General features: G+C 50.7%; 2 pseudogenes; both read left to right on the forward strand.

Annotated features, from left to right (window-relative positions):
- Positions 1-6,273: 6,273 nt before the first annotated feature.
- On the forward strand, positions 6,274-49,339 carry LOC123142508 (probable LRR receptor-like serine/threonine-protein kinase At1g05700; annotated as a pseudogene).
- Positions 49,340-54,006: 4,667 nt separating this feature from the next.
- LOC123141251 (malonyl-coenzyme A:anthocyanin 3-O-glucoside-6''-O-malonyltransferase-like) lies at positions 54,007-55,754 on the forward strand (annotated as a pseudogene).
- Positions 55,755-72,089: the final 16,335 nt, after the last annotated feature.

The raw sequence follows: 72,089 nt of genomic DNA on the forward strand, positions 1-72,089 counted from the left end.
ACTTGTTCCCAGAGCAACTAAATCTCGAGGACGAGATTTCCTTAAGGGGGTAAGAGTTGTAACAGCCTGGATTTTGGCCCTTTTCTTTTTCTTTTGATTTATTTGGTTTTTGCTCTGTTTTTTTTTTGAAGTGGTTCTGTGGCCTTGCCACCTGGGAAATCATCCTCATTCCCCCTCCCAAGTGGCTCAGCATTCTCAAAACCTTGCCAAGATCATGTCACTTCACTCCTTGAACAAACCCTAAAATCTTTTCTAGGGAATATTCCTTTTTCTAATAAAGGAATAACCCTATCTACCCTAGGTTGTGAAGCAACCCACATTTCTGTCCGTCCAAAAATTCCCAATTAATTCTCAAAATTCCTTTGGGTCATATGTTCATCAAATATGCCCAAACTTTCCTGTCCTAGCCCAACAATAATTCCCCAATAATTATTCTTCATTTCTGTCCTGAATGGAACTTTGTGAAGTAAGTGTCATTTATATTTTCCTAGTGGCTCCCAAGATTTTTGGGCATTCTTGTATGTCCAAATAATTGCCTCATGCACAAGTTCAACTTTGTGAATTTTCAAAGTTTCTGTCAGACAGAAGGCTTTGTGAAGGAAGTACTATCTAGGAGTATCCAAATGAGTTAAACTTTTGCACACTCCTTAATGTGCTCATATTAACCCCCTCCATTCTTGTATGTCCACCCATTTTCAGCCTCATCCAATCATCTATGTGAGCACAGGAGCAAATATTTGATTCTGGCAATATTTTCAGGTTGTGAAGCAAGTGTATTTTATATTGCTTAAAAAATCCTGTTAAATTACCAGATCATTCTTCTACCCATAAAACATCTCTCCACCAAATTTGGCATCATTTCATGGATCCATTTGATCACCAAAATTATTTCAAGTTTCTGGACAGAAATGATGCTTGTGAAGCAAGTGCAATTTTGGCGTGTCCATTTGGCATGAGCTTTTTACAGCATCTTTATATGTCCATATCATGAGGATTTGCCAAGTTGCATCCCATTCCATAACACCATGTGAGTGCATCATCCAAATCTTGATTCTGGACCAATTTTGGGGTTACATAGCAACTATATTAGTTTGTGCTCCATTATGCTCCAAAACCTCCAGGATCATAATCCTTCCGTAGTTAATCATCCCAGACAACACCATTTGACCCAATCAGTTTCCTGTTGATCAGCAGTGTTCTGCCAAGTTTGATGCAGTAAACTTCAGAGCTTAGTTACCATTTAACCATAGCACCATAGATGAAGCCATGGCATCATAAATGATCCACCCTGGAAGGACTAGCTCCCAGACATAGTTTGCCATCCTCTACAGCCCTCCCCGTGCCACGTCGTGTGGTGACTGCGCAGATGGCATGCACATTTACGCGCTCTGTGCGCTGTGGCGTGTCCAGAGCACCGTTTGTGCTTTGTCACCGCTCCCTCTCGTCGTCTTAGAGCTCGTGAGCCTGTCCAGTGGCTGCATCTCGTCGTCGTTGTTCCCCTGGACCCCTCTCCCCCTCCGTCAGCTTCCTCACCGACGCACACCGCCACGTGCCCACGGACGTACAGTGGTGTTTTGGCTCGATTCGTCGCCGTCGTCTTCCTCCCTGTGCTCCCTTGGCCGCCTCTTCCCCGTGAGATCTTCCTCCTGTTCCCTCTCGTCGCCTAACACCGAGCTCATGCATGTGCACACGCGTCCGCGGTGCCGGAAACGTATCCACGGCGATGCCAGCTCGGCCTCCTCGCCTCGCACCTATTTAAGGCCTCCCCCGAGCCCTCCGAGCGCTCCAAGCTCTTCCTCACCCTCCCAGCAACCTCCCCGACCCATCCGTTCGACTCCAGAGCCCTCATCGCCTCGGTTGGCCTCCGCGGCCACGCTCCCCGATTGGCTCAAGCCGGAGCCCCTCTCCTCATTCCTCCTCCACCCGTAGCCCAACCAGACCCCGGCGAACCTCTCCCATCCCTCTTTTCCTCGCCGGAGCCGTTGTGGCCACGCGCCCAAGTTTCGGCCGTCGCCCTCGTTCTCAGTCGCCGCAAGCCGCCGTCGTTCCGCTCCGTCCTGGCGCTGCTGCGGGGTGCAGACGGGTGCGGGACGTCTCGCCACACTCGCTGGTGCCCTCACTCCGGCGGGAGGTGGCCGGAGATGGCTGGGCCGGCGCCGGCCTCGCTGCTGCCTCCTCTGCTCTGCGGGCGTGCGTCGGGCGAGAGGAAGGAGATGAGGCCGCTCCCTGCCAGCTGGCCATGGACCCCGCGGTCCCACCTGGCAGTGGCTCAAGCCGCGGCCCCGCCCCTGGTGACTGGATTAAGTGGAAGCGTAAACCCGTGAGTGCGTTTTCGCTATCAGAAAGCGTCTTTTCGTTCTCCTTCAGCCAGAGTACGCTTCCCTGATCTGAAAACGTATTCCGTGTCTGTGTCAGCAAGGTATGCATTTTCCCTGAAGCGAAGGCGTATTCTTTAAAGTACGCTTTCTGTTTTTCTGTCCAGGCCCAATTTGTTAAGATTTTTCTTACAGATAGGTCCCTGGCAGAAAAACAAGTGTATCTTTTCAACCGTAGCTCCAAATCAGGTGATTCCAAAGCCCACATATTCGTTTCATCGAGCCCGTTCTGATGGAACCATTTTCACCATGTGTTTGACATTCTGAAAACGACCATTTTGCCCCTGCCCTTATTCATCCCCCTTCGAGAGAGTACGTTTTCCGGCGATCCTTTCCGCGAGTTTCTCGCAGTTTCTGCCGGTGATTTCTTCCACCCCAGGCAAGCCACACCCTCCATTTGCATTACTATAATGCAGTGACATGGTTTAATCTATTTGAACTTGTTTAAAATATTGCTTTAGCTACATGACTTTGTGCATGGCATTTTCTCAGAGTATTATTTTGATCTTGTTGTTGCCATGCTATTGTTTGGATTACTAGGAGTTATGTTTGTAGTTGATGAGTATCATGTTGCCATTGGAGTATTAGTGGTTGATATTATGATTGTTTTCATGATGATATCTGTTATTATATTTTTGGAGTATTACTTTGGATGTCATGCTGCCTTTGGATTATTAGTGGTTAGTATGATTATTTTCATGATGCTAGTCGATGTTATGTTACTGTTGCTTGGAGTATTAATTTCGGAGATGATGTTTACGTGTGGATCTTAGCTGGATAGCTTTGTTCTTGTTATTGGAGTAGTAGACTTATTGTTTTCAGATTCATCATGATAGAAATGTTATGCTGTCCTTGGAGTATTTTGATATGATGATATTATGCTCAGATTATTTGTTGGATATTGCTATGACTTGGATTATAGTTTGATAGTTGATATCGGAGTATCAGTTATCACAGTTATATTTTTGGGGATAAATTCCATCATTAAGTTGGTCAGGTGCCACCGAACCGGGCTTTCTCAAGTGCAACCACATTTGCCTTTATGGGAAGGCCCTAATGTAATGCTATTGCCGTGTCTCTCGCCGGTGCCTCCAACGAGGGAAGGTTATGGGCGTGCGCTACCCTGATCAGGTAGGCGGACATAAGCCTTGTGTGCCCGTAGTTGGATTTTGCGCGCTTTTGTCCCCGATTGGGACCGTTTTTGTTTGCCACGACGGTGGCCGTTGGTGCCTTTGGTAGGCGCGGGGCCACCCAGGAATGAACCCAAAGGGGGTGTTGGTCAGAGTGGTCGGGAGAGTGTCATGGCAGTAGATCGGTTTTGTCGGAACGCCGTTGGTCCACCCGAATGGGAGTGCGAGGCCGTGGGGTTCCGTGGTGTGGGTACAGTGCGCTACCTCTGCAGAGTGTGTGTTTAAGCTATCGATAGCCGCGTCCGTACTAGGTCACACCGTTTGATCAACACTCTCGTGACGGAATGACTTATAGTTGATTTATATGATGTATGTGAACAGTAATAGTTTGGCAGGATGTTGATGATGATGTTGAGATGATCTTGAGGATGATCATTCAGTTTGTGATGTGGTCACGAGGTGACCGTGTGGATATGTTGATCACGAGGTGGTCGAGATGGTATATTGCTTGGCCGGTTAGCCAAGAATGAGATTGTTGTTGGGAATGAGATGTTGGTTTATCAGTATTGTAGTAGTTTCATATCATGCTTCGTAGTTGTTGTCTTATCATGGTAGATGTTAATTTAATTAACCTGCTTAATGCTATGTTGTTGTCTTGCCTTGATGCTTTTGGTTGTTGTGAGCTTGCAAGTACATTCAATGTACTGACCTGGCGTGTCATGTCAGATTGCATGTGATGCCGTGATTGCTTGATTGCTTGTCGTGGTTTCCGTTCGTGCGAGCTAGATCGTGTCCCAGCCAGAGTCCCTGCGGAGTGGAGTTCACCACCTTCGTCGTTGTTCCGCTGCTAGAAGATTTTCGCTGCTTCGAGTTGTTCTGCTGCTAGCATAGAGCAAGTATAGTATCGCAGGCGTAGTGTCGTCGTGCTGATGTGGACCTTTGTAACATCAGACCTTTATATTTATTCTTGTAATAAGAGATGATTTGTTCTATGTCAAGCAATGTCGTATTCCAGAGACTTCTCCTCGATCTCTTGGCTGGAATACGGGGCGTTCCGGTTTCTCTGAGCCGGGGTGCCACATCGGGATAGTGCGGTTCTTCTCCGAGTTGTACATGTCGGATCCAAGCTTTTGCAGGCTTGAGATGCGTTCCAAACAACGGTGCCCGGGCCACGGGCTCATTCCCGCTCGTTGTGTGGCCTGGGGAGGAGCAAGCACCGGGAGATGTTTCCTTGGTTGCCCACATGATGTAATTCACATAGATTTTCTCTGTTTTGCCTTACATTGTTGCCAAGATTGCATTTTTGATGAGATTATTGATGTTGCGGCTTCCTGATGAATGTGAATTGGTTGTTTGGGTTGACCCTCCTCCTCCAGATCGTGTTGGACGTGCTATCGAGGAACTACATGTTGGGCTAGAGCGAAGCTGATGGAAACATGCGCATTTTTATGATTGTTGGCATATGCATTGTGGCATATTTATTTCCTTCGAAGAATGCATATTAGGTGATGCTGTAGGCAGTGAGATTTTAATGTGTTTGGTTGCTGAAGTTGAGTAGAATTTGCTGTGAGTGGTTCTTGGTGGTGAACCTTTGATGTTGTCCACATTTTGCAAAGGAAATGAGAAGCATCAGCTTGGTCTTGTGATTTGTTTTACTGTATGTTTTCTTTATTTTGGTACTTTAAATGACAATGCATCAGTGTGGTCTTATAACAACAGATTAAATTGCAAGACTGTATCAGAACATGGCAGGTTTATATGAGTTTAGAAAATGACCAAAACTTGATCACAGAGCACTTCACAGAAACATCCCACATGATTTAAGACCAACAACAACACATCATCAATAGCTCCCCTAAAAAAAACATGATCAATAGCCCAGAATCAGCAGCAAGATATGGCCAACGACAACACATCAGTTAAGATAGTTGGACAGATATTCAACAGCAACAACATCATAAATCACGCATAGTTCACACAGCAAGATATGACCGAAGCACCTCGTGCTGACAGAAGATGGCCAGCTCAAGCCATCAAAAGCCAGGGGACTCCTCGTACAAGGTCAGTAAAGACCCGCCATGCCGCCGGAATCCAGATCCACTGCCGGTGCCGGGCAACCGAGTAACCAGTCCGCGTCACAAAACTGCCTCCGCCACACCACCACTATTGCCGCTGTTGATCTCCGCTACCGCGGCCGCAGTTGGTCACCGCCCTCCAGAGAGAAACAGACATAGATAATTATTTTTAGACTTGTGTGCTTCATGAGTTGCTTTGGTTGGGAGGAAATAGAGTATACCTGGTACGGTGTGATGAACGGCTAGTTGGCCCAGCAACGAGTCAACCTAAGCCAGGGTGGCTGGCTGCCCTGGTTGGCCGGTTTGTCTTGAGCATTACATTACGTGTTTCTCTACTCTATACCCCGCTAATCATGGACCAATCTGCTTACTGTTCTGTTCTTGCGCAACGTTGACCTTGACGCCAATAATCTGGAGGTGTACCTGCAAGCTAGCTATTGGATGAGCTCGTTGCCTTGCAGTTGACTTGAGGTGAATAGATATATAGCTGCGTGTCAAATGATAAGGTTTATCACATGTACGTGCAAGTATCTTGGTTGCATGACTCTTTGATCTTGAGATGGCTAACCGCTCATCCCAAGCGCCTTTGGCTGCATTGCATGACTCTGGGTGAAGGCTCTACTTATATGTCGCCGAACATGTACCTTTTGTCCAAGTTAGCTAGCCCCTCTAAGCGCTGGCTGCACAGGTTGTAGCATCTCTGGCTCTCTGCACCTGCACGTTGTCGCCGTGAACTGGAGCGATCATCGCCGAGAGCAATGGCGGCCCCGTGGTTGCTGCTCCTGCTCTGCGTGGCCGGAGGCGTCCCTCGTGTTCGTTGCCAGAGCGCGCCCGACAGCACTGGTATTGAGCTCCAACATCTCGTACGTTATGCTAATTCAACTCGCATGCAGGCAGGCAAAGGCTCAAGCATCATGTCCATGCTCTCAGATGTCATCAGCATCGACTGCGGCCTCTCGGAGCAGAGCAGCTACGTGGACGATGCCACCGAGCTGGCCTACACCTCGGACGCCGGCCTCATCGACGCCGGCTCCAACTACAACGTCTCGGCCGAGTACATCGACCAGTCCCACTGGAGAAGCCACCGGCAGGTGCTCAGCCTCCGCAGCTTCCCCGGGCCACCGGGGCGGCGCGGCTGCTACACGCTCCCGTCCTTCGTGGCGGGGACGTCCAAGTACCTGGTCCGGGCCACCTTCATGTACGGCGACTACGACGGTCTCAACAAGCCCCCCATCTTCGACCTCTACCTCGGCGTCAACTTCTGGAAGACGGTGAACATCTCGAGGCCCGACGCGGTGCACGTCGCGGAGGTCATCGCCGTCGTCCCGGACGACTCCGTGCAGGTCTGCCTGGTGAACACGCGGTCCGGGACGCCCTTCATCTCGTCGCTGGAGCTGAGGCCGCTCAAGGACACGCTGTACCCGCAGGCGAACGCGACGCAGGGGCTGGTGCTCCTCGGCCGGCACAACTTCGGCGCCGCCGATCTGATCAGGTACCCGAACGACACGTACGACCGTGCGTGGACCCCGTACACCAACCCGGAGGACCAGTGGACTACCATCTTGACGTCGTCCAGGGTGGCCATGGAGGTGGAGGATCGCAAGCCGCTCTACGACGTGCCCTCGGTGGTGATGCAGACTGCCGTCCGGCCGAGCAACACCACCAGGAACGTCATGTGGTTCCCCTGGGACGCCGAGCCCAACCACGTCTATCCCATGCCTGGGTACGTACAGTACTCGATTGATTATGCAAAACTTTACAGCCTTTTTGACGAAAAAATCATAAATTTTATGAAATTCTTTCATACTTTTTTAACAGCACATATGGTTTCACTTTCAATGGGTTTTTGATGAAATCCACTGAATTTCTGTACACATTAAAATATTTACCTTTCGGTCAAAATATTTCAACAATTTTTTCAATAGTACACAAGAATTCAAATATTTTTTAAAAATTCTAATATTTGGTTCAATTCAAGTGAATGTCTCAGCTTTTGGCCGAAATGAAAACCAAAATTACTGAAATTCACCGAATATCGGTGATTAAGGCTGTCGCTGAAATATTTCTGAAACTAAAAGTGGAAACCAATGTGACATCAATTTTTACTCAAAATCTTTGCATTGGAGACCGAAAAAATCATAAAAGAAAGTACTCCTAGCTAGTATAGTTTGTAACCAGATCAACAATACTTCCTTGTCTAACCAAAATACACGTACCCATTGCAGGCTCCTGCCTGTCTTCTATTTGGCGGAGCTGGAGACCGTGGACAGCAAGCAGGAGCGGCGTCTGTTCCTCATCAGCCTCAACCGGCCCAACTCCTCTCCTTCGTGGCTCATAGGCGACTTTGATTACCTTGTCACCACCGTCGTCTCCAGGACTACCGGACGACCCGTCCCGTTCGTCAGCCCCAAGGAGAACCTCGTCATACTAGGAACCACCAACGCCACGACACTGCGACCGATCATGGAGATCAACTCCACAATACTACCGCCATTCATCAACCCCGCAGAGCTTTTCACCCCTATTTCCACCGCCGGGGTTGGGACCGACGCTCAGGATGGTGAATACTGACTCTGGAATTTTCTTAATATACATAGATGCACATGGGCTGACTAACTTGCGCTGTTTTTCCCCCTTGTGTTACTGAAAATATAGTATCTGCCATCACTGCAATCAAGGCTAAGTACCAGTTGATCAAGAACTGGGTGGGTGACCCATGCGCCCCAAAGAACCTAGTGTGGGATGGGCTGAACTGCAGCTATCCCATCTCCAGACCTCAGAGAATCACAAGCGTGTAAGTCTGAATATGTTTTCTGGCAGGCGTAAGGGGTTAATCTGTCACACAATGAGAGTTGAGCATAAAATGTGCTGTCTGAACTACTGTGCATTTCTACAGAAACATGTCATTTGGCGGTTTGAGTGGTGATATATCATCATACTTTGCCAATCTCAAAGCTATCCAGTACCTGTAAGTACTTTTTTTTAATCCATTTTCAAAATGAATTTTGGCAGTACAGCTCACTATTACGTATGCTGCCATATGTGTTGGGGATTTGTCACATAATAACTTGACTGGATCAATTCCTGATGGTCTTTCACAACTACCCTCTCTCGTGCTACTGTAAGTACTTCTGAATCATGTTAACTTTGGTATCTATTATCTCCATATCCAAATGTAAGAATAATCCCTTAGGTTTTTTTTAACCAAAAAACGACTCTAAAAAGGTAAAATTATACGGGGAGTGCTTCAGTACAAACCCTCCCCCTAAAACGTATAATGGATAGTATGGTCATTTCATATTAGGTATAGGAATACCCACCCGACGCCGTACGTCCGCGCGCGACGTCGTACGCCCGTCCGCGTATGCCGCACCCGTCGCTGTACGTACGCCCGCCCGCGTACCCGCACCCGTCGCCGTACGTCGCCGCCGTACGCCCGCACGTCTCCACGTTGGCGTCGACAGTTATTGGAGAGAGAAAAAAAAGACACGGTAGCTGCCGACGCCCGCCGTCGAAACCCTGAACCCTAACGCATCCACGCCGTCTCCACGTCGGCCCCCGTCTGCACGAAGTCGCCGTCGCCCGGGTCGCCGCCCAAACAGGCCGCCGCGCGTGCCCCGGCGCCGTTGCCGCCGCGTTCCATTCCCGCCGCCCAGATGGCCGCCCACCCGTGATCTACGTCGCCGCCTCCCTCCGCGCACTACGCCTGCTACGACCATCCATCGTCCTCACGCCGTCGACACCTGCCTCCGCCGGCCAGCAACGTCACGCCGTCATCACGTTCGTCATCGGAGAAAATGGATCCGGCTTAAATCCTCGCCGCCGTGCAAGAGGTTGGTTTGAGACATCGTTGTGCTTGATGAAATAATTGTTTTAGGGATGATGTTACACGGTGTTTGATTGATCTTAGAATTTTTTTTAAACATGTATAGTTAGAGGAGGAGGGCGATTATGATGGCGATGATTACGGCGAGGACAACGAAACCTCGTCACTGAATATTGATGAACCTGCTGAGGAGAACTACATGAGTTTGGATGAATCTTATAGTGGCAATGTAAGTGTGATCAATGTTGATAAGAACAATAAATATGATAAACCGCACAGACAATTACATGTTTTTTTGCATCATGCAGCGACATGGCGATGATGATGATGATATGGATATAGATGATTCATTTGCTGAAAGTGCACTCGGGTATGTTTTTAAAAAAATCAGAGAAGAAATGACATAATAACCATATGAGCGCTTACATGTATTTTTTTGCAATGTGCGCAGATGGACGAGGACGGGTACTTTGTGAGGAATATTGTGGATGATGAAAGTGACAAATCGCACGTTGATGCATCTCATGATGACAGCTCCAGCAAAGTAAGTTTTGAAACTTACATACATTACATATTAAAATAATAACTGACAGACATAAATGGTTTAATGCATTAATTTACAGGGAGATGTAGATGCTACAAGCGGGAAGGATGAGCATGTTGGTGATGATCTGTTTAATTTCGACATCGGATTTGATGAATATCAGCAAGAATCATTGGACATGCATTGGAAGGTCATGAGGAAGACGTTCAAGTCACTAGGAGAGGCTTACAATTTCTATAACCAGTATGCTTTCGAGCGTGGTTTCAGCGTAAGAAAGGACTCACTGAAATATTCGAAAGGTCATGAGGGAACTAAGCGCTTGAGAAAGTATATGTGTGAGAGAGCTGGGAAACGACAGGCAAAACTTTGTACAATGGAAGGCAGGACCCGCAGGCTGAGAGGGGAGACTCGTTGCTTCTGCAATGCGCATATAACTTTGAAACTTGATAAAGAGCGTGACGTTTGATATGTCAGCAGTTTCAGTGATGATCACAGTCACGTTCTAGCTAGACCGGATGAAGTCACGTTTCTTCGGTCTCATAATCAGATAAAAGAATATCAGAAAGCTGAGATCTTAACTATGGCAGGTGCTGGAATCAGGAAACATATGATTTATGATCAACTCGTCAGTAGGTACGGGTCATATGCAAAGGCTAGTTTTGGGAGGAAGAAGCTTTATAACATGTGTTATAGAGAAAAAATGAAGTTGCTTGCACAAGGTGATGCAGACACTGCCATTGGGATCATGGTGACCAGAAGAGAGAGGGATCCAGATTTCTTCTTTGAGCACACCGTCAATGATGAAGGAAGGTTGAAAAACCTATTCTGGTGTGATTCTCAATCACGTCGAGACTATGTTGACTATGGTGATGTGACCGTCTTCGACAGAACATACAGAATGAATAGGTATGGCATGCCATTTATACCTTTTGTCGGTCTGAACAACCACCGTTGCACCACGGTATTCGGTTGTGCTCTTGTGTCTGACGAGACGGAAGATTCATATGTCTGGCTGCTTGAGACGTTTTTGAGGGCTCACTGTCAGAAGAGGCCCAGGTCAGTAATTACTGATGGAGATGCAGCTATGATTAAGGCCATCAGAAAGGTACTTTCAGAGGTTTGGCATCGTCTTTGCTCGTGGCATATTGAGAAGAACATGCAGAAACACCTTCATCATAAGTCTCTAAAGGAGTTCAGGTCTCTACTTTATTATGCCACTTCAAAAAAAGTATTTGAGGAGAGATGGGCAGCGTTTACCGCCAAATGGCAGTCGGAGAAAACAAAGACATGGGTACGTAGGATGTACAAGAAGAAAAGGCTTTGGGCTGCATCATATCTGTCTGGTGGGTTTTTTCTAGGTATGCGAAGTAACCAGCGAAGTGAGAGTCTGAATTCATGTCTTCACTTGCATCTAGACTCCGGTATGACTATTGTTGATATGATTGTGCACTATGAGAACTGCATAGTTCGTCTCCGTGAGAACGAGGCGCATGACGATTACACAAACTCACAGACAGTCCCAGTACCAGTATTGGACGAGTGTAAAGATATTGAGAAATCAGCTACCCATGAGTTCACTGCGGCAAACTTTTATATCTTACAGGAAGATATGAAGAAGGCACGGGAGCTTGAGGTCCTTGAGAGACTGAGAGGAGCAGACACTCACAGATTCATACTGACATGGACGGAAAATAGGGATATCAGATTCACTGTGGACTACACCCCAGGTAACTCCAAAGAAACCATGAAGTGCAGTTGCAGAAGCATGTATCGCAAAGGACTCCCTTGCAAACATATTCTTCACGTTCTGATTCAGCTACGCTTACGTGAGATACCTAAGTGTTTAGTACTGCGGAGGTTGAGCCAAGTTGCAAGGGGTGGACTTCCCGTGAAGCGCATTAGCGATCTGTTTGCGTGGGGATGGGCAGGTGCAGGGGACAGAGCTAGGTATAGCGAGTTGACTATCTTATCTGCCGAAGCAACTCATAAAGCATGCCATAAACCATTTTTATTCGACAAGTTGAAGGCGGCTCTGAGGGACATAATAGATAATGATTACACTGAGGAGGATGAGCCTGGTGCGGAGGTAAAGTTTGTGAACGGCGATGCATTTGAGCCTAATCAAGATCATGGTCTTGTTTGTGATCCCGCAAAAGTTAACACCAAAGGCGCACCAAAACAGAATGTTAAAGGCCGCGGTAAGGATGGTCCTGATGTCACTAAAAATGGGCGACATAAAGCTTTTGATGAGAAAAGCAAACATCAATGTGGACAGTGCGGTCTTACGGGTCATTATAAGTCCACGTGCCCTCAAAATCCTAAGTATGAATTTCGTATGTTATTGTAAATCTTATTGTTCAAACCAAATTTATTTGTTTATTGTGAATTAACACATATCTTACTGTTTTGGTATGTAGGAACTTTGCTTGAATTCTGGAGTATTAAAGATTGCTTCGCCCTTTGATTCAAGACAGTTTTTTTATGGATTGCTATGGAAGATTGCTTCACCCTTTGATTGAAGATGGTTTTTTATGGATTGCTTCTATCTATGTGATCTTTTATAATTGTTACATTATGTTATATGGGACTTATTGTACTTTGTTGATGTCAGACTATTTGCTACGATACCGACATAAGTATTTGTTTGATGACAGACTATGTAAAGCAAGAAGTATTTTTACTATGTTTATTTTGATGTGCTCATTATGCACTGTAGTGCCGTCGCTATTTACTGTTGATTTTCTGCACTGTACGGTCGCCGTCGCTTACAACCCCGTCGTTTTTATTTTTTATTTTTAAAAAAGCCCGACAAGTGCGCCGGCGGCACTGTCCCACAGGGCAGCGTCGAACGGCGGCAGCAGAGCGAGTTAATCAGAGGAGTTCGACTGCCTATGTGCCGCCGTGTATATAAGCCGGTCGTCGCGCGCTCCGTCGGGCGAGGTGGGACTAAACATTTCCCGTCGCCCCGCGTAGTACTTGGGCCGTCGTCGCGCCGCGTGGTACTTGGGCTGTCGTCGCTCCGCGGGCTGTGCAGTGTTATTGGGCCGGCCCGCGCGGTCGCGCGCGTCGCTGCAGGCACGGCGGCTGCGATAGGAAAGGTTTAGTCCCACCTCGCCCGACGGAGCGCGCGACGACCTGCTTATATACCCGGCGGTGCATATGCAGTCGAACGCCTCCGATTAAATCGCTACGCTACCCGTCGTTCGACGCTGCCCTGTTTGACAGTGGCGTCGGTCAAGTCTGACGTCAGACTGCCCGGCGCACTTGTCGGGCTATTTTTTTTAAAGAAAAACTAAGAACGTCGGTGTTACAAGCGACGGCGGCAGTGCAGAAAAACAACAGTAAACAACGACGGCACTACAGTGCGTAATGAATACATGGGCATTTTTTTTAACATTTACCAGTACAGGAAAACATGGACTGTTATATCCAAACAATTTGACAACGGCAGAACTATGAATATGAATAATTCGAATTTAAAGACAATGGCATGAAGACAAAATAATAATCCAAATGTCATTCTCGACTTATATATTCAAAATAGTAGTGTCTTCTTCGTCACAAGATATCAAAGTCGAAATAAATGTAAACATTATTTGAGCCTACAAAATTTTCTAGTACATAAATTTTGCCACATTTATTTCTTCTTTGCAAGCCGGGTAACTTTGTCCTTCACATCGTTGAGCGTATTTCTCTCCGAAAAAATAAGCTGCGCAATCATTAAGTCCCTCGATTTATCAATTGACCCCTGTTAGAACTTCATATTAGTACAATCCAAATAGTATTACATAATGAATTCAATTGAATATATGGCTTGTCCATTTTTCACCGTTCCAATATTGAAAGCATCGAAGAACAAATATTCCACATGAATTGCTGGTCCATACAAACAACGTTTCGTGAGTTCGCATTTCAGGTAAGATATTAAAATAATATGAAAGTATTTACTCACCCGTCTTCTTGTTATGGCATCGTATACGTGTTGATAGGCCAAGTAGACACATCCGAATAATTCACAGCACCGCTCGCATTCGCATCACGTATGTCATATCCAAGTTGTTTTCTCTGTTCATATATATAATAGCACGGAAAGAATTTAACATAGTTCAGTTACTAAATGATAGTTTCAATATGCTCATGAAAATTTATGTCGTACCAGCTCCTCAACTTTGTCTCTAATTTCACTGTCAAGTTTCGGGTCCCATCAAAGAATCACGAACCTGGAACTCTTCTTCGGGCGATGCATGACGACCAAAACCCAGTGGGTATTTCCCTTATTAAGAGGAATATAAATCTGCATCACAACGAAAATATGATGTAATCAACACATACTCTCTTATTATTTATATCCCATATATGCATACATTAAGGCAGTTGAACTTACCTTATCTTTTTTAAAATACTCATCGGTGCATCTATTCACGGGTCCATTCTTCTTCGCCACAACTTCGTTGTCATTTTTTCCTGGCTCGGTGTTCGGTCTAAATTCAAGTAACCAATTGACCAGCCAGGTCGGCATTATATGACGATCGTCATCAACAACTCCCAACAGATACGACGAATAAGCATTGATAACCTGAAAATAATTTAAATGATGTATAACAATTTCAATTTGCATTGAATGCTAATAGAAAACACAACAATAACTTACATCACCGGTTAGCCATTGATGGTCAAGAATCTTACAAGCCCTCTCTGCACTGAGACCTTCGCGCATGCCATCATTGAATATTTCCTTCTTTCTATGTTTTGCTGACCGCTCATAAGCACGAACAAACTTAACACTAGCTTTAATCACATCGTATTCATCTTGAAAGACTTCTTTCTCGAATAGTTCTGCAATACATGACGGTAATATGTTAATAAGTCAATGATAAGTAGTAAGTTCAGCTCGAAAACAATATGATAAAACTCACTTGCTTTTGTTGAACGTTTTGCACGCTTTGTCGGTATAATTGGCACATAAGGAGACTTTATAAGGTTTGATACCTTCCGCTTCCGTTTCCCTACAACCTCCTCCTGTACCTCATCTTCTCCAATAGAATCTACGGATACACGTGATGCGATTTCATCTGTTCCTAAAGATGTAACGGATTTCTCATCAGATACCTCAGGAACTTCGATAGGATCTTCTTTATCACCCTTGAAACTATCAAAATATTCAGGTGTGCAATAATAAGGTCTCTTCTCTTCAGAATCATTAATATCATCTTCATCATCCTCTTGCACAATCTTTTTTCATGGTGTTTTGAAATTGTCCATGTCAGGATTATATACAAATTCTTTACGAGGTTTTCCACCATAGTTTCTAGTTTCACTATTTTCACCATACTCATTCTCTTCTTCTTTTTCAATATCACCGGCTTTGTAGAATACAGCGCTTTTGTTCAATTTCTCTATGACCCTCTGTGATTAAAAATTAGTTATGTGACACATCAAAAAACAAAGTGAACGGCAAAATAAGAAAACTTGTACCTGTGCGCATAGCTCCGGCATATGAAGCATGTCCTTACGAATGTGCTTCAGCTCAGTCAAAATCCGATCCATAATAGGGTTCTGGGTAGCTGAAGCCTCAGATGTACTCACACCTGTTCTCCTTCCAGTAATGTTAGACTTTCTCGTACTGGATTTCTTGTTATTTTCAGCATGTTCCATTCTAATTTTGTTTAATCGGTACTCTTCAGTAATGGTGTCATCGATCTACAACATAAATAAGAATCATACAATCATATTTAATTAATAATTAATTGCAGACTTTAAATGAAAAATATATATTTAACGTATTACCATTCCAACACCACGACCATATTGAAAGTCGTACTTGTCTCTTTTCTCTGCTGCCGCTTCTGTCCAATTCCTCATCAAGGGGCTCAACAGCGCTAAAGGATCATACCGCGAACCGGTGCTTGGCTGCACCTTCTCCCAATAGATACTGCAAAACAAAAAAACTACCATTTAGCATCTGTTACACTATTATTACATAATACAAATATTCAATTTAAAAAATAAATCATACCTGCAGAAGTGCTAGGTTGCCACCTGGCCATTCCCTAACACGGCCGGGCTGCAAGACCACACCAATCTCCGACAAACAAAACCGCAAAGTGAATGCGTTCCAGTTGAACTTTTTTATCTGCCTGACATCTTGCACTAGTGCATAATAATTCTTCGGAATGTACTCATCAGACACTGGTGCAATTATAGTCCCTAACAGGACGAGAAATGCCATCCGAACAAATTCATCGTCCGTGTTTTTATTTCTCTCAATCTTCTCAATAAGATCATCAATCAATATTTTACCATTCTTCTTGTTAACAAAACTAGATGGATTTTTTTATTGCTTTGCCTTGGTCCATACTCAAAAAACTAGAAACATCCACTCCTTCATTCTTCAAACCAAATATAGCGAACACATCATCAGGCCTCAGTGAAATCAACCCTTTTTTTCCGGCTGCCTCTTGGACCATGAATTTTTTTACTACTAGGATTGTAACCATGAATCATAAGGGCAAGCAAATTATCACGCATCTTGACCGAAGGTATTCGTAACATGCCCTCCATCCCCGTTTTGTAAAATGTAAATCGCTGACTTGGTGTTAATTTATTAACAAGACTAACCCACTTTTCTACGGAACATGCAATCACACCATCGATGTCCATACTGCATATAATAATATCTATGTGACGTCGCATGCAGCTAATGTGTTATATTATGATGAAAATAATAAAAGAAATACCTACCCGACGGCGACTAGTGCGGGCGACGGCGACCACAGCGGCTGACGGCGGCGTCTGACGGTGACAGCTGCGGATGACGGCGGACGCTGACGGCGGGTGGTGACGTCGACTAGTGCGGGGTGACGACGGGCGTTGACGGCGGGGCGACGCTGGCGGGCGGGGACCGACAGTGTGGGCGGCGGCGGCCGACGCGGATCAGATCGGGCGCGTCGTCGGCACGTACGAGGCAAAAGTGCATGCGCGACGTGATTGGGCGACGTGCGTGATTGTCGGGAATATTCCCTCACCTAGCGACGGCTCGTTGTCGGGTGGTTGGTGCGACATATGCCAAGGGATGGCTTATCATTGTGGGAGCCAATAAAACGTCGCCGGTGCCTGGAAACGGGATGAGGCGAAGACATGCACGCCGGCGGATCTTACCCAGGTTCGGGGCTCTCCGGGGAGATAACACCCCTAGTCCTGCTCTGCGGGGTCTCCGCATGATCACTAGATCGATGAAAGGTAGCTACAATCGCTCCTAGAGCTGTTGAGATCAAGGGAGAAGAAGAACAAGGCTAGCTCTTGCTTCTCTCTATCTATGGTGTGTGTGCTATGCTAAGAAAGCAACTCTATGCTCAGAGGCCAACTATGCTTAGGTGCCAACCCTTTGCATGGGTGCTCCGGGGAGTTTATATAGGCCTACCCCCGGGGGTACAATGGTAATCCGGCTGGGCTCTGGTCCCAGCCGTCAGTGTCTACGCTCGCCGGCTTCTCCGCCGGCTGCTGGGTCCCGCCGACTGGCGGGTCCCGCCGGCTGCCGGCTCTTCGGTCGACAGGCCGGCCCCACCGCCTAGGGTCTTGTCGGCGGCTGCTTACTGTAGCCTCGCCTGTGATGACGAGGGCTTTGTCGAGGTAAGCGTGGCTACAGTGGGCCGCTTCGGGGGCTATCACTGTAGCCTTACCTCATCTTGTCTCCTTAATGGGGCTCCTGCTTCGAGGAAGGGAGTAGCCGGCTTCTGGAGGCCGGCTACGCTCTTGGCCGACTGGGAAAGGCCGGGCCGCCTTCACGCCTCTCTCTGGTTGGAGGGGCCCGCCGCCCGTGGGCCGTACAGGAGTCTGTCGTGGGTGACGTCGAGGCTAGCATGGCTACAGTGCCGAGCCGCACGGGAGACGGCCGTCCCGTACGGCCTCCTGTAGCCATGCCCGCCTCGGGCTTCGGGGGTAGTGGGCCGCATTGTGGCCACACCCCGTCGTGTCGCCGTTATGTGGGAACAGCTTTGGTGGTTGTGGTCTCGGCCGGCTCCTAGGAGCCGGCGTCCTTCTTGGCCGGCTTCTTGGAGTCGGCCACCCCGTAGTCGTCATGGGGAAGGGTTGCTTGAGGCTGGGTCGCCTTCCGGGAGTCGGCTTCAGAGGTAGCCGGTCGGGGAAGGTGGCCCAAATGCTCGGAGAGCTTGAGGGCCCAAAGGCCTGATAATTTTTCTGAAGAACCAGGGGCAGTCGGTTTGGCTACCCGTGGCCATTTACTCCGACAGTAGTCCCCGAAGCTGATTGGGCTTCGAGGTGGAGTGGGGGTTGAGAAGCTCGATCAGCTTCCTATTGTGACAAGCCGGCAGCTGGGAGCCGGCCTTGGTCAGGCGCGCCGCCTGAGCCGAAATCTTCTGGAGTCGGAGGGCGGGAACTCGCTGGCACGTGCGCCGGGCCGCGGGCCGGCGACGGGCCGTCGGCGAACCACGTGGCCGAAAAGCCTGCCAGCCCACGCGCGTGACGGGACGTCGCCGCAGGGAGGGGGCCCGCCACGTCCGCGCCCTGGCCTAGGCACGGATCCTTTATATCCCGAAACCGCCCGCACGTTCCGTGCGGCAGTTTCGGCTCGCACTTATGCGCAATAAACGCGAGACGTGGGGGGAGTGGGCGCAGTTAATCCCACGTCTCCCCCCCACGTCTGGCCTCTTCGGCCTCGTGAGGCTATAAGTAGGGGGAGGTGGAGGGCGGCAGGCCCTCGCACGCACCTCCTACTTCCACCGTCTTCTTCCCTCGCTCGTTCCCGCGACAGCGCCTTGCCGCCGCGCTCTTCCACCGCACGCTCCTCCGCCGCCGTGCTAGCTCTCGCCATGCCTCCCACCGTAGAGCAGCTTGGCGTGGATTGGGACGGCTCCAACGTCCATGACGACCACGTCGACTTCTTCCGCAACACGCGGCGGCTGCCCGGCGCGGACAAGGTGGAGGTCCGCCTCGCGCCGGCGAAGGAAATCAGGCCGGAGCCGCAGGAGGGCGAGCGGGTGGTCTTCCGCTCGCACTTCTTGCGCGGCTTCGGCCTGCCAGTGAGCGCCTTCTTCCGCTCCTGGCTCGAATTCTATCAGCTCCAGCCGCACCATCTCACCCCCAACGCGGTGGTGCTGCTGTCCGCCTTCGTCACCCTGTGCGAGGGCTATCTCGGTGTCCTCCCCACCCTTGAGCTCTGGGGGGGAGTTCTTCTAGTCGAAGCTGGGCACGCGCAGCAAGGGCGTGCCGGCTCATACTGGCGCCTTCATCGCGTCGCGGAGGTCGGGCGCCGACAACCCCTTCCCTGTCATCATGCTGATCCAATCGGTGAAGAAGTGGCAGAAGTCATACTTCTACGTGCGGAACATCGCTCCACGGGGCGACTACATCAACCTGCCGGCTTACGTAGCCAGCCCACCGGCGGGCAGGCTGCCCCAGTGGTCCTTCCGAGCGGTGACGCTGTCGCAGGCTGGAAACGCCGCCATCGCCCGACTGCGGGTGATGGTCCAGTCGGAGGGCCTAACGGGGCCCGATCTTCTGGCTGCGTTCGTCACGCGCCGGGTCCTTCCGCTCCAGAGCCGGCCTCATCTGATCTGTCAGATGAGCGGCCAGCTCGATCCGAGCCGAATGTGCACCAAGGAGATGCCACGCCATGAGGTCGCCTACATGGTGAATTACCTTGCCAACTGCAAACTCACCGAAGAGTGGCAGTTCGGCAAGGAGCCCTACAGCCGAGCTAATCCTCCTCCTACGGTAATGCTCTCCCTGTGTCTTTTTCTCTCTTCGTTGCCGAGTTCCTCTGGGCCGACTCTAACTTAGTCGGCTTGTTCTTTGACAGAGTCCTCTTCTTCGGCCGGCCGGCGGGTCAGACACGGAGCGCCGCTTCGTCCGCGATCGGACCGAACATGACCTGGAGGACCCCGATCTGGGGGCGGTCCATATGGACGACGACGTCGAGCCGGGCAGTGGCCAAGCCGGCGGCGAGGCAGGCGGCTCCGGGTTCACTGCTACCTTTGATGACTGGCCGGACGAGGATGAAGCCGAAGCCGTCCCGTGCCGCCAGCCGGCATCTGGACGCGGCGCGGGCTCCTCCGCCGCGCAGCCTGCTCGGGGTGGAGGTCAGAAGCGTCGCGCCGCCCAGGGCTTGTTCGGCAGCCGAACGAAGAAGCCCAGGGGCGGGGCGGCAGCCACCAGGCGGGAAGAGGCGGCCCAAGGCGGCCGGCCTGATCCGCCGCCTGCACAGTCGGCGGAGGGCGAGCCGGCCGCGAGGGCTGAGGTGGCGGTCCGGATTCCGCCAAGCCGGCGCGCAGGGAAGGCCGCGTCGGAGCCAAAGAAGGCCGCGTCGGAGCCACAGCCGGCCGTGGGCTCCAGCTCGTCGGCCCGAGACGCGGAGGCGGCCAGCGCTACCTCGGGGTGGACGCCAGGCGGAGGGACAGCCGTGGTGAACGTGGCTGCACAAGACGTCCGGACCCGGCTCCAAAGTCAAGCCGCGGCGCTGAGGCAGTTCACCGACGAATTCCTCGCAACGCGGGCAACCATCCGGGTTAGTATTCCCATCTTGCTTCTTCTTGATCTTGATTTCTCCTCTTGATCTTGATTTCTTCCATGGGGGCGCGTCAGCGCACCCACTGGGTGTAGTCCCCGAGTTCCGAGTCGGCTGCTGAGCAGGCGGCTTGGAACTTCTTGGAGGATTTGCCTTTGCTGTTTTTGTTCTTACTTTGGTCTTCTGTCCATCTTGCAGGACTACCACAACCTTCGAGCGGCCGCCTTCAACTCCCAGGCTCGGGAGCTGACTCAGAAGACCGCCGACCTTACTGAGATTCGAGGTACGTGACTTGATCTTTATCTCATGTGGGGGCGCGTCAGCGCACCCACTGGGTGTAGTCCCCGAGATTCGGGCCGACTGCTGAGCAGTTGGGTCGGATCTTCCTTGACGATTTCTTACTGTTCTTCTTCTTATGCCGTCTCTACAGCGGCCAACGCCAGTCTGAGGGCACAGCTGGGGGAGTCCCAGACTACTCTTCGTGCCAAGGATGCCGAGCTCGCCGCCTTGGTGCAGGAGCGCGACCGCCTGGTTAAGAAGCTGGCCGACCAGGAGGAAGGCCACAAGGCGGCGCTGAAGGCTGCGCAGGATCGCGAAGCCACTCTCCAGGCCGAGTTCGAGACGGAGGCGGCTGGCTGGGCTGAGGCCAGGCAGACTCTGGTCTCTGGCTACGGTCAGATCGAAGATCTGGTTGACGGTAAGCCGCCTACCTCTCCGTCCTTTCTTGCCGTCTGCCACTTTGGCTTGCTTTCTGATTTTGGTGTTCTTCTCTTCCTTTCTTCTTCTTCGCGCAGAGTATTTCCCTGGCTACTCAACTGCCGCCAACCAGGCCATCGAGGCCCGTCGCCAAGCGAAGAGGCAAGCCGGCTTTGAGATCTCGCCAACCGCCGGCCGCTCGCTGGAGGAACAGCTCCTGGCGATCCAGGCTCGCATCCAGCCGGCTCACCGGCTGCTCCGCCGGCTTCAGCGTGCCGGGTCACAGGTCTTGGCCGCCCTCTGGCCCGGCCAAGTGGTCCCTCGCACCCCCAGTCGGACTGCCGACTGGCTGGAGGTGGCAGTCGGCCGCTTCGAGGCTTGGAAGGCGTCGGCGGCTCGCTCCGGTGCTAGGCGGGCGCTGGAGTTCGTCAAGGCCTGGTATCCCGGCCTGAGCCTGGACCAGCTGGCTACCTGGCGGCAGCAAGCCGACACGGAGCTGGAGCCGGCGCGGCCGGCCATCATTCGGCGGGCTTCGGCGATCGCCGACTACACCGACACCAGCGTCTTCGCCCCCGAGGTGGACGACAATGGAGTCGCCCAGCCGGAGGAGTGGTTCGGGCTGGACCCGGCGTACGGCGAAGACTCGGCGGAGGAGATCGACTCCAGCGATGAGGGTGAAGAAGAGGAGGAGGAAAGTGAAGACGCCGAGCCGGCTGGTGGAACAGCCGGCCGGCCTCAGCCTGACCGCACCTCCAGCACCACGTCGCGTGCGAGTGCGTCGCCTGCCGTAGGTGGTGGCCAAGCCGAGACCCGCTAGGCGGCCACTCCTTCAGCCGGCGAGGCTGCCTTCACCGTCCAGCTCGGCCTCCATGTCGTGTCCTAGTCCGCCATTTTTTTTGCTTTTCCTGTCTTGTTACTCTTTAGAACAATGTTTGGTTAAATTCGCACAATTCCACCCACTGGGTGTATTCGAACTTATGTCTGTTGCCGGCCTGTTGGCGGCTTTTATGTATATAACTTATGCACTCGGCCTTTCCTTGTACTTTTGCTCTTTGTCCTTCTGCTTTTTCCTTTGCCGCCCTCCCTTGGTTGCCGCCTCCCCAGTCAAACAGTTGCTCTGCAATCTGTAGCCGAGGAGTGCCTGGCCGATTGGGGAGGGGGAAGTACTTTAGCTCTGCCGGACAAAAGCTAAGTTTTTTAGGAAGCCGGCCAGCCGGCTGCTTTGACAGCCGGCAGGCATATTTGGAGGTCGTCTCTTTGCTATATAGGTTAGTTGTTCCTTAGCCATTTTTCGTGTGGGCATCCTTTCCGTCTTCTCTCTTGCTAGTCGGACAGTCAGTTCTTTGAGCTGCGACTTTCAACAAGAGAGGACTTGGTGGCCGGCGCACTACTTTTCTGACACTAGGAAAAACTTTCGATATAGCTCAAGACGGCCAGTCCCCGGGCCGACTAGTCGAACCCGGTGTCGGACAAAAATTCAAAATGTAATAATACATTCATGGATATGACACTAGTCATTCATAGATAAATAAAAGGCAGTCCCCGAGTACTGTTCGGGGGGCCTGTTGGTTTGTACTTAATACAAAAGGGGAGCGTGATACATACTGCTTTTCAGCTGTAAAATCGTCTTAGGAGGTTTGCGTTCCATGGTCGCTCCGACTCCTTGCCGGAGTCGTCTCTCTTGCGTGCTCTTGGTTTTTGTGCATCGATCAAGTAGTAGGAGTCGTTGCCGAGTGCCTTGCTGACGACGAAGGGGCCTTCCCAAGGGGCCGAGAGCTTGTGCTGGCCGGCTGTTCGCTGGATCAGCCGGAGCACAAGGTCGCCCTCTTGGAAGGATCTTGGCTTGACCTTGCGGTTGTAGTAGCGGCGCAGCCCTTGCTGGTAGATGGCGGACCGGCTGAGGCCTAACAGCCGGCCTTTTTCCAGTAGGTCGACGCCGTCTTCTCTTGCTTCTTTGGCTTCCTCCTCCATGTACATGGTGATCCGAGGCGAGTCGAACTCGATGTCTGTTGGGATGACAGCCTCGGCACCGTACACGAGGAAGAATGGAGTGAAGCCGGTTGACTTGTTGGGTGTAGTGCGCAGACTCCAGAGGACAGCCGGCAGCTCTTCGAGCCAGCAGCCGGCCGATCGCTCCAGTGGTACAACCAGTCGGGGCTTGATGCCGGAGAGGATGAGTCCATTTGCTCGCTCGACTTGGCCGTTTGACTGCGGGTGGGCAACGAACGCTAAGTCCAGTCGGATGCCCTGCGTCGCGCAGAAACGTGCCAGTGCTCCTTTGGCGAAGTTCGTGCCGTTGTCGGTGATGATGCTGTGCGGTACGCCGTACCGAGTAGTGATGTCCGTGATGAATGTCACGGCAGTCGGCCCGTTCAGCTTCTTAATCGGCTTGGCTTCGATCCACTTTGTGAACTTGTCCACAGCAACGAGTAGATGCGTCAAGCCGCCGCGGGCTGTCTTGAAAGGGCCCACCATGTCCAGTCCCCAGACGGCAAAAGGCCAGGTGAGGGGAATGGTCTTGAGTGCAGAAGCCGGCAGGTGTTGCTTGGAACTAAAAACTTGGCATCCTCTGCAGCTCTTGACTATTTCTTTAGCATCCGCCAAGGCAGTCGGCCAGAAGAAACCGTGGCGGAAAGCCTTGGCCACGAGGGATCTTGAGGCTGCGTGATGGCCGCATTCGCCTTGGTGGATGTCTTTGAGGATTGCCACTTCTTTTTCTGGCTCGACGCAACGCTGGAAGACTCCAGTGACGCTGCGCTTCACAAGCTCTCTGTTGATTATTGTGTATGCTGCGGCTCGTCGTTGCACTAGTCTTACTGAGATCTCATCAGCCGGCAGCTCTCTGCTGACTAGGAACTTGAGGATGGGCTGGGCCCATGAGGGAGTTGTGACTTCTTCTTCTGTTAATGTGGCCACCATGACTCGGGTGGGTGGGTTGGGTGTTGAATTGGAGTCGGTCACCGCTTCTTGTGTCGTTGCAGTCCCCGGGCCGACTGCTGCAGTCCCCGGGCCGGATGCGACTACGGCAGTCCTCAGGCCAGTCGTCGAAGTCCCCGTGCCGCCTGCGGGATTTCTCGAGTCGGATCCGGCTGTTTCTGGCGCAGGCGGTATGAAGATGGAATCCGACTCTGGAGACGGCTTGATGGACGGCTTGAGGAGGCGCTGGAGGGAGACGCCAGTCGGTATGGCTTGTCGGGTGGAGCCGATCCGTGCTAGGGCATCTGCTTGGTCGTTGTCGGCCCTTGGTACGTGAAGGAACTCGCACCCTTCGAGGTATCCGCTTATCTGCTGGACGAGGAAACGATAGCTCGCCATGTTCGCGTCCTTGGCGTCCCAGTCGCCAGATGATTGCTGGACCACCAAGTCTGAGTCGCCGTAGCATAGGATCCGGCGTATGCCGAGTTCTTTGGCTAGCCGGAGCCCATGTACGAGCGCCTCGTACTCGGCGACGTTGTTGGAGGCGGCGCAGTGGATCTGCAGCGTGTACTTGAGCTTGTCGCCTTTGGGAGAGGTGAGGACGATGTCGGCTCCCAAGCCGGTGCGCATCTTGGACCCGTCAAAGTGCATCCGCCAATGGGTAGAGTCGGGAGCCGGCGGTAAGTACTGGGTCTCGGCCCAGTCGACGAGGAAGTCAGCCAATGCTTGCGACTTGATGGCGGTGCGGGGTTGATAGAAAATCGTGTAGGGCGCCAAGGCAATGGCCCATTTGGCCACCCGGCCGGATGCATCCCGGCTGCCTATGATCTCGGTGAGCGGGGCAGTGCACACGACCGTGATGGGGTGCTCTTGGAAGTAGGGCTTCAGCTTCTTGGCAGTGAAGTACACCCCATAGCACATCTTCTGGTAGTGCGGGTAGTTTTGCTTTGAGCTGGACAGTACTTCGCTGAGATAGTAGACCGGCCTCTGGACTAGTTGGGCTCGGCCTTCCTCCGGGCGCTGGACCACAACAACAGTGTTGACGACTCGGCTAGTCGCGGCGATGTAGAGGAGCATGGGCTCCTTCTCAGTCGGCGCAGCCAGGACAGGCGGAGTGGTCAGCATTTTCTTCAACTCTTGGAAGGCTTGGTCGGCTTGATCATTCCACTCGAAGTGAGTGGACTTCTTCATGAGTCGGTACAAGGGGAGAGCCTTTTCTCCTAGTCGGCTGATAAAACGATTCAGGGAGGCTAAGCAGCCAGTGAACTTCTGCACATCTCGCAGCTTGGTGGGAATCTCCATCCTCTCGATGGCCTTGATCTTGACGGGGTTGCACTCAATGCCGCGTTCGGAGACCAGGAAGCCTAGCAGCTGGCCGGCTGGTACTCCGAACACGCACTTCTCGAGGTTGAGCTTGATTTGGAATCGGCGCAAGTTGGCAAATGTTTCTCTCAGGTCTTCCAGCAAGGTACCGCGCTTCTCTGTCTTCACCACAATGTCGTCTACGTAGACGTGGGCATTTCTGCCGAGTTGTTTCAAGAGACATTTCTGCATGCAACGCTGAAAAGTGCCACCGGCATTTCTCAAGCCGAATGTCATTGTCAGGTAGCAGAAAGCTCCAAAGGGTGTGATGAAGGCAGTCTTCAGGCGGTCAGCCGGGTCCAACTTGATCTGATGATACCCTGAGTATGCATCCAAGAAACTTAACAGCTCGCATCCGGCTGTGGAGTCTATCACTTGGTCAATCCGTGGCAGAGCAAACGGATCTTTTGGGCAGGCCTTGTTCAGACTAGTGTAGTCTATACACATACGCCACTTGTTATTCTTCTTCAGAACCAGAACTGGGTTGGCAAGCCACTCTGGAAAGAACACTTCCATGATAAAGCCGGCGGCAAGGAGCCGGGCTATCTCTTCTCCCACAATTCTTCGCTTCTCTTCTGATAGTCGGCGGAGGGGTTGCTTGACCGGCTTCGCATCAGCTCGGACATGTAAGTTGTGCTCGGCGAAATCCTTCGGGACACCCGGCATGTCCTTTGGGGACCATGCAAAGATGTCTCGATTCTCACGGAGGAAGTCGACGAGCTCGCCTTCCTATTTACTGTCCAAGTTCGCCCCAATGACAGCGAACCTCTCCGGGTTCTCCGGGTCCAGAGGTATCTTCTTCGTCTCTTCTGCAGGCTGGAAGGAGCCCTGCGCATCACAATCCTTGGGGTTGGGGGACAAAGCCGGCTGCTTGCCGGCCATGGCCACAACCCGTTCCAACATCTTCTTTTCTTCTGCCACCACGAGGGACTCGGCCAGCCGGCTGCTGGCCATGGCACACTCGATGGACTTCTTGTAGTCGCCGGCTACCGTGATGATTCCCTTCGAGCTCGGCATCTTCATCTTCAGGTAGGCGTAGTGGGGCACGGCCATGAACTTGGCCAAAGCAGGTCGGCCAAGCAGTGCATGATAGGGGCTCTCCAAATCCACTACCTCGAACCATATTGCTTCCCGGCGAAAATGATCTTTGTCTCCGAAGAGAACATCCATTTTGATCTTGCCGATTGGAGAGCAAGACAGGCCGGGCACGATACCATGGAAGACGGTGCGGCTCGGCATGAGCTGCTTCGCTTTGATGTTCAGCTTCTCCATGGTATCGCGGTACAGTATGTTGATACTGCTTCCGCCGTCTATCAGGACGCGGGAAAATCTGGCAGCTCGCCTCTCCGTCGCGAGGGTGACGTCCAAGACCATCCCATAGGAGCCAGGCGAAGGCATCACCTCTGGGTGGTCGGCCTGGCTCCAGCTGATTGGCTTTTCTGACCAGTGCATGAACTCGGCGGTGCTAGAGGCGACTACATTTACTTCTTGGTGCTGTCGGCGTCGGCTGCGCTTGTCGTCGGCTTGACTAGTGAAGACGACGTAGGCGGCGTGCTCTTCGGAAAATTCATCTTGGATGGCGCCGACTGCCGGCCGAGCCGCCGGCTGCTGAGGGGCTGGAGTGTAACACCCCGCATGTAACTTGCCATATTTGTAACTCCGACTCTTGCCATTTCCGGCTATGTGTTTTGTTTTTCCCTCCGTTGTCGGGTTTTTGTCTTTCGTTTTGTATTTTGTCATGTCATGCATTTTCTGATCATGTCATCATGTGCATTGCATTCGCATACGTGTTTGTCTCATGCATCCGGGCATTTTTCCCGTTGTCCGTTTTCCAATCCGGCGCTCCTATCTCCTCCGGTGCACCCCTCTAGTTTTCTTTCGTGTGCGTGTGTCAAACTTTCTCGGAATGGACCGAGGCTTGTCAAGTGGTCTTATTATACCACCCGGAGACTACCGGTCAAGTTTCGTTCCATTCGGAGGTCGTTTGGTACTCCAACGGTTAACCGGGCCTCCGCTATGTCCATTTGAGTATCCAGCAAAAAACCCCTCCAAAACCAGCCCAAAGCCCACCAAACTCTCTTCCATGCTCTAGGTCGTTCGATCACGATCGTGTGGGCGAAAACCGCACCTCATTTGGAGTCTCCTAGCTCCCTCTACCTATTTATATGTGGGCATCCCGAAAACGAAATCGCAGTCTCCCGTAACCCTAAATCGCCTCTCCGCGGGCGGACGTGTCCAGCCGCCGCCGGACGAAACGCGCCGCCGCTCCCGGCCAGTGGCATCGCGCCACGTCACCCCGCCGCCGTCTCCACCGCGCCAGGCCCGCCGGGCCCGGATCGGGCCCGCGGGGCCCATCTCCGCCGCCGCGCGCCCGCGCCTCCCCGCGCGCCCGCTGCCGCCGGCCATCGCCCGTCCCCGCCGCCGCGCACCTGCCCCGCCGCCGGGCGCCGCCTCCGCCGCCGCTTCCCCACCGCCGGCCATCGCCGCCGCCGCGGCGCCCGTCCCCGCCGCCGCGCGCCCGCCACCGGCGCTCGCCGCCCCGCCGGCGACCCCCCTCCTCCGGCGCCGCCTCTCCTCCCTCGGCCCTCCCCTCCTCCGGCCAGGCCTCGCCGGCCACTGCCTCGCCGCCGGAGCCGAGCCCGACCTCCGGCCCAGATCCGATCCAGCGGTAGCCTCCCCGTTGACTTCCTCGCCCTAATATTTTCTAAGTCCCAGATTTTTTCTCAGCATATGCTCCTGTTCCCGATGCCGTAACTTTGTGCATGTAGCTCCGATTCGCGCATATAATATGTCAAATTGTTCGTCTCGGGATGCTCTTCATTTTGTTCAATTGCACCATTTTCATTAGAGGTCATCTTGATGCCCAAATCTTCGTTGGAAGAGGGCTAGTTGCTGTTAATCTCTGGTTCTTATCAGAACTTGGAGATTTGTCATTTTTGTATCATTTATTCTGTGCATCTTATGAGCATGAGCTCTACATGTGTTTTGAAGTATGCCATGCCATCTTTCCAGTGGTATATTCCATGTATTTTTGTGATCTTTGTGGTGACTAGCACAAGCATGCAAAGTAGGCCCCGTAATATTTCTGATTTCAGGGACTTAGTGATTTCTCTAAGTCTTTGTCTGCTGTAATTTTGTTGCCATGTAAACTTGATGCTACAGAGAGATCCATGCATATTTTGGAGATGTTCAGTAAGTATGTTTTGTAGCTATAGTTGTAATTGATCCATTCCTGCAATTGTTTGCAATTTTAGAGTACCATAGCATGACTCAATCTTGCTCTACTTTTGATATAAAATATTTCTGGCAGATTCTTAACATGACATGCATTTTTGCCAAGCTTATTGTAGTTGATCCACACATGCTATGTAATTGTACTTGCCATGGATAGCTTCTTAGACATGCCATCTTGCTGTAGGTATGCTTGGTTTTTCATGCATTTCTCTGTAGTGAGTGCATCAAGCTCACAAAGAGGCCTACATATTAATATTTTGCCATGCTCTGTTTTCTGCTAAGTCTGAAACCTGATAACGAAACTTGCTATGTTTACATGCTTGCCATCATTTCTTCTGGTCCTTTTTGGCTTATGGTCAGTAAGGGACTTTTGTCATGTGCATTTAGTAGAACACTACCATGCCTTGTTTTGCTATGTTAAGTTCCTGTAGCATGTTGATTCCGTGCTCTGAACATTGCTACCTGATGCTGATTTCTGCCATGTCCAGTTTTTCACTAAGTCTGTGAACCTGTAATCTTTTGCACTATTGTCATGCTTGTTTGAGCTTGATATGTTGTGAACTAGCAGTAGCTCAGTGTTCATCTTTTGTCAAGCATCTCCTGTAGATTACTGCCATGTGCTTTGTTGCTATGTTGGGGTGCTGTAGCATTGTTACTTGTTGTATTTTAAGTGCTATCTTGCTGTTAATCGCAGATTAGTGTCATTCTTGTTTTGCTCGCCATTTGCAAACCGTGTATCCGATTCCGGTGATCTTTATATCGATTTCGACCGAAATCATCTCATCTTTCCAGTGGCATGCTTGGTTTGCCAAGTTACTGCCATGTTCATCATTTTCCTTCCGGAGCACGCATATGCATCACATATCATAACCTGCATATCATACATGTCTTGCATCATGTTGCTTGCGCATTCCTCGTTGTTGATTGTGGTTCCGTTTGTTTGTGTTCTTGTCTTGGGTAGAGCCGGGAGACGAGTTCGTGAACGAGGAACCTGTCGAGTACACTTACGAGGATCAAGCTTTCGACAACTCTGAGAATCTTGCAGGCAAGATGACCTCCCCTCGAAATCACTTCTATCTTTGCTATGCTAGTTGTTCGCTCTATTGCCATGCTCCGCTACCTATCACTTGCTATATCATGTCTCCTATTTTAGCCATGTCAGCCCCTAACCATCCTTTCCTAGCAAACCGTTGTTTGGCCATGTTACCGCTTTTGCTCAGCCCCTCTTATAGCGTTGTTAGTTGCAGGTGAAGTTGAAGTTTGTTCCATGTCGGAACATGGATATGTTGGGATATCACAATATCTCTTATTTAATTAATGCATCTATATATTTTGGTAAAGGGTGGAAGGCTCGGCCTTATGCCTGGTGTTTTGTTCCACTCTTGCCGCCCTAGTTACTGTTATACCGGGATTATGTTCCTTGAGTTTGCGTTCCTTACACGGTCGGGTGATTTATGGGACCCCCTTGACAGTTCGCCTTGAATAAAACTCCTCCAGCATGGCCCAACTTTGGTTTTACTATTTGCCGCCTAAGCCTTTTCCACCGGGTTTTCGCGAGCCCGAGGGTCATCTTATTTTAACCCCCCCGGGCCAGTGCTCCTTCGAGTGTTGGTCCAAACTGAGCAGACTGCGGGGCCACCTCCTGGAAACTCGAGGTCTGGTTTTACTCGTAGGATGTCTCATCCGGTGTGCCCTGAGAACGAGATATGTGCAGCTCCTATCGGGATTTGTCGGCACATTCGGGTGGCTTTGCTGGTCTTGTTTTACCATTGTCGAGATGTCTTGTAAACCGGGATTCCGAGACTGATCGGGTTTTTCCGGGAGAAGGTTTATCCTTCGTTGACCGTGAGAGCTTATGATGGGCTAAGTTGGGACACCCCTGCAGGGTAATATCTTTTGAAAGCCGTGCCCGCGGTTATGAGGCAGATGGGAATTTGTTAATGTCCGGTTGTAGATAACTTGTCACTTGAACCAATTAAAATACACCAAGTGCGTGTGTAGCCGTGATGGTCTCTTCTCGGCGGAATCCGGGAAGTGAACACGGTCTGTGTTATGTTTGACGTAAGTAAGTGTTCAGGACCTCTTCTTGGTCATTGCTAGATGACGTCCGTGTCTTTGCTTCTCTTCTCGCTCTCATTTGCGCAAGTTAGCCACCAAATATGTTTTGCCGCTGTAGCTCCACCTCTTTGCACCTCTTGTCCTACAAGCTTAAATAGTCTTGATCTCGCGGGTGTGAGATTGCTGAGTCCCTGTGACTCACAGATACTTCCAACACCAGTTGCAGGTGCCGACGATGCCAGTGCAGACGATGGCGTCGATCTCAAGTGGGAGTTCGACGAGGAACGTGGTCGTTACTATGTGTCTTTTCCTGATGATCAGTAGTGGAGCCCAGTTGGGACGATCAGGGATCTAGCATTTGGGGTTGTCTTATTTTCATCTGGATTTTGACCGTAGTCGATCTATATGTTTGTATTTTGGATGCTGTATGATGATATTTATGTATTGTGTGAAGTGGCGATTGTAAGCCTACTCTTTATCCCATTCTTGTTCATTACATGGGATTGTGTGAAGATGACCCTTCTTGCGACAAAACCACTATGCGGTTATGCCTCTAAGTCGTGCCTCGACACGTGGGAGATATAGCCGCATCGTGGGCGTTACAAGTTGGTATCAGAGCCATCCCCGACTTAGGAGCCCCCTGCTTGATCGAATCGCTGGCGTTGTTGAGTCTAGAATAAAAATGTTTTGAGTCTTAGGATTATATATATCGGAGAGTAGGATTCTTTTTACTCCTCAGTCCCTTCGTCGCTCTGGTGAGGTCTCCTGACGTAGAAGTTTTGACTATTCTCTCCTCAAATTTCACTGAAATTTTTTTAGGATCACGCGGGTATCTTGGAATCGTTCCGATCGATTTGTGACGAGAACATTGTTCTTGGTGCCTCCTGTCATTTAGGGGTTGTGGCAGTGTCCCGGGGAGTTGAGCTCCGAGGTGTTGTCGTCACAATTTTATCGTTGCAGTTCTGGAATACCTGAGTTTCGCCGACATCGAAATCTCTTTTATGCAGTTGTGGGTGAGATCACCTCGACGCCACCCAGTACTGGGGCGGGAGTTCGGGAGTATTGCCATAACTTGTATAACGGTTGTTTTTCGAAGGTTGAGGTAAACGATTTCCGAAGGTTTCTTGGTTATGTGTTGACGGATGGATACAGCTGGATCTAGGGATTGTTAGTTTGGGTGATATATATATTTGTGTCCCCTGTATCCCCTACACCAGATTGCATAACCAGAAAGTTTCGGGAGTTTATAAGTGGGAATTCTAGTAGCCTTAGGATATCTTTCCGACAGATGCATGATATGAGATTGGGGTTCGACGTCTAGTGGTCCGCCTGTATACGGTTGATTTTACAGTGGTCTCGTTGTGTCTGAAAGAGTCCATGGCTTTGCCGACTCGGGGACGCTTCGTATGTCATGTGCACAGCCTTGTACATGATGGTGCTGTACGATTGAGCCCGTGTGGGCCCCACCACGAAAACTTCGGACGAAATATCTATCATATGTTTGTTCCGGTTTATTCTGCAAGCAAATACTTGGTTTTATTCTGTATTGTGGTATTCGAATTTCTTCGAATTCATATGTTCATTCCATATCTTTTCAAGTGGCTTCTCAACTTATGGAAGTGTGATGATTTACTACGGAATTCATTCGTTCATCTTCGTTCGAATGTTTATTGTGAAGACTATATGTTGCAATTTCTATCCGTTGATTCTACTTATCTTTTGTCTATCAAGATGCTAACGGATGTCACCCTCTTCAGGATGGCTCCGCCAACGCGTCAGAATCCGGATCGAAATGAAGGGAGTCAAGCGATCCCTCCGCCACCACCTCCACCTCCGGAGGCATGGCAATCAATCATGGCAGCCACCAACGCCAATGCTCAGATGATTCTGCAACTCTTGCAAGAACGTACTCAAGGGCAAGGCAATCAAGGCAATCAAGGTCAAGGCAACAATCAGTTTCACTTTGCCACTCTCAACCAGTTTCTCGCAAATCAGCCCAAGTCTTTCAGCTACTGTGCCGAGGCCACGGATGCCGATGATTGGCTCGTGGACATCAACAAGCATTTTGAATGTAGCAATGTCAGGCCTGAGGACTTTGTCAAGTTCGCTTCCTTCCAACTTTGCGAACGTGCACGATGTGTTCCACGTGTCACAGCTCCGCAAGTGCTTCAAGACGCCTGAGCGCACTATCAACTTCGAAGAGATTGACCTTCAAGAAGATTTGTCTTATCATGAGCACCCCGTTGCTATTCTTGAAGAAACTGAGCGCAAGACTCGCAACAAGTCTATCAAATTCCTGAAAGTGAAGTGGTCGCACCATTCCGACCGGGAAGCCACCTGGGAACGCGAGGACCATCTCCGGTCCGAATATCCGGAGTTCTTTCAGTCCTAGATCTCGGGACGAGATCCTCTCGTAGTGGTGGAGTGTTGTAACACCCCGCATGTAACTTGCCATATTTGTAACTCCGACTCTTGCCATTTCCGGCTATGTGTTTTGTTTTTCCCTCCGTTGTCGGGTTTTTGTCTTTCGTTTTGTGTTTTGTCATGTCATGCATTTTCTGATCATGTCATCATGTGCATTGCATTCGCATACGTGTTTGTCTCATGCATCCGGGCATTTTTCCCGTTGTCCGTTTTCCAATCCGGCGCTCCTATCTCCTCCGGTGCACCCCTCTAGTTTTCTTTCGTGTGCGTGTGTCAAACTTTCTCGGAATGGACCGAGGCTTGTCAAGTGGTCTTATTATACCACCCGGAGACTACCGGTCAAGTTTCGTTCCATTCGGAGGTCGTTTGGTACTCCAACGGTTAACCGGGCCTCCGCTATGTCCATTTGAGTATCCAGCAAAAACCCCCTCCAAAACCAGCCCAAAGCCCACCAAACTCTCTTCCATGCTCTAGGTCGTTCGATCACGATCGTGTGGGCGAAAACCGCACCTCATTTGGAGTCTCCTAGCTCCCTCTACCTATTTATATGTGGGCATCCCGAAAACGAAATCGCAGTCTCCCGTAACCCTAAATCGCCTCTCCGCGGGCGGACGTGTCCAGCCGCCGCCGGACGAAACGCGCCGCCGCTCCCGGCCAGTGGCATCGCGCCACGTCACCCCGCCGCCGTCTCCACCGCGCCAGGCCCGCCGGGCCCGGATCGGGCCCGCGGGGCCCATCTCCGCCGCCGCGCGCCCGCGCCTCCCCGCGCGCCCGCTGCCGCCGGCCATCGCCCGTCCCCGCCGCCGCGCACCTGCCCCGCCGCCGGGCGCCGCCTCCGCCGCCGCTTCCCCACCGCCGGCCATCGCCGCCGCCGCGGCGCCCGTCCCCGCCGCCGCGCGCCCGCCACCGGCGCTCGCCGCCCCGCCGGCGACCCCCCTCCTCCGGCGCCGCCTCTCCTCCCTCGGCCCTCCCCTCCTCCGGCCAGGCCTCGCCGGCCACTGCCTCGCCGCCGGAGCCGAGCCCGACCTCCGGCCCAGATCCGATCCAGCGGTAGCCTCCCCGTTGACTTCCCTCGCCCTAATATTTTCTAAGTCCCAGATTTTTTCTCAGCATATGCTCCTGTTCCCGATGCCGTAACTTTGTGCATGTAGCTCCGATTCGCGCATATAATATGTCAAATTGTTCGCCTCGGGATGCTCTTCATTTTGTTCAATTGCACCATTTTCATTAGAGGTCATCTTGATGCCCAAATCTTCGTTGGAAGAGGGCTAGTTGCTGTTAATCTCTGGTTCTTATCAGAACTTGGAGATTTGTCATTTTTGTATCATTTATTCTGTGCATCTTATGAGCATGATCTCTACATGTGTTTTGAAGTATGCCATGCCATCTTTCCAGTGGTATAGTCCATGTATTTTTGTGATCTTTGTGGTGACTAGCACAAGCATGCAAAGTAGGCCCCGTAATATTTCTGATTTCAGGGACTTAGTCTGCTGTAATTTTGTTGCCATGTAAACTTGATGCTACAGAGAGATCCATGCATATTTTGGAGATGTTCAGTAAGGATGTTTTGTAGCTATAGTTGTAATTGATCCATTCCCGCAATTGTTTGCAATTTTAGAGTACCATAGCATGACTCAATCTTGCTCTACTTTTGCTATAAAATATTTCTGGCAGATTCTTAACATGACATGCATTTTTGCCAAGCTTATTGTAGTTGATCCACACATGCTATGTAATTGTACTTGCCATGGATAGCTTCTTAAACATGCCATCTTGCTGTAGGTATGCTTGGTTTTTCATGCATTGCTCTGTAGTGAGTGCATCAAGCTCACAAAGAGGCCTACATATTAATATTTTGCCATGCTCTGTTTTCTGCTAAGTCTGAAACCTGATAACGAAACTTGCTATGTTTACATGCTTGCCATCATTTCTTCTGGTCCTTTTTGGCTTATGGTCAGTAAGGGACTTTTGTCATGTGCATTTAGTAGAACACTACCATGCCTTGTTTTGCTATGTTAAGTTCCTGTAGCATGTTGATTCCGTGCTCTGAACATTGCTACCTGATGCTGATTTCTGCCATGTCCAGTTTTTCACTAAGTCTGTGAACCTGTAATCTTTTGCACTATTGCCATGCTTGTTTGAGCTTGATATGTTGTGAACTAGCAGTAGCTCAGTGTTCATCTTTTGTCAAGCATCTCCTGTAGATTACTGCCATGTGCTTTGTTGCTATGTTGGGGTGCTGTAGCATTGTTACTTGTTGTATTTTAAGTGCTATCTTGCTGTTAATCGCAGATTAGTGTCATTCTTGTTTTGCTCGCCATTTGCAAACCGTGTATCCGATTCCGGTGATCTTTATATCGATTTCGACCGAAATCATCTCATCTTTCCAGTGGCATGCTTGGTTTGCCAAGTTACTGCCATGTTCATCATTTTCCTTCCGGAGCACGCATATGCATCACATATCATAACCTGCATATCATACATGTCTTGCATCATGTTGCTTGCGCATTCCTCGTTGTTGATTGTGGTTCCGTTTGTTTGTGTTCTTGTCTTGGGTAGAGCCGGGAGACGAGTTCGTGAACGAGGAACCTGTCGAGTACACTTACGAGGATCAAGCTTTCGACAACTCTGAGAATCTTGCAGGCAAGATGACCTCCCCTCGAAATCACTTCTATCTTTGCTATGCTAGTTGTTCGCTCTATTGCCATGCTCCGCTACCTATCACTTGCTATATCATGTCTCCTATTTTAGCCATGTCAGCCCCTAACCATCCTTTCCTAGCAAACCGTTGTTTGGCCATGTTACCGCTTTTGCTCAGCCCCTCTTATAGCGTTGTTAGTTGCAGGTGAAGTTGAAGTTTGTTCCATGTCGGAACATGGATATGTTGGGATATCACAATATCTCTTATTTAATTAATGCATCTATATATTTTGGTAAAGGGTGGAAGGCTCGGCCTTATGCCTGGTGTTTTGTTCCACTCTTGCCGCCCTAGTTACTGTTATACCGGGATTATGTTCCTTGAGTTTGCGTTCCTTACACGGTCGGGTGATTTATGGGACCCCCTTGACAGTTCGCCTTGAATAAAAACTCCTCCAGCATGGCCCAACTTTGGTTTTACTATTTGCCGCCTAAGCCTTTTCCCCCGGGTTTTCGCGAGCCCGAGGGTCATCTTATTTTAACCCCCCCGGGCCAGTGCTCCTTCGAGTGTTGGTCCAAACTGAGCAGACTGCGGGGCCACCTCCTGGAAACTCGAGGTCTGGTTTTACTCGTAGGATGTCTCATCCGGTGTGCCCTGAGAACGAGATATGTGCAGCTCCTATCGGGATTTGTCGGCACATTCGGGTGGCTTTGCTGGTCTTGTTTTACCATTGTCGAGATGTCTTGTAAACCGGGATTCCGAGACTGATCGGGTTTTTCCGGGAGAAGGTTTATCCTTCGTTGACCGTGAGAGCTTATGATGGGCTAAGTTGGGACACCCCTGCAGGGTAATATCTTTCGAAAGCCGTGCCCGCGGTTATGAGGCAGATGGGAATTTGTTAATGTCCGGTTGTAGATAACTTGTCACTTGAACCAATTAAAATACACCAAGTGCGTGTGTAGCCGTGATGGTCTCTTCTCGGCGGAATCCGGGAAGTGAACACGGTCTGTGTTATGTTTGACGTAAGTAAGTGTTCAGGACCTCTTCTTGGTCATTGCTAGATGACGTCCGTGTCTTTGCTTCTCTTCTCGCTCTCATTTGCGCAAGTTAGCCACCAAATATGTTTTGCCGCTGCAGCTCCACCTCTTTGCACCTCTTGTCCTACAAGCTTAAATAGTCTTGATCTCGCGGGTGTGAGATTGCTGAGTCCCCGTGACTCACAGATACTTCCAACACCAGTTGCAGGTGCCGACGATGCCAGTGCAGACGATGGCGTCGATCTCAAGTGGGAGTTCGACGAGGAACGTGGTCGTTACTATGTGTCTTTTCCTGATGATCAGTAGTGGAGCCCAGTTGGGACGATCAGGGATCTAGCATTTGGGGTTGTCTTATTTTCATCTGGATTTTGACCGTAGTCGGTCTATATGTTTGTATTTTGGATGCTGTATGATGATATTTATGTATTGTGTGAAGTGGCGATTGTAAGCCTACTCTTTATCCCATTCTTGTTCATTACATGGCATTGTGTGAAGATGACCCTTCTTGCGACAAAACCACTATGCGGTTATGCCTCTAAGTCGTGCCTCGACACGTGGGAGATATAGCCGCATCGTGGGCGTTACATGGAGGCGGCGGGCCGGGAGGCGGAGGCGGCAACATCCCTTCGCCCTTGGTGATGCGGGTGAGCCAGTGGCATTTCCGGGTTGTGTGGTTGGACGGCTTCGCGCTGCTATGGAACTTGCAGGGGGCATCGAGTGCTTGCTCGTAGGAGAAAGACGGCTGCCAAGGCGGCCGGCCACCCTTCTTCTTGGGAGCGGGCCGATCCTCAGGCTGCTCGTCTTCAACTGTGGCCACCTGCCGACTGGAGGAAGTCGGCATGGGGCCCTTGCGCTTGTGGTCGTTCTGGTAGGGGTGCCGATTAGGGTCGCCAGCCGGCATCTTGGGAGCCGAAGCAATTACTTTCCCCGAGGCGTCCACTCGGAGCTCGGTCTTCATCGAGGAGTCGGCGGTGGCGTATTTGTCAGCGGTGACCAGCAACTCATCGAGGGTAGCCGACTCGTCGCAGAGGAGTCGGTGCTTGAGGAGGGTGCCCTCTCGGCACCCGGCGGTGAAGTACTCGATGGCCTGGACCTCGTGCAGTCCCTCGCAGGAGTTGCGGAGCTCGGCCCATCGCGTGAGGTAGTCGCGGGTCGACTCGTTGGGCCCTTGGACGCAGAGGGAGAGCTGGCGAGGCTTGGGAGGCCGCTTGTAGGTGCTGGTAAAGTTGCGGACGAAAACTTCGGTGAAGTCCAGCCAACTGTTGATGCTGTAGGGCTTGAGGCTGTTGAGCCATGTGCGCGCTGTGCCTTGCAGCATCAGGGGGACGTACTTCACGGCGACGCGCCGATTGCCGTTGGCGATGCTGACGGCCGTGGAGTAGTCGATGAGCCAATCTTCCGGCTTCACTGAGCCGTTGTATTTCGGCGTGTCTCTGGGGAGCGAGAGCCCTTTGGGGAAGGGCTCGTCGCGGATGCGGGGGCCAAAGCATGGCGGGCCGACATCGTCTTCTTCTTCTAACGCCAAGGATCGAGCAAGGCGGTCGATCCTGTGGCGGGCGTCACTCTCGCCGACTCCTTCTCGGCGACCGAGTCGGTCGCCAAGAGTCGGATGTGTGATGGGCGGCGGAGTGAGGCGTTTTTCTCTTCGAGGCGGGGGAGGAGGCAGGTTTCCTTGGTGCTCTACTGCTCGAGGGCGGCCCTCCGCGTCGCGCTCGATGGTGATGCGAGTCCGGCTGCGGCTGGCAGCCGGCTCCTTGTCTTTCTTCTGGCGCGCGCCGCTCGCAGTCGGTGAGCGGGACGTCGCGGCGTGCTCCCGATGCGGGGGATGACTATCAGCACGGGCGCCGGCTTCGTGCCATTCTGCAGCCGCGTCGATCAGCTGCTGGATCCGTCTTGTCATGTAGGGGAGCTCGTCGGCTCGCAGCCCATTGAGCTCCTCTGCAGCCGCCTGAGCGGCTCGCAGATTCTCGAGCGGGGTGGCGTAGACGGGGCGATCTGCGCCCAGCATGCTGGCAACGGCCGCGCCGCGCTTCTGGACGAAGCCGGCTCGGCTCGGGCCGCTAGGCGGCGCGGTCGACTTCGCGCTGGTGGGCCTCGCTGAGGCGTCTCATCGAGGCTATCTTCTGGCCCTCCGCGATGAGGGCAAGGCGGCATGCCTCCAGGGTCTCGGCGTCGGCGTCGGCCGGGATGGGGACGGAGAGGTCGTGCATCGCCACTTGCTGAGCGTCGCGGGCATTCTCGCCCGAGTTGGAGACGTGGCTGATGACCAGCACTTTGGTGACAGCGTTGCTGCCGCAGTCAGCCCGAGGGAGGGGGTCGTCGAAGATCACCACGTCGGAGGGGTAGGTGTCAAGCGACGCGGTGTCGGAGTCGATGAGCATCGGGTCGGTGGAGCCGACCGACTCCACATCTGCAGCAGGCTCGCTGGAGACGTGAAGCTGATCGAGGAGGCTGACGAGGCGGCTCTCGGGGTAGTCGGTGCCTGCGTCGGACGCAGGCTCGTCGGAGATGCGAGCCTCACCGAGCAGATCGGCGAGGCAGCTCGCAGCGCAGGCGTCGTCGACGCCTTGCAGCGCGTCGAGGCAAACGCCATCGGGCGCAGCAAGCTGGCTGCGCTCGCGGGGGAGGAAGAGGGTTCCCGTCCAGAACAGGTCTCCGGACGACGGTGCACCTGGCCCCACGGTGGGCGCCAAATGTCGGGTGGTTGGTGCGACATATGCCAAGGGATGGCTTATCATTGTGGGAGCCAATAAAACGTCGCCGGTGCCTGGAAACGGGATGAGGCGAAGACATGCACGCCGGCGGATCTTACCCAGGTTCGGGGCTCTCCGAGGAGATAACACCCCTAGTCATGCTCTGCGGGGTCTCCGCATGATCACTAGATCGATGAAAGGTAGCTACAATCGCTCCTAGAGCTGTTGAGATCAAGGGAGAAGAAGAACAAGGCTAGCTCTTGCTTCTCTCTATCTATGGTGTGTGTGCTATGCTAAGAAGGCAACTCTATGCTCAGAGGCCAACTATGCTTAAGTGCCAACCCTTTGCATGGGTGCTCCGGGGAGTTTATATAGGCCTACCCCCGGGGTACAATGGTAATCCGGCTGGGCTCTGGTCCCAGCCGTCAGTGTCTACGCTCGCCGGCTTCTCCGCCGGCTGCTGGGTCCCGCCGACTGGTGGGTCCCGCCGGCTGCCGGCTCTTCAGTCGACAGGCCGGCCCCACCGCCTAGGGTCTTGTCGGCGGCTGCTTACTGTAGCCTCGCCTGTGATGACGAGGGCTTTGTCGAGGTAAGCGTGGCTACAGTGGGCCGCTTCGGGAGCTATCACTGTAGCCTTACCTCGTCTTGTCTCCTTAATGGGGCTCCTGCTTCGAGGAAGGGAGTAGCCGGCTTCTGGAGGCCGGCTACGCTCTTGGCCGACTGGGAAAGGCCGGGCCGCCTTCACGCCTCTCTCTGGCTGGAGGGGCCCGCCGCCCGTGGGCCGTACAGGAGTCTGTCGTGGGTGACGTCGAGGCTAGCATGGCTACAGTGCCGAGCCGCATGGGAGACGGCCGTCCCGTACGGCCTCCTGTAGCCATGCCCGCCTCGGGCTTCGGGGGTAGTGGGCCGCACTGTGGCCACACCCCGTCGTGTCGCCGTTATGTGGGAACAGCTTTGGTGGTTGTGGTCTCGGCCGGCTCCTAGAAGCCGGCGTCCTTCTTGGCCGGCTTCTTGGAGTCGGCCACCCCGTAGCCGTCATGGGGAAGGGTTGCTTGAGGCTGGGTCGCCTTCCGGGAGTCTGCTTCAGAGGTAGCCGGTCGGGGAAGGTGGTCCAAATGCTCGGAGCGCTTGAGGGCCCAAAGGCCTGATGATTTTTCTGAAGAACCAGGGGCAGTCGGTTTGGCTACCCGTGGCCATTTACTCCGACACTCGTGCAGATATTTGCGGCGTCGGGCCCGCGGCGATTATTAAGTGGGCGACGGCCCGTTGATTTTAATAAGCATATGTCTACAGTATCAGTGTGGGCGACTGCTAGTTTAGTCCCACCTCAGCCGCTGAACGACGCCCCGACCAGCTTAAATAGCCGCGTCAGTTAACCCATACATGGTCATATCTAATATTGTGATATGGCTCTACATAACTGTCCGGCAGTACAACTGTCCGGGCTGTACTGCCAGGGCAGTTAGGTAAAGTCACATCGCACTATTAAATATGTATTTATTTATTTCTAGAATTTTGTCATTTTGTGTATTTTTTAAATTTTACACTAAAAACAAACATGTTTCTAACATTTTTTTACTCCGTCAAACGTCACGAAACTTTTTTCGCACGTTGGCATCACCATCCATAGCACCCACGCCAATTTACATATTTTTCTGACGCTCTACGGATTTTCTATGATTTTCCAGGCCAAAAACCCCGAAAACACTGCCCGGACGTGACGCAACGTGCGTTCGTAGTCGGATTTCGTTCATCTCTGGCGTGCGGTACCCGGGCTGGTCCCCACACGCGCTGGCAAAAGTTGGGTGCATTCCGGCAAACCGCACGGGCACTTGTTGTGGAAGCCGGTGGTTTCGGTATGGGTGGAGGGGACCCTCGGTCGTACGTCTCTCCGTCGCATCCGCCAAACTCGCTCATTTTTTTTCCACGGGCCACGGTGACCATGCAGGGCACGCACGCCAAAATTTGTCGCGTTTCGACGCTCTAACGGATTTTCTATGATTTTCCGGGCCGAAAACCCCGAAAACACTGCCCAGACATGACACAACGTGCGTTCGTAGTCGGATTTCATTCCTCTCTGGCGTGCGGTACCCGGGCGGGTCCCCACACGCGCTGGCAAAAGTTGGGTACATTCCGGCAAACCGCACGGGCACTTGCTGTGGAAGCCGGTGGTTTCGGTATGGGTGGAGGGGACCCTCGGTTGTACGTCTCTCCGTCGCGTCCGCCAAACTCGCTCATTTTTTTTCCACGGGCCACAGTGACCATGCCGGGCACACACGCCAAAATTTGTCGCGTTTCAACGCTCTAACGGATTTTCTATGATTTTCCGGGCCGAAAACCCCGAAAACACTGCCCGGACGTGACGGAACATGCGTTCGTAGTCGGATTTCGTTCATCTCTGGCATGCGGTACCCGGGCGGGTCCCCACACGCGCTGGCAAAAGTTGGGTGCATTCTGGCAAACCGCACAGGCACTTGCTGTGGAAGCCGGTGGTTTCGGTACTGGTGGAGGGGACCCTCGGTCGTACGTCTCTCCATCGCATCCGCCAAACTCGCTCATTTTTTCCACGGGCCACAGTGACCATGCAGGACACGCACGCCAAAATTTGTCACGTTTCGACGCTCTATGGATTTTCTATGATTTTCCGGGCCGAAAACCCCGAAAACACTGCCCGGATGTGACACAACGTGCGTTCGTAGTCGGATATTTCATCTCTGGCGTGCGGTACCTGGACGGGTCCCCACACGCGCTGGCAAAAATTGGGTGCATTTCGGCAAACCGCCCAGTCACTTGCTGTGGAATCAGATGGTTTCGGTGTGAAAAGATGTGTACGGAACACCTTTTTTTCTGTTACCTTCAAATATGCCCAAATTTTTGTATCGCATTGTATCTACATGAGATTCATGCATGCCAATTTTCTGTGCATTTTGGGTCTGTTTGCATTTTGCATTTTCTACGGTTTTGGCGTCGACAGTCCAAAAACACTGTTATTAATCAAAATTATTTCATACCAATTTTTTTTAAAAAATTACAAATTTCTTCTTCTAATTTCGTTTTTTTCCTCTTCCTTTCTTCCTCTCTTCATCTTTTCTTTTATATAATTTTTATTATTCGTTTAATTTTACCGGTAAACTATTTAATTTTAATTTCTTTCGAGTCACTTTTATTTTATAAAATGATTCATTTTTTATAATAATTTTCATTCCAACATAACGATAGTTCATTCAACGTTACGACAGTTCATTTTGCATTAAAACATAAAAAACTTAATTAAACAGGATTTAACCAAAATTAATTAAACATAACGACCTAATCTACTCGTCATTGTCGGAGGCGGCGAGGTCGACGATCTCCCCCGCACCGACGTCACCGTCGTCGTCACCGTCGCCGTCGTCGCTGCTCTTGCCGCCGTCGTCCCAGTAGCCGCCTCTGCCGTCGCCCTCCTCCGGAGCCACCTGCGGCTGCACCGCTTCGACGCCGCCGCCGCATCCAGTGCGGCCTGCAGCTCGGCTGCCTCTGCTGCCGCCGCCATAGCCGCCGCGGTGTCGAGTGCGGCCTGCAGCTCGGCGGCCTCTCTCGCCTCCGCCGCCGCCGCCGCTTATGCCTGCAACGCCCGCAGTGCGATGAGGTAGCCGGGGCAGTCGTCGGGGTCGCCGTCCTCGCGCAGTGCAAACTGCTCCGGCGGGATCTCGACGACGGGAGGGAAGGCGGGCCGGGCGAGGGCGGAAATCGGACGGCGGGACGAGCTTGGAGACGGCGCGGCCGCCGGAGGGGGACGGCGGGGCCGGCGCGGGGCGGAAGACGAGCCGCGCGGGGCAGACGACGAGCCGCCCGGGCCAGACGACGAGTCGTCGGTCCGCGACTCCCAACGAGCCTGCGCGATGACGGCCTAGTAGTCTTTGCCCTCCCAAAACCTAGCGCGGCCGACGATGTTCCACCGGCCGCCCTCGTGCCGGCGGAGCTCATCCGGCGACGCGCCGGGCCCCCTCGTCGGGTACCCGTCGGCGGTGATGCGGAAGACGTGCGGCAAACGGCAGCCCGGCGGCACCATCATCCCGAGACGGATGAGCTCGTCGGTCTCCGGCGTGCTCAGGCTCGTCGGCCACGAGCCGCCTCTGCCGCCGGACGCCATGGGGGCCGCCGGGAAGGGAGCTCGTCGGCGGTGGAGCGCGTCGGTGGGTGGGGTGAGCGGGGCGAGGCGCGTCGAGTGGAGTGGGGGAGGCAGTCCGGTAGGTGACCGACGCCCGGCGTAACGCCGGCATTAATGGCGCATCGGGCCGGTGGCCGCCTCGGGAACCGCCCTTGACCGACGCCTAGACGACACGTCGCGTCGTGTTTTTTTGTTTTTCTTTTTTTTTCATCTAGCCGACGCCACGTCGCCACGAGTACGTCGCTCGGCAGGTCGCATCGTGTTTTTTTTCTTTGGTCGTCATCGTACGTACGCGGACGGCAGCGTGTACGGGGAGTCGACGTACAGCCCTGTCGCGCGGGTACAGCCCCGTCACGCGGGCGGGTACAGCCCCGTCGCGCGGGTACAGCCCCGTCGCGCGGGCGGCGGCTTTTTAAGTGCTGGGACGATCCTACCCTTTTTAATGAAGGGGTACGGAGCGATCTGAGCCGTTGTTGTATTTAGGGGTTGTACGAAAGAAGAAGTGAAATTATACATGTCGTTTCAATTGTTGATACTTACGACACTTTTCTTCCGATGTCAAAACTGCTTGGTTCCTTCAGAGATTTGACAGGCAACAAGCTTAGTGGAACGATTCCGTTCGGCCTTCTGATACGAATTCAAGATGGCAACCTAACTCTTAAGGTGAATCAATCAGATACGCCTCTGCCGCCATTTATTTTATTCCCACGCCATGCTAATCGCTTCCTCTTTTTGATAGATATGACCACAGTCCAAACCTTTGCAGCAACAGCAGTTCTTGCCGGCCTATGCAAGCGAACCGAAACTCTAAAACTACCGGCTACATTGCTGTTGTTGTAGTGGCATCCGTGGTTGTAGCAGTACTAGTGGTACTACTACTCTTTTTCGTAATAAGAAGAAAACAAGGTGAGCCTAAGAAACACTTGGCATTAGCACAACTACTGTTCCACCTGTGTCCATCTGTAACTGCAAGCAGTGGTGATGATGCCACAGTGGGTAACACTTGTTTTGTTCTTAATTGCCATATGAAGAACCGGCAAATGTACATAATGAGGAAAGTGACGTGCAATCGCGCAATCGTCGATTCACATACACGGAACTGAAGGTGGTAACATCCAACTTCCCGCGAGTGCTTGGGGAAGGAGGGTTTGGCCTCGTATATGATGGCTTCTTGGAGGATGGTACTCAAGTTGCAGTCAAGCTGCGGTCTCAATCTTCCAATCAGGGTGTAAAAGAGTTCTTGACAGAGGTAATGCATGATCGAGTATGTAAATAGTCACCTAGATTCGTTTGGACGGTGTCTAATTAATCTGTTTTCTTCTGGCTCAGGCACAAAACTTAACAGGGATTCATCACAGGAATCTAGTCAGCCTGATTGGCTATTCCAAGGATGGGGAGTACATGGCCCTTGTATATGAGTATATGTCCGAAGGAGACCTCCAACATAAACTCAGAGGTCATTTCAACTCTAGGAGCATTTGGAATCTCCATTTTCGAGCTCCCCGATGCTAACACTCACCATGTTCTGCAGGGAGAGATCACAATGATGGATGTTTAACCTGGAGACAGAGGCTCCATATTGTACTGGAGTCCGCGCAAGGTAATACATTCTTCTGGCTTGGATTATGTTCTCCCATCATTTGTTGGTTTTGATCTCTGGGAATTTGCATGCTAGCACATGTGGAGTAGCCAATGTCAATGCACTCAATGGTATGATGTGCATGCAGGGCTCGAGTATCTGCACAAGGCATGTAACCCGCCTTTCATACACCGGGATGTGAAGACGTCAAACATCCTACTGGATGCAAATCTAAAAGCTAAGGTTGCTGATTTTGGCTTGATGAAGGCTTTCGATCAGGATGGTGATATATGTATCCACAGCCAGGGTGGTTGGCACACCAGGCTACCTTGCCCCCGAGTATGTCTCCTTGCATTAAGTTCTTGAGAATTCAGTATAATTCTAGTGATGTGACTGAGACGACTAAGCACAAATCCATCACATATGTGTACATATGCACTGCAGGTACGCAACAGTCCTAGAGCTCACTGAAAAAGAGCGATGTGTACAGCTTTGGTGTCGTGTTGCTGGAGGTGATCACGGGGAAGCCTCCATTCGTGCAAATCCCGCAGGCGCAACCCATTCATATTGTCAAGTGGGTGCAGCAGCGCCTTTCATCTGGGGACATCGAGGGCGTGGTGGATGCACGCATGCAAGGTGACTATGATGTCATCGGCGTGTGGAAGGTCGCCGACCTCGCGCTCGAGTGCATGGCGCAAACTCCCGCGAAGCGACCGACGATGACCCGCGTGATTGCGCAGTTGCTGGAGTGTCTTGAACTCGAGGAGAGCCGCGGCACCATCTACACCAGCGTCAGTGGCGACACGAACGGCATCGTCAACACCGCTAGCACCAGCGATGATCCCAGCTCAAGTTCTATTATGTACGCCACCACCGACCAGCCCGCCTCCGATGTCGCCCAGAGCAGTGCAGCGCTCAGGATGGGGCCTGACTATAGCAGGGCGTCAACGGTGGCCGCCGGTCCTGCAGCACGATGAGGCTGGCCGAACTTTGTCGCCCATGCCTTTGTGCATCAAAAGGGCTCGGAGGCTTTAATTATGTAACTCATTTCTATTTTGAGGGATTGATCATGGAACATTTGGCATTTGGGTGCTCAACTGATTTTCTCGATTCCAATTCCTACTGAGTTTGCTGGCCAGGGTTTCAATCGTAGCGACCGCCAACTCATGCTATCCTACTGAGGTCCCTTCCTTCACTGCTTCTTCCTACTAGCTCTGAATCCACAGAGAAAATGGCCATGGATGCTGTACATGAGTCTTCTTCCGGGAAGACCAAAGCTCAACAGAATAGGTCTCCCTCCCTCCCTCCTCCGCCGCCACCCGCGAGGCGCCGGGGAGGGCCCCAAATCCCCGCCGCCGAACACCCCTCCGCCTCCCTCCTCCTCCCTCGCCGCCGCCAAAGGGCACGGCCGAGCGAAGCCTGGTCGTCGCCGGCGGCGGCGGGGCTTTCTCGTCCCCCGCGTGTGGGGGTTGGCGCGGATCCGATCCCGCGGGCGGGGCGCTGCGCTCGGTGTCAGGCGTGGCGGCGCGGCGGCGCCCCGGAGCAGGCCGGCGATGGTGGCGTGGCGTCGGGCGGCGGATGGCATGGTGGCGGTGCGGGCTGGTGTGGCGTCGGCGGCGGTGCTCCGGCAGCGCCTCGGCGTCGCGTCCGGCTCCGCGGGTTGCGGCTGACCGGGTCACGGGAGGCTTCTCGCCGTGGTCTCTGGTGGGGGGCGGCGCGGCAGTGGCGGTGGTGAGCTGCTCCCTCCCAGTCGGGTCCTCGTGGTTGGGTGGCGGCGCTCTGCTCGGGCGGGTCCCCCTGGTGGCGTCTTTGGGCGGCGGCTGCGACAGCTCGGCCACCCTCCCTCTTCGGCGTCTGGCGGCGGCTGATGCCTCCTTCGACGCGGGAGCGGAACTCGGTTTCGGGGGGGAGCTGGAGCCGGCAAGGCGTCGGTCGTGGCCATGGGCCACTTCTCCACCTTTCCCTTCCCCCGGTCGATGTATGGTCGCGACCCTTCCCGTGGCAGCTGGCCGCCGGCGATTCTGGAGGTGGCTGGGGTTGCAGATCTTAGCAAAGCCGTGGCCTTTGGTTGCTACAGGGTGGTCTCATGGCGGGGCGGTGGCCCTGGCGGTGGGAGCCGTACGTTGGTCGTGGGTGGGCTGCGCGGCTCGAATGCCGGCAGGCATCCATGGCCGCTTGGGCGGCATGGTTGCGGGTGTTGGCAGACCGGGGCGACGGAAGAGCTGAAGCACCGGGGTACATCACCTATCCAGTCTGGGTACTGTTCGACGGTGACGGCGTCCGTGGACGCCGTGTCCTCCTTGCATGCTCCGTCGTGGTGCTTCTACCCCTTTCATCTTACTCCGGGTGAAAACTCGATCCTCGGATCGGACGGTGGCGCGTTCGTGGTCATGCCCTTCCTGGAGGCATCGTCTTGGAGTCCTCGGTCCGGCATATCCGTTACACATCCTCCCGGACGATCGCCCCTCGGTGGTGTTCTCCGTCGGCTCTAAGCGGATTCGTTTTGGTTATCTTGTAGGTGCTTTCACTAGTAGAAAAGGAGCTTTTGTCCCGGTTGGTAATGGCCTTTAGTCCCGGTTTTTGAACCGGGACTAAAGGGTCGTTAGTAATGCCTCCCCCCTTAGTCCCGATTCTTACACGAACCGGGACTAAAGGTCATCCACGTGGACGCAGCATGGAGCTCCACCTTACCAACCGGGACTAAAGGAAATTTTATGATATTTATTTTTTGAAAAAAAAAATTGCGAATTTTTTTAAAAAAAAATTTTGATTTTCAAATTTCTGAATTATTTTAACCTCTAATCTCTAATCACCATCCCTCATCACTGCTCAATTTATCCTCTAATCTCTAATCACCCCTCATCATTCCAAATCATCTAACTTCCCGAACGGTCACCCATCCTCTCACTACTCCAGCCTGAGCACGCTTAACTTCCGGGTTCTATTCTCCCTCGTTTCCAAGTCTGCACTTGTTGTTTCCTTGACAATAGTAAGATGTCAATTCTATTAACCCTCAGTAATTTAGTTTGAGCATGAAGTGACACATTTCACTGTTTGAGTTTGAAACTATTGTTTTAAAAAACAATAATTATTTAGTAACACTAATATTTCTGGAATAATTAGTTTGACCAGATTTGACCAAAATTCAAAAAAACTGAAATAATTATTTAGTAACACTAATATTCTAGAATAATTAGTTTGACCATTGTTTGACCACAGTTTGACCACAATTTGAAATTTTTTAAATATTTTTGCCTCTCCAGATCTTAAAAGCCCCGTATCTTTTTTTCTGTTAGGTTTTTGAGGATTTTGAAAATATTTAACGGGGTTCCCCCCAGTTAAATTCGGATGTAACTTTTCGAGTAGATGATTTTTCATATAAAAAACTTTTTCATCCGAGTTCGTATGCAAAAGTTATGCCCATTTTAAGAAATTCCAGAGAGATTTTGCAAATAAAGTCGAAATTCATATTTGTTAATTTTCCCAACAACTAGACCACATATCACATGGGAAACTTATTTTATTTTATTTTATTTGACATTTCCATCATTTTCTTTTGTTTTTTCTAAAACTGAAAAGGCGGTCCAAGGGGGGTAGAGTTTGATGGGCCCTTTAGTACCGGTTCGTGCCATGAACCGGTATTAATGCCTCAAAGCCCATTAGTATCGGTTGGTGCCACCAACCGGTACTAATGGGCATCGCACCCTTTAGTCCCGGTTCGTGGCACCAACCGGGACTAAGGGCCCAGGTGAACCGGGACTAATGCCTTAGCCGCACGAACCGGGACCAATGCTCACATTAGTCCCGGTTCGTGACTATTGCCCTGTGACGAAAGCCCTGTTTTGTACTAGTGTTTGTAGTCGTTGTGGTTGTGTGTCGGTGCCCGGCATTCATGTATCTTGCCTTGGATGTGTGGTGTACGTTTGTATCGGATGCTTTGTTGTGGTTCGTGATTTATAATATAAAGCGGAGGAACTTTTTTTAATGAGTCTTCTTCCGGTTCCTACGGTGTGGGTTTTGCCGCCACCGTGGTCGTTGCAGCCCTCTGTGATCCCCGAAAAGATGTGTAATTCGTACTGATGGCACCTGAGGCACGGCACCCGGCCGCATTCAAATCAACAGCAGCCATGGATGCTGTGGCGATTTTCTCTGAAGGAGAGCAAAGTCTTAGAACCATCCTTTGCCACCAGATCTACATCATTTGTGGAAGGTACGGGAGGCAACGGCATAGAATTAAGGGTGCACGCCGGTGCACTCTGTTCTACAGTAATTTGCTGCCGGTGGGAACGGCGGAGACTACGGCAGCGGCGCCGAACCATAGACGAACTAGAGCTTCTCCGGAATGTCTACAGACACCGCAGTAGGTGGGGATTCTGGCATAGCTAGAAAATCATCGACGGGGTCAACCGGCCTCACCTCTGGGGCGCCTTCCGAGGAATGGGGCGCGGCGGGGTCGAACTCCGCCAAGGCCGGCGCCGCAGTGGATGGGGATGGCGCCCATATCGTCGCCGGCGACGAGCCCCTTTGGCCCCCGTCACCGCGGAGGCGTACTCTGCGCCGACGTCGAGTCCCCTGGGCGGCAACCACATGGACTCCATCTCCTCCGGGGTGCCTCCGGGGTGCCCAACAGGAGCGACCACCAGAGGGACTCCAGCCTCGCGCTGAAGATACTGGCGTCGTCTCCGCCCGGCCCGGCTTCGCCCGCCGGGGAAATCATGGACGGCTGGAGGCGGCGAGGGAGGCGAGATGGGCCGTGGGGCGGGGTTCCCCGAGCACGGAATAGACCGAGCAGCCCAGCAGGAAGTTCGCTAAGGCTCTACGTAGGGCTTCTATAAGGCTGGTCATAGTGGGGACTAACTTATTAGACTAGTAACATATGCATAGTATTATACTCCCTCTGTAAACTAATATAAGAATGTTTAGATAACTAAAATAGTAATCTAAATGCTCTTATATTAGTTTACGGAGGGAGTAGATTGTATCATAGATGGTCTCATTTATTGTCATGCATGATACATAGTAGCATCACATTTATTATGTTATGGTATCTACCTATGTTATTATAATCATCTCTTTCTTCTTTAATTGCCTGCCACATAAGTATGTTTGTAAGTACCAAGTGTATGATACTACTTATATTACCTCACTATGGCTAGCCTAACAGCTTCACACAGAAAACAAAGAAGAGGCCCAATCAAACGACATATGCACCGCTGGCTGTCCACCTTCAGAGTTGCTATTTCTCAAAACAAAAACAAAAACACTTCGAACTTGCTTTCCAACAAATAATTATAATTTTTAATATTTTGGGAAATAACACATATCTATTACTCAGCGACAAATAATATGGATCCGCGATAGAGTAAAGATTCACGATACCTGGCATCCCAACATAATAAAAATTACATTAAAGTCTCTCGAAACCATCGAACGAGTCGTCAACGCTATGTTATTGTTGTTCCCATACCGAAGCTGTCGTGGAATTGTCACGGCAGATGTCCTCGAGCTAGGACTTAGTCGTGGAGCTATCGCAGCTAGGAAGCTTGAAGGGGTTAAACGGGACAAGGAACACGAGGGTTATACTGGTTCGGCCCCTTACGGTGAAGGTAAAAGCCTACGTCCAGTTGAGGTGGTATTGATTAGGGTTTCGATGACCAGGGAGCTTAACTGCTATGCCTGGCTCTCGACGAGATCTTTCTTGCCCCTAAACCGCCGCCGGGTCGTCTCTTTATATAGAGAGGTTGACGCCCCGCGGCTATCAGAGTCCCGGCCGGCTCATAAGAGTGTCCGGCTCGGACTCTCAACTATTCTTGCCTTACACTACAAGTTCTACCCTAATGGCGGTTGTAACTACGGGCCTTAAGCCATCTTCGGGTCTTAAGCCCATCTTTGGCCCGCCGTCTTCAAGCTTGGCGTCGGGCTTCAGGCGATGACCATTATGAGTAACCCGGCCCCTCCAGGCGGGTGACTCTAAGGTTTATATCCTCAACAGAAGCCGACGAGACCCTGTCGATGACAATGTGCTCGTGCCCCTGAGGACCAGCGCCCCAGATCCGCTGTCATCATCGTTGAACTCTTGAATCAATCTGAAGAATCCGACATCAAATCTCGTCGGTTGCGTACGCATAATGAGAAACCCTAACCTCGTCACCTCGATGAGCCGGTAGGAATCTACGTCGGAGATCTGTCTAACCCGTCCCGAGAGATGAAATCGAGGAGGATCGGAGACTGAAAAATCGACTCAAAGATGAAGTGTTGTCATCTGCTTGAGTCCCCCCCCCCCCCCCCCCCCCCAAGTACTAGAACCCTATCTATCTGTAGCCGAGGCACCCAGATTCTCCTCATTGACACCGATAATCAGAGTGGCAAGTAGAGGAGAGGCGATTCACGGACTCGCCAACAAGATCGAGGGAACGAAGACTTTGCCTAGTCACCTTCCAAGAAGGAAAAGAAAGAGGCTAGCCAAATAATAAAAAATATGGTTTGATTGATATAGTTGCTTTTAGTTATCTCGCAACCACTCTACAGCTCTACTGCTAAGCAAACACCCGTCATCATAAAATGATTAGTAGAGGAACTCTAGCAAGTCGTCATATTTTTTATTGCCATCTGCCATATCAAGCATGCTCCATATAGATATGGAGCCTACTGAGCTTATGCGCAAACTCAGAGTCTTCATATTTGATGTGTCCACACTCATGGGACCTACTCATCAATGAGAAATCATTTTTTACGAACCTCCCTGCCGTCGCATGTGGGATGTGGGCCATCTAAAGTTTTCTGCGTGCCACATGTGACTTATATGCAATAGCCATATGGAGTGCGCTTCAAAAGTCGGCATTTCCTATTTGGCGCTGCAGGCGCCGGTTATAGCCGTTTCTGCAAACCGGCGCATGCAGGGCGCTAGCTGGGCTCGGCCCAACTCCCATTTCGCCCCTATTTTCGAACTCAAGAAAGGAGAGTTAGGAAAAGCGTGCACAACTAGGAATCGAACCAACGATCTCTCAGTTCACAGAAAACTCGCAGACCACTACACCACCACCCTAACTTGTGAATACAAGCCTCCTTTTTATACCTTTTTGTTTCCTGTGTTTGTTCCCCTTTCTTTTTTTATTCATGTTTTCTTTTTTCTAAATGCGTGAAATATCTACAAATAGACGATATTTGTTTTCTAATTCGTGAACTTTTTCTTTAAATTGATAAACTTTTTTCAATTCGATGAACTTTTTTTCAATTTCAATGAACTTTTTCAAGTTCAATGTTTTTTTCAAACTTATTAACTTTTTTTTGAAAGTGAATGAACTTTTGAACATTTTTCTGAACTTATTCCAAAAATCGATGAACTTTTTCTAAAATCCGATGAACTTTTTCTAAAATCCGATGAACTTTTTTCAATTCGATGAACTTTTTTTCAAATCCAATGAACTTTTTTCGATTGAATGAACATTTTTTCCAAATCCAGTGAACTATTTTCAATTTGATGAAATTTTTTTAATCTGATGAACTTTTATCAAATCAGATGAACTTTTTAAAAATTGATGAACATTTTTCAGATTTGTGAAGTTTCTTGTTCAAAATCGATGAACTTTTCTTAATAATATATGACCTTTTTTCACAAACATATTCAAACTTGTAAAAACCGGAGGCCGGTCTTTTTCCTGAACCAGCGGCGTAGCACAGCCCAAAAAAGCCAGCAATGCGAGTCTTTTTTTCTTCATCGAGCAAGCGAGCGAATGGAAAGGGAGCAAGCGAGCGATCTTTTAATGGGCCGCGGCCCTTGGCTGGTTGCTGCAGGTGCCAGTTCTCCAACGGGCGCCTACAGCGCCCAATAGGAGCACCCTCGAAAGTTAGTCATGAGTCGTCATATATGAAGGCTGGAAGGCCATATATGAAGGGTGTTTCATAAATTATGACGATATTGTCAGGTATAGTGACTCTGCTAGGGTGTCAATTTTTTGCCAAATGGTCATAATAATGATTTTATTATTATGATGATCGGACCGATACAATGACTCTAGTAGAGTTTTCTCTTAGCACAACAACTTTTCCCCGCAACTGCCTCATGGTCATAGCTCAAAGCCTCAAACAAACAAGACCTGTGTTGTTCGAGGTGGCATAAAAGTAACGTACACCTCGTTGTTGCAACTGACATGCTCGCTGCAAAGATCATATATGGGCTAGTGTTTGTCTAGCTCCACAATACATTTTACATAATTCTCAAATGCATTATTTGTTATATATAAAAGTCTCAACAAAAATGTCTTGTGCTATAAAAACCCACATATAGAACATAAACGTTCGTACGTTAATAAAAATATTGCTATACTTGGAAACAAATTTTGATGTATTTTTTAAAAAAAAGTGTGCATGTATGTTAAAAATGTTTGCAAAATGTAAATAGAATGTTAATCCATTTTAAAAAATATTCTTGTATGTCAAGAAAATTTATTTGGATCAAAGAAATATCCAAGTATTTAAAAAATCACATATGCAAGAAAAATGTTTGTGGATATATAAAAAGTTCATGTTTTCCAAAACTATGTTTCTACATAGGGAATTGGTCTTAAGAAAAGAAGAAAAGAAAAAGGAAAAATGAACAGAAAAGATATATATACAAAACATAAAAAGGAGAAGAGAAAAAAATCATGAAAATATTTAAAAAAATTGTATTCTTTTCAGAAATAAATCAGATGAAGACACCTTGAAATCGGACACGAGTCTTGTAGACTGCCGCTGGGTCGGCCATGGTGACAAGCGCGCGCCGCGGAAGCGCGCAAGCAGACAGCTTCCCCGCCGCTTCCAGCGATTTTATTGTCCGGTTATGCCAGAAGAGGAAGCTGTGAATGCCAAGGAGATCGGGAAACATGCCGCCCATGGTGCGCACGAGGAGCACCACCGCCGTCCCACTCGCCGCCAGCGGCGGCGCGGAGTTCCCGGACCCCGGCCGGCTCGTCCCGCTGTCCCCGTTCGACGCGTTCTGGGTCGCGCTGCCCCCAGTCCGCCGTGTCTTCCTCTTCCGCTCCCTGCCCGGCGTCCCGTTCTCGGACGTCGTCGGCACCCTCAGGTCCTCCCTCGCGCAAGTGCTCCCAGCATTCCACCCCTTCGCCGGCGCACTCACGTACTAGCCGGACTCGCGCGCTCTGTCGATCGTCCTCCCGGACGAGTGGGAGGGCGGCTCCTGCGGCGGCTTCACGTTCGTCGAGGTCGAGACGGACCTCGATTTCGAGCGGCTCGTCGAGGAGGCGGCAGAACACGACCAGGACGCTCTCGGACAGCTTGTCCCGGACATCCGCCGTGACCAGCTCCCGGCGCCCGTGATGGCCGCGCAGGTACGCGTCACATCACCTCACACGTGTAAGTTATCCGGGGCTGTCTTTCCTTATGCGGAATGCGTGGGTAAGCAGGTGACGGAGTTCGTCGGCGGCGGCGGTGGCGTGGCACTGGGGGTGGCCGTGCACCATACGGCGGCGGACGGACGCGGCATTTGGCGGTTCTTTGAGATGTGGGCGGCGGCAGCGGCCGGTGTTGAGGTTGACCGGGTACCCGCCGGGTCGACTCCGCTGCATGACCGGAGGCTGGTGCGGTTCCACGGCGACAAAGAGCTCGCCCGGCTGTTCTTGCGGCAAATCGCCCCGAACTTGCCCACGGTGAGCGCTCGGTGTCACTGTCTCCACAGATTGGCAAATCAAAGTTTCCAATCCATGTCACAGATCCCGCGCTCGACGCCCGGCGTCGTCTCAGCCGGCGAACCTTCACCTTCGCCGCGCCCGCGGTGCAGCGTCTCAAGCAGAGGCTCGCGTTCGCGGCGAACATCGGCACGGCGCCGTCCACCTTCGCCGCCCTGGCGGTGCACGGGTGGGTGTCCATCGCGCGCGCCAGCGGCTTCGCCGACGACGCGCCGGTGTTCGCCGCCTTCCTCGCGGACTGCCGCGCGTACATGTCGCCCCCGGCGCCGGACGCCTACGCAGGCAACTGCGTCGCGCTCTGCATGGCCTCGCTGAGCGGGTCGGAGCTCGCGGGGCCTGACGGGCCCGCCCGGGCACTCGTGGCCGTCAGGGAGGCCGTCGCGGAGGCGAAGCGCGACCCGCTCCGCGACCTCGCCCGGTGGCGCACCAAGTTCGCGGTCATCCTGGCGGGGTCGCCCTGGTTCCCCTCGTACGGGGTGGACTTCGGGTTCGGGAGGCCGGCGAGGGTGGAGCTGGCGTCCATGAACCACGACGGCGAGGTGGTGCTCGTCGCCGGGAGGGAGGCCGGCTCGGTGCAGGCGTCGGTGTCGATTGCCGCGGGGAAGATGCAGGCGTTCCGCGACGTGTTCATGGCGGAATGAGCGTCTACGACCGTCCTGTGGTGACTGTCAGTAAGCAGATGCTATGTTGAATGATCTGCAAATAATCGATAGTTTCAGGTGAAGATTTGGCCTCAGACACCTGCATGTATGCATGCTCCTCTCTGAACCATATCCGATCGGAACAAATGATATAACGCGCACGCAAAGCGCAAAAATAATCTGCACTTGGTAGAATCACCTGCTCGATGTGCATTGGTACAGAAACCGCCATAATAAACAAAACTCCTCCCCAAGAAAAGAAAAGGCTAGGTTTATCTGTCTTCCGCCGGTCCACCTCTTCTCCGGTAGCCTTAGGGCCATGGCGGCGCGGTGGATCCCGGCCCTTGCTGGCGGGAAGGCTTCGTCTTTAGATGTTTCTTCAAATTTTGTTAGGGTTTGTGTCCTGCTCAGGAAGACGACACGATGACGACTTTCAAAGATGGAATAAGGTTCTCCCTGCCTAGTCCCCATTACCGTGATGCGTCTAGCATCGTCGGTGGGTGTGTGAAGGTGTGTCTCCGGTGGATCTGCCATTGGTGGATTTGCTCGGATCTTGTCGTAGTTCGTCTACGTTCATGTGTCTTGAGGTTGGTTCCTTTCGATCTCTGCTACTTTTCAACGGCGGCAAATGTTGTTCTAATACATTGGTCCTATGGGGCCTTAGCATGATGATTTTTCAACTGTCTACTATAATAAAATTTGCCTGGTTTCAGCGAGAAAGGGGTGATGACAACGTCCACAACCAATAAGCAATCTAATTCAACCTCGACTGAATTGCACCATGGCATTGTTAATACTACGTCCGAGACGTATAAATATGAACATGACAGTGTTGTTTTTGTGTGTGTAGACGAAAACATGCCCAAAACAAACAACATACAAATAGGCCTCAAGAGCCCGGCCTGGTTGATTTTGGTTGTGACCTGACACGTTGACCGTTTTATCGATTTTATCTGATGAGTCTTTGGTTCGATCTACTTATGGGCAGCTTGTCAGCACCACTGACATACCGGACCCGCAGGACAACCACGCTGGGCCGGAAGGAGGCCGGCCCCAGCGCGTACCCAAGGCCAACCCTCGAGTCTATGGGCCTGACTGGGCCCGGTGAAGCCCAGCCGCACTCACTACTTAGCCAAGGCCACCCGATGGAGCAGTCATCCAGAGGATCACGACCCGGCGGCGGCGGCAAGAACCCTAGTTTCCTATCGTTCCTCTTCATTCGTGTAACCAGCTTGTAATCGAGATTGAGACAAATACTTGAGGCAATAGATCGATCCCTCCACTCTTATCCTAACACCTGGTATTAGAGACCAAACAGCACCCTCCCCTCGTGCGATCTGGCGCAATTCATCGAAACTCGTCGTCTTCGCCAAGCTCGGGTGCAAATCGAGGCCATGGATCCGACCATGAAGGAGTACATGGACAAGATCTCAAGCTCCATGGAGGAATTTCAGCTGGAGCTCCGTAGTAACACGGCGGCGATCCACGCAAACATCGCCAAGCTGGACGATCTGACGGCCTGGCGGCCCGATCTGGAGCGCCGCGTCGACCAGCTCGCCGATGCAGTGGCGGATCTGCAGCACGGACGCCTGCCTGCGGTGGTAGCGTCTGGTGTGGTGGCCAAGGAGACCAGCGCGCCCAGTCCAAGCCTGGAAGCGGACACCGCAGCGGCCTCGCAGCCACACGGGTCAAGGGACCACGGCGACGCATTTCTTCACCGGAAGAAGGTGCTGGCGATCCTGCCGGCACCACTCCCGGGCACTGGTCAGTACACTTCCCAGTCGCCCGCTCCTCCCCTGTCTCCCTTCGCTCATGCGAGCCAGCTCCTTGCCGGATTGGGCCAAGCACACCCATCCGTGACGTTTCCCCAATTCGCAGGAGACAACCTGAAATTATGGAAAACGCTATGCGAGCAATACTTTTCCATGTTCGAGATCCATCCTTCTTTCTGGGTACCAATGGCTACACTCAATTTCTCTGGGGCAGCCTCTGTTTGGTTACAATCTCTCCAAAACCGCCTCTCAGAATTTGATTGGGAGGCATTTGCAGCTCTGCACCCGTTTTGGTCGAGATAAACGCCAGCTACTGATTCGTCAGTTTTAGACCATTCGGCAAACCTCATCTGTAGCGGATTACATTGAGCGTTTTGAGCTAATTGTGAATCATTTAACATCTTACTCTGAAGCCATACATCCTTACTTTTACCTCACTCGTTTTGTCGAGGGCTTGCGGGCGGATATACGTGCGGTCGTGTTGATCCAACGACCGCCGGACCTGGACACGGCGTGCTCCTTGGCGCTGCTGCAAGAGGAGGTCGTCGAATCAGCGCAGCAAGCGCACCAGCCGCGGGCCACGCCGCACGGCGCCGACGCCATGCTCCGACCAAACACGCCACTCCCGCTGCCCCCACCACCACGACCGGCTCCTGCAGCTTCACCAACACCGGCATGGATCGTCGTGGCATGGATGGTGCTCGCGCCGACACCTCCAAGGTCAAGGCCTTGCGTGACTACCGACGTGCACGCGGCCTTTGCTTCAAATGCGGCGAACGATGGGAGCACGATCACGTGTGCCCCACGTCCGTGCAGTTGCACGTCGTCGAAGAACTGCTGGAATTGTTCAGCCTCGACGAACCCATGGACAAACAACTCCACTCACAGCCAGCAGACGACGTGGTGATGGCTATCTCTCGTTCAACACTTTCAGGGGGAGTTTCTGCAAAAGCATTTCAATTGCAAGCATGGATCCAGGGCAGGGAGGTTCTGATGTTAGTGGATTCGGGTAGTTCCACAACCTTCGTCAACAACAAACTGGCAGCATTTTTGGAAGGGGTCGAGCCATTACCGAGAACTTACAGAGTTCGTGTAGCTGATGGAGGTGAACTCAAGTGTTCTTCGGTGATTCCTCGGTGCTCATGGTGTTCTCAAGGGCACAAATTTCGGACTGATATGAAGGTGTTACCACTGGGCATATACGATGCCATACTTGGAATGGATTGGCTCGAGGAGCATAGCCCAATGACAGTGGATTGGAAGGCCAAACATATCACAATTCCTTCAGATCAAGGATCAATTTCGCTGAGGGGGCATGACGCAGAGTCAATAGAGTGCTTGATCATTAACAACTTGCAACTGCAGGGGCTCTGCAACAACAATGTTGTGGCTTACATGGTGCAACTGCACGCCATCCCATCAAATGGAGAGCCGGCTGACCCCATGCCAGACTGCATCAAAGAAATACTCACAGAGTTTGAAGATGTGTTCGGAGAACCAACTGAGCTACCTCCCCGGCGTGCTTGTGACCACAAGATTCCTCTAATTCCAGGGGCGCAGCCTTTTAACATCCGACCCTACAGGCACAAACCAGAGTACAAGGACGAAATAGAGAGACAAGTTGAAGAACTCCTCCGCACAGGCATTATTCATCGCAGCTCGAGTCCTTTCTCTTCTCCGGTGGTCCTAGTAAAGAAGAAACACGGCATATGGAGGTTATGTGTGGATTACCGTCGTTTGAATGCCATCACATGCGTGACTAAGTTTCCAATTCCGATCATCGAAGAGCTGCTAGATGAGTTACACGGTGCTCAATGGTTCTCGAAGTTGGACCTTCGTGCTGGGTACCACCAAATCAGGTTGACAGAAGGGGAAGAGTACAAGACAGCTTTTCAAACTCATTCAGGGCATTTTGAATTCCTGGTAGTCTCATTTGGCCTCGCAGGCGGTCCAGCCACCTTCAATGGAGCCATTCATCTCACATTGAATCCCCTCCTAAGGCACTGCGTCCTCTTGTTCTTCGATGACATACTTGTTTTCATCCGGACCTTGCAAGATCACCTGAAACATTTGCGCCAAACTTTGGAGTTGCTTCGGCGAGACCACTGGAAAGTGAAGATGAGTAGTGCTCGTTTGGTCAGCAGCAATTGACATATCTAGGCCATGTCATCAGCGCGAAAGGGGTCGCCACTGACCCAGGAAAGATTCAGTCAGTTGCAAACTGGAAAGCACCTACAAACATTAAGGAAGTCCGCAGTTTCTTGGGGCTGGCCGGATACTACAGAAGATTCGTGCGCAACTTCGGGGTCATTGCCAAGCCCCTATCCAATCTCCTCAAAAGGGTGTGCCATTTGTATGGACACAAACAACGGAAGAAGCTTTCCAGTTGCTGAAAACGCAGTTGATATCAGCCCGAGTCCTCACACTACCAGACTTCAAAAGGCCATTCTCAATAGAGACAGACGCAAGCGAATACGGCATTGGAGCTGTTCTGCAACAAGAAGGCCACCCGATAGCGTTCATGAGCAAGGCTTTGGCACCCCGCTACTAGGGATTGTCAACTTATGAGAAAGAGTATTTGGCAGTGATAGTGGTAGTGGATCAATGGCGTCCCTATCTTCAACACGGAGAATTCACAATCCATACAGACCAAAAAAGCCTCGTTCATCTCGAAGAGCAACGCCTCACGACTCCGTGGTAGAGGAAGGCTTTCACTAAACTGTTGGGGCTGTAATACACCATCAAATACAAGAAGGGGAAGGAGAATTCGGCCGCGGATGCCCTCTCTCGTGCCGAACAGACGAGATTCTGAATCCAATCACCTCCTGCCAGCCAGCTTGGTTGGAAGATATCCTGTCCAGCTACAACGCAAACCCCCAAGCACAACGGCTACTGGAACAGCTTGCAATTCGCCCAGACCCGAAAGAAAGATTCACTCTCACCCAAGGGCTAATCAGGTTCAGAGGGCGAATTTGGCTGGGTGGGTCCACGACTATCCAACAGAAGATTATTGCAGCATTCCATGACAGCCCTATGGGGGGGACACTTAGGCATTCCAGCAACGTATCGACGCATCCGGCGACTCTTTGCTTGGCCGAAAATGAAGACCCATGTGCACAACTACATACGTGCCAACAGGCCAAACCAGATAGAGCTGCAAGTCCCGGACTCCTAAACCCACTACCAATACCAACTGCGCCATGGGACATGATTACTATGGATTTCGTCGATGGCCTACCGCAATCCGGAAAATTCAACTGCCTATTGGTCATTGTGGACAAGAGGACCAAGTTTGCCCATTTCCTGTCTCTAGCACACCCCTATACTGCATCAAAGGTGGCTTTGCTATACATGAACCAAGTATACAAGCTGCACGGTCTGCCCGGAGCCATTGTCTCTGACCGCGACCCGGTCTTCATCAGCCATTTCTGGCAAGAACTCTTCAAGTACGCTGGCACGGAGCTGCGGCTGAGCACGGCCAACCACCCGCAGACAGACGGTCAAACGGAGAGAGTCAACCAATTCTTGGAAACTTACCTTCGCTGCTTCACGCACACGTGTCCCCGACGCTGGAGCTTCTGGATCCCTCTCGCCCAGTTTTGGTACAACTCAACCCATCACTCGGCGATCGGGATGACACCTTTCAAGGCCCTGTTTGGTTACGAACCCAGGCACTGGGGCATCTCAGCCGCATCTTCCTGTTCGGTCTCGGCTCTGCAGTCATGGCTGGAGGAGCGACACGTAGTTCAGCAACTACTTCAGCAACACCTCAATCGCGCACGCCAATGCATGAAAGCTCAGGCAGACAAGAAGCGCTCCTGGCGCCAGTTTGAAGTGGGCGACAAGGTATTCCTCAAGCTACAGCCATACATTCAAACATCAGTTGCCCCGCGCACCAACCACAAGCTAGCGTTCAAGTTCTTCGGACCCTTCCCAATCATCGCCAAGATCAACGATGTCGCGTATAAACTTCAGCTGCCTCCAGACGCCACCGTGCACCCGGTCTTTCATGTATCGATGCTCCAGCGTGCACTACTCCCAGGTACGGAGGCTACACCAGAACTGCCTATTGATCACGACATGTTGGCAGTACCAGTGCAGATTCTGCAATCGCGATGGCGCAAAGGGACGAGCGGCATGGTCGAACAGGTTAAAGTTCGCTGGTCTCAAGGCGACAAGGTGGACACCACTTGGGAAGACAAAGCTGCACTACAAGCGCGCTTTCCCCACACAGAGGCTTGGGGGCAAGCCTCGACACAAGGAGGGGGATGTCAGCACCACTGACATACCGGACCCGCAGGACAACCACGCTGGGCCGAAAGGAGGCCGGCCCCAGCGCGTACGCAAGGCCAACCCTCGAGTCTATGGGCCTGACTGGGCCCGGTGAAGCCCAGCCGCACTCACTACTTAGCCAAGGCCACCCGATGGAGCAGTCATCCAGAGGATCACGACCCTGCGGCGGCGGCAAGAACCCTAGTTTCCTATCGTTCCTCTTCATTCGTGTAACCAGCTTGTAATCGAGATTGAGATAAATACTTGAGGCAATAGATCGATCCCTCCACTCTTATCCTAACACAGCTAGCCTTGATGATTGAGCTGCAGTTTATTCCACAAAAGCTTCATAAGAACCATAATATGTTTGGCAAGTTATAGCCGCATTGAATATATCACTACAAGAGTAATAAGGCCTTGTGTGAGTTGTATGGGGTCATTCGTCCGTACTTGCCTTGTTAAACTCCTTGGTATTCCATGATTTCTTGCCTGACGGTTATAACACTATAATTTTAGAATAAAACTCCTTTTTACCCCGAAAAAAGTATGTTACCTGACAAGGAAATGCTAAAATTAGCAAATTGAACATGTAAATCTTGTTTACCCGGGGTAGTTTGGAATGCAAAATAATTGTGTCTCTCTCCTTCCCTGAAAAATTAATAAATGTACCTCTCACTACATAGTTTAGAATTTGCCGTTGATGAACTGTTGAGATTATTTAGATCTCAAAAGAAGAACACACTTCTTTCAGTTTCCACAACACAGTCAAATATGAGTTTTCACAGAGTTAAATATTTGCCCTATAGCTCAAGTGCTCAAGTGCCTTTTTTAGCTCAACATCGGGATTTTGACTGTCGATGCTAGATCAAACCGCCATCATGTTTTTGGCAGGTCTTTGTTGGCTGACATAGTGGAGGAGACAAAGAGCCTTCAGCATGGGATCTGACGAGATTGCTTCGTCCACGTCCGAAGATCGGTGAATGAAGCTGCATACTTCATGGGTCGGATGTGACCTTGCTCCCAACACACGGTGGTCTGGTTAGGATTTGGCGAATAATTTATGTAAAATCTATGAAAATGAGTGTAACATTATTCCTTAATTAATACAAGCTCGTTTCACCCCGCACAAAAAAATTACTTGTCATGTTCTTCCTTCTCCAGCCATTTTATGTAAAATTGGTGAACTCCCTCTATCCACGACCAATGTCACTATGGTGTTGCCTCACCGATTGACATTGACCCAACCACCACCATTGTCCTTCCAAATCATCCATCTAATCTTGTGTGTGAGGGGGGGGGGGGGGTAACAGTAATGGTTTCCTTCTCCAACATCGTTACCCACCACCTCACCCCAAAGCCCTGCAAACTCAAAACTCTCACATTCATCATCACCACCATTTCACGTCATTATTTTATTATCTGCCTCTATTCGTGTTTGTAAGGCCCCAGTCGTCCTCATCGTTGGCCCATGTCATTACCACCTCCACCTAGATGATCACCCTTGGCTGGAGGTGGACATCGACCATCACCACTAAGAAAAGAGAGTAGATAACTAGATTCTATTAAGCAACCGTGTTGTTCATCAAGCAGAGGAACACTAACCACGGTGACAATGAATCAAAACCAGGGTCGGACGCCCTGTCCAGAATTCAGGACCCCTTTGAATTGAAGGAATTTCATAGGAATTTTGCAGATTCCGATCCATAAGAATATTTTCTAAGAAAACATTTGGATCAAAGGAATAAGTTCACCAAATTTCTAGGGAATCCATTCATATGCCCTCAATTTTATAGTAATCTCAACATGAGCTTAAAAAATTCATGTGTTTATCTCCTGTGTAACATCAAAAGACACCGACCTCTCATAATATTCCTGTGTATTTTCAAGGACCTGAATATTCAGCGAACGTTAGATTTGTAGGCATGACAAATCTAACATTTTTTTATGCCAAGTTATGTTCATTGAGGATGGCCAGTTCAATTGGCGAATATTGCAAATCCGTTTCAGTTTACTTTTTGCTAGAAAAATTGCCGTCCTCGTGCCATGAAAAGCTTTCCCGTATTTAAAAACTAACGTAAGATTTTTAGCCTTTTCATTTTTAAATTATGTGAAAGTTCATATTACACCGACATCCTAATCATGCATTTTCCCTAGGATTCTTGCAATTCAAGAAAGCCCTAAGGTAACAGTTTTTCTTTTCCTTTTCAGCCTAACCTAACCTGACAGCTGTACTGTTGCCAGTACAGTGTAGAGCAACTGCAACACGAAATCTTGCAGGTTGCACGAATCACGAACAGAACCTCTACGCCAGCCCTCCCTCAAAACCCCACAAAAGCTGGCGCATTTCCGCCTCTTGCTGCGGCGGCCTGCCCACCCCGGCTCAGTCCAGTGTGATGATGGTGGCGACGGCGGCGGAGAGCGTCCATGAACAAGGCCTGCCGGGTGGCGTGGATGTGGTGGCGGTGGAGCGCGACTGGGCCGCGGAAGCTGCGGGTGGGAGGAGGAAGGGGAGCACCTCCGAGGGGGCCGCCAGAGCGTACGGCGCGGGGAGGGCGGCGAAGAAGAAGGCGCCGCCGCGGCCGGAGGCCCGGACCGAGTTCCGCGGCGTGTCCCGGACACTTGCCGGCAACTACGGGGCGCGGATCGACCACTCCAAGGGGCAGAAGCGGTGGCTCGGCACCTTCGACACCGCCGAGGAGGCCGCCAGGGCGTACGACGAGGCGGCCGTCAGGCTGCACGGCGCGCGGGCCGTGACGAACTACGAGCAAGACGGCGTCTCCGGGTCGGTCGGCCGGGCGGCGGCAAAGAAGAAGAAGCCGGCGGCGCCCAGGCCTGACGCCCGGACCGAGTTCGTCGGCGTGTCCCGGCAGCCGAACGGCAAGTACGTCGCGGGCCTATGGGACTCGGGGAGGCGAAAGGTGGTGACGGTCGGAAGGTTCGACACCGCCGAGGAGGCCGCCGGAGCGTACGATGCGGCGGCCGTCGGGATGTACGGCGCCGCGGCCAGGACCAACTTCGAGCAAAAACCCACGGCGGCCGCGGCCAAGACCAACTTCGAGCAACAACCCACGGCGGCCGCTGCTGATGACGGGGATATGTCGTCCGTGGACCTCCTCAGCGACTTCCCGGAGCCGCCGGCCTGCAACGTCCGCTCGGACAGCATCATCCCAGGCCCGGCGCTCGACGATCTCAGGACTGACGCTGACCTGACGCCGGCTGAGCGGCAGCAGGTGGACGAGTTCCTCATCGACATGGACTTCGCAGACGTGGTGGATTAGCAGCTGGTGGACGAGTTCCTCAAATGCTCTGTTTTTCTGTCCGTCGGGCGTAAAATGGGGAAACACGCGACGAATTAGGGTCAATTTTGCCGGGGCTTGCTGTTGCAGAGGTGATCAGTATCCTCCAATGTTTTTTGTTTGCTAGGGAACATGGATATATATTCAGCTTTAATGTTAGTTTTAGCGTTAGCACATCCATATGTGCAAGAAAAGGGTTCAGAGTTCAGACAGAACTATGCTTTCTACAGTATCTCTCTAAAACAGAACTATGATTTCTACTAGCTTGATGTGGACATATGAATCTAGACGAGAATTGGCCATGCCTTTTTCTTCTTATATACTGTAAGTGAGAAGAACAGTTTTATGGGAAGATACTAATAAATTGGGGCCCATTTTAATGCAATTTGAATCCCAACGCTCCAACGTAGTGTCCTAGTACGTAGTAGATTTTGCTTTGTTAGAGTTGTATGGCGATTTAATTTAGTGCTACAGGGTTTTAGATTTCTTTGTTAACTTGAGCAGGAAAATTAAGTAAGATGCGTATTTGACACATAGTAGTATTGGCAGGGACAGAATAGATAGTGCTGGGTGAAAGATAAGCATTGAGATTTTAGCTGGTTTCAGAATGTCTGTTTCACGGTCTTTTCTGATAATGGAAGAACTTATTAATCTGATGGCTGTTGGTTTCTATGTACATGCTTGTAACAGCCTTGAACTGTTAGAGAAATATATATGAACTAGTCATTTCAGAATTCAGATAGAAACTACCTTTTGGGGTGCCCTCTATTCAGTCATAACCTTAACATCTGGTATAGTTATCTCAGTACTTGGTGTCTAGCTAGGTTTCCCTCTTGTCGCTGATCTGGCTTATTATGGAGCTGATGTGTGCACCTTTCTGTGCTGTGATCTTCATGTTGTAAGGGTAGGGATGTATTGATCTGTATTACTGTGGCGATTACAAGCAAGGATACACGAATTTGGGGAGAAACAGGAGATGGAGATGAACTAGGGTTCGTGCTGCCGCCGGGTTCATTGATCCACTGGATCCTCTCCTCTTCGGTCGGGTGGAATAAGTACCAGGAGGTTGTTGGGCTCACTTCGTCTACTGTGGGCCGGTGACGAGTGGGTTGGGCTTCCTCTCCCTGGTGGGCCGTTGGGCAGCGACTGGGTCGCTGCCTGTTGGGTTCTTCTCGTCAGATGCCTCGCTGATGCGTGTAGAGCTGGAGGCGCTGACATCCCCTCCCCCTTGCGACGAGGCTTGCCTCCAAGCCTCAACTGCCGGGAATCGAGCTTGCAGAGCTGCTTTTGTTGGGGAACGTAGTAATTTCAAAAAATTTCCTACGCACACGCAAGATCATGGTGATACATAGCAACGAGAGGGGAGAGTGTTGTGCACGTACCCTCGTAGACCGACAGCGGAAGCGTTATCATAACGCGGTTGATGTAGTCGTATGTCTTCACGATCCGACCGATCAAGTACCGAACGCACGGCACCTCTAAGTTCTACACACGTTCAGCTCGATGACGTCCCTCGAACTCCGATCCAGCCGAGTGTTGAGGGAGAGTTTTTTCAGCACGACGGCGTGGTGACGATGATGATGTTCCACCGACGCAGGGCTTCGCCTAAGCTCCGCAACGGTATTATCGAGGTGTAATATGGTGGAGGGGGCACCGCACACGGCTAAGAGATCTCAAGGATCAATTGTTGTGTCTCTGGGGTTCCCCCCTGCCCCCGTATATAAAGGAGCAAGGGGGAGGCAGCCGGCCAAGGGGAGAGGCGCGCCATAGGAGGGAGTCCTACTCCCACCGGGAGTAGGACTCCTCCTTTCCTTGTGGGAGTAGGAGAAGGGAAGGGGGAAGGAGAAAGAAGGAAGGGTGCGCCCCCCTTCCCTAGTCCAATTCGGACCAGACCATGGGGAGGGGTGCGGCCACCTTTTGAGGCCTTTCTCTCCTTTCCCGTATGACCCATTAAGGCCCAATACGAATTCCCGTAACTCTCCGGTACTCCGAAAAATACCCGAATCACTCGGAACCTTTCCGAAGTCCGAATATAGTCGTCCAATATATCGATTTTTACGTCTCGACCATTTCGAGACTCCTCGTCATATCCCCAATCTCATCCGGGACTCCGAGCTCCTTCGGTACATCAAAACTTAATAAAACTGTCATCGTAATGTTAAGCGTGCGGACCCTACGGGTTCGAGAACTATGTAGACATGACCGAGACACGTCTCCGGTCAATAACCAATAGCGGGACCTGGATGCCCATATTGGCTCCCACATATTGTACGAAGATCTTTATCGGTCAGACCGCATAACAACATACGTTGTTCCCTTTGTCACCGGTATGTTACTTGCCTGAGATTTGATCGTCGGTATCTCGATACCTAGTTCAATCTCGTTACCGGCAAGTCTCTTTACTCATTCCGTAACACATCATCCCGCAACTAACTTATTAGTCACAATGCTTGCAAGGCTTATAGTGATGTGCATTACTAAGTGGGCCCAGAGATACCTCTCCGACAATTGGAGTGACAAATCCTAATCTCGAAATACGCCAACCCAAAAGTACCTTTGGAGACACCTGTAGAGCACCTTTATAATCACCCATTTACGTTGTGACGTTTGGTAGCACACAAAGTGTTCCTCCGGTAAACGGGAGTTGCATAATCTCATAGTCATAGGAACATGTATAAGTCATGAAGAAAGCAATAGCAACATACTAAACGATCGAGTGCTAAGCTAACGGAATGGGTCAAGTCAATCACGTCATTCTCCTAATGAGGTGATCTCGTTAATCAAATGACAACTTATGTCTATGGCTAGGAAACATAACCATCTTTGATTAACGAGCTAGTCAGGTAGAGGCATACTAGTGACACTCTGTTTGTCTATATATTCACACATGTATTATGTTTCCGGTTAATACAATTCTAGCATGAATAATAAACATTTATCATGATACAAGGAAATAAATAATACTTTATTATTGCCTCTAGGGCATATTTCCTTCAGTCTCCCACTTGCACTAGAGTCAATAATCTAGTTCACATCGCCATGTGATTTAACATCAATAATTCACATCACCATGTGATTAACACCCATAGTTCACATCTCTATGCGACCAACACTCAAAGGGTTTACTAGAGTCAATAATCTAGTTCACATTGCTATGTGATTAACACCCAAAGAGTACTAAGGTGTGATCATGTTTTGATTGTGAGATAATTTTAGTCAACGGGTCTGTCACATTCAGATCCGTAAGTATTTTGCAAATTTCTATGTCTACAATGCTCTGCACAGAGCTACTCTAGCTAATTGCTCCCACTTTCAATATGTATCTAGACCGAGACTTAGAGTCATCTAGATTTAGTGTCAAAACTTGCATCGACGTAATCCTTTACGACGAACCTTTTGTCACTTCCATAATCGAGAAACATATCCTTATTCCACTAAGGATAGTTTTGACCGCTGTCCAGTGATCTACTCCTAGATCACTATTGTACTCCCTTGCCAAAATCAGTGTAGGGTATACAATAGATCTGGTACACAGCATGGCATACTTTATAGAACCTATGGCCGAGGCATAGGGAATGACTTTCATTCTTTTCTATCTTCTGCCGTGGTCGGGCTTTGAGTCTTACTCAATTTCACACCTTGTAACACAGGCAAGAACTCTTTCTTTGACTGTTCTATTTTGAACTACTTCAAAATCTTGTTAAGGCATGTACTCATTGAAAAAACTTATCAAGCGTCTTGATGTATCTCTATAGATCTTGATGCTCAATATGTAAGTAGCTTCACCGAGGTCTTTCTTTGAAAAACTCCTTTCAAACACTCCTTTATGCTTTGCAGAATAATTCTACATTATTTCCGATCAACAATATGTCATTCACATATACTTATCAGAAATGTTGTAGTGCTCCCACTCACTTTCTTGTAAATACAGGCTTCACCGCAAGTCTGTATAAAACTATATCCTTTGATCAACTTATCAAAGCGTATATTCCAACTCCCAGATGCTTGCACCAGTCCATAGATGGATCGCTGGAGCTTGCATATTTTGTTAGCACTTTTAGGATTGACAAAACCTCCTGGTTGCATCATATACAACTCTTCTTTAATAAATCCATTAAGGAATGCAGTTTTGTTTATTCATTTGCCATATTTCATAAAATGCGGCAATTGCTAACATGATTCAGACAGACTTAAGCATAGATACGAGTGAGAAACTCTCATCGTAGTCAACACCTTGAACTTGTCGAAAACCTTTTTGCGACAATTCTAGCTTTGTAGACAGTAACACTACTATCACTGTCTGTCTTCCTCTTGAAGATCCATTTATTTTTTATGGCTCGCTGATCATTGGGCAAGTCAATCAAAGTCCATACTTTGTTCTCATACATGGACCCCATCTCAGATTTCATGGCCTCAAGCCATTTTGCGGAATCTGGGCTCACCATCGCTTCCTCATAGTTCGTAGGTTCGTCATGGTCAAATAACATGACCTCCAGAATAGGATTACCGTACCACTCTGGTGTGGATCTCACTCTGGTTTACCTACGAGGTTTGGTAGTAACTTTATCTGAAGTTACATGATGATCACATTAACTTCCTCACTAATTGGTGTAGGAGTCACAGGAACAGATTTCTGTGATGAACTACTTTCCAATAAGGGAGCAGGTACAGTTACCTCATCAAGTTCTACTTTCCTCCCACTCACTTCTTTCGAGAGAAACTCCTTCTCTAGAAAGGATCCATTCTTAGCAACGAATGTCTTGCCTTCGGATCTGTGATAGAAGGTGTACCCAACTGTCTCCTTTGGGTATCCTATGAAGACACATTTCTCCGATTTGGGTTTGAGCTTATCAGGATGAAACCTTTTCACATAAGCATCGCAACCCCAAACTTTAAGAAACGACAACTTTGGTTTCTTGGCAAACCACAGTTCATAAGATGTCGTCTCAACGGATTTAGATGGTACCCTATTTAACGTGAATGCAGCTGTCTCTAATGCATAACCCCAAAACGATAGTGGTAGATCGGTAAGAGACATCACATATCGCACCATATCTAATAAAGTACGGTTACGATGTTCGGACACACCATTACACCGTGGTGTTCCAGGTGGCGTGAGTAGTGAAACTATTTCACATTGTTTTAACTGAAGGCCAAACTCGTAACTCAAATACTCTTCTCCACGATCAGATCGTAGAAACTTTATTTTCTTGTTACGATGATTTTCCGCTTCACTCTAAAATTATATGAACTTTTCAAATGTTTCAGACTTCTGTTTCATTAAGTAGATATACCCATATCTGCTCAAATCATCTGTGAAGATGAGAAAATAACGATATCCGCCACGAGCCTCAATATTCATTGGACCACATACATCTGTATGTATGACTTCCAACAAATCTGTTGCTCTCTCCATAGTTCCGGAGAACGGCGTTTTAGTCATCTTGCCCATGAGGCATGGTTCGCAAGCATCAAGTGATTCATAATCAAGTGATTCCAAAATCCCATCAGTATGGAGTTTCTTCATGCGCTTTACGCCAAGATGACCTAAACGGTAGTGCCACAAATAAGTTGCACTATCATTATTAACTTTGCATCTTTTGGCTTCATTATTATGAATATGTGTATCACTACGATCGAGATCCAACAAACCATTTTATTGGGTGTATGACCATAGAAGGTTTTATTCATGTAAACAGAACAACAATTATTCTCTAATTTATATGAATAACCGTATTGCAACAAACATGATCAAATCATATTCATGCTCAACGCAAACACCAAATAACACTTATTTAGTTTCAACACTAATCTCGAAAGTGTAGGGAGTGTGCGATGATGATCATATCAATCTTGGAACTACTTATCATATCAATCTTGGAACTACTTATCATATCAATCTTGGAACTACTTCCAACACACATCGTCACCTCGCCTTTTACTAGTCTCTGTTTATTCTGCAACTCCCGTTTCGAGTTACTACTAACTGAACCAGTATCAAATACCGAGGGGTTGCTATAAACACTAGTAAAGTACACATCAATAACATGTATATCCGATATACCTTTGTTCACTTTGCCATCCTTCTTATCCACCAAATAGTTGGGGTAGTTCCGCTTCCAGTGACCAGTCCCTTTGCAGTAGAAGAACTTAGTCTCAGGCTTAGGACCAGACTTAGGCTTCTTTACTTGAGCAGCAACTTGCTTGCCGTTCTTCTTGAAGTTCCCCTTCTTCCCTTTGCCCTTTTCTTGAAACTAGTGGTCTCGTCAACCATCAACACTTGATGTTTTTCTTGATTTCTACCTTCGTCGATTTCAGCATCACGAAGAGCTCGGGAATTACTTTCGTCATCCCTTGCATATTGTAGTTCATCACGAAGTTCTACTAACTTGGTGATGGTGACTAGAGAATTCTGTCAATCACTATTTTATCTGGAAGATTAACTCCCACTTGATTCAAGCGATTGTAGTACCCAGACAATCTGAGCACATGCTCACTAGTTGAGCGATTCTCCTCCATCTTTTAGCTATAGAACTTGTTGGAGACTTCATATCTCTCAACTCGGGTATTTGCTTGAAATATTAACTTCAACTCCTGGAACATCTTATATGTTCCATGACGTTCAAAACGTCTTTGAAGTCCCGATTCTAAGCTGTTAAGCATGGTGCACTAAACTATCAAGTAGTCATCATATTGAGCTAGCCAAACGTTCATAACGTCTGCATCTGCTCCTGCAATAGGTTTGTCACCTAGCGGTGCATCAAGGACATAATTTTTCTGTGCAGCAATGAGGATAATCCTCAGATCACGGATCCAATCCGCATCTTTGCTACTAACATCTTTCAACATAATTTTTCTTTAGGAACATATCAAAAATAAACAAGGAAGCAACAACGCGAGCTATTGATCTACAACATAATTTGCAAAATACTATCAGGACTAAGTTCATGATAAATTTAAGTTCAATTAATCATATTACTTAAGGACTCCCACTTAGATAGACATCCCTCTCATCATCTAAGTGATTACGTGATCCAAATCAACTAAACCATGTCCGATCATCACGTGAGATGGAGTAGTTTCAATGGTGAACATCACTATGTTGATCATATCTACTATATGATTCACGCTCGACCTTTCGGTCTCCGTGTTCCGAGGCCATA

This window comes from Triticum aestivum, chromosome 6D (genome assembly GCF_018294505.1).
Source record: "Triticum aestivum cultivar Chinese Spring chromosome 6D, IWGSC CS RefSeq v2.1, whole genome shotgun sequence".
Taxonomy (NCBI): Eukaryota; Viridiplantae; Streptophyta; class Magnoliopsida; order Poales; family Poaceae; genus Triticum; species Triticum aestivum.